The sequence below is a fragment of the Lycium ferocissimum genome, chromosome 3 (assembly GCF_029784015.1).
Source record: "Lycium ferocissimum isolate CSIRO_LF1 chromosome 3, AGI_CSIRO_Lferr_CH_V1, whole genome shotgun sequence".
In the NCBI taxonomy this organism is placed as follows: Eukaryota; Viridiplantae; Streptophyta; class Magnoliopsida; order Solanales; family Solanaceae; genus Lycium; species Lycium ferocissimum.
In genome coordinates, this window is record NC_081344.1 from 2884206 (window position 1) to 2956294 (window position 72089).

Sequence of the window (72089 nt, forward strand, 5' to 3'; positions counted from 1 at the left end):
GGCACTAGTCATGGTCAAACTCCCCCATTTGATCCTAGGTCGGTCATCCACGACCCTCGTCTTCCTCGTCAACTTGATTCCTAAATCCATTACCAAGAGCTTATGTCGGGTTGTCGCTCGAGATGACCTTACAGTCTTTGCACAGACCTTTATCATCCTTCCTAAGGAGTAAAAAGTCTATCTGAGTCTTAGCCACCGAACTACGGAAGGTTACCAAGTGCTCCTCCTTTTTTGGGAAACTCGAATTGGCTATCACCAACCCAAAAGCTCTTGCGAAATCCAAAAGTGAGACTCCTCCTCCATTCCTGTCCCCGAAGCCAAAACCTCCATGCACATCATCATGAAAAAGCTAAAATAAGAATAAGAAACAAAGTAAATGAGAAATGACCTAAGAATCATTTGTAAAAAAAAATTAAAAATATAAGAGAGAAGGAAATAAGAATCGTTGTACCATGAGGTTTCAGGTTTAAATTTCAGCGAAGACAAAATATTTAAGTGATTTCTTCTTATCTGCCTAAGCTATGTAGGTGATTTCTTCTTATCTAAGTTATAGGCAGTAGAGTTACTCGATACTTGTGTTGGTAGGGAGGTTGCAGATGTTCGACAAAATAGTCGAAACGTGTGCAAACGATTACTTGAATAGAGTGCTCGACAAAATAATCGAAAATCGAAATGTGTGCAAATGGTGACTTGAATGGAGTGCTCGACAAAACAATGTGTGCAAACTATAACTTGAATAGAGTGCTCGAAAAAATAGTCGAAATGTGTACAAACGGTTTCTTGAATAGAGTGCCTCGACAAAATAATCGAAAATCGAAATGTGTGCAAACGGTAACATGAATAGAATGCTCGACAAAATAGTGCGTGCAAATAGTGTGCAAACAATAACTTGAATAGAGTGCTCGACAAAATAGTTGAAACGTGTGCAAACAGTAACTTGAATAGAGTGTTGTGTGCGAACGGTAAATTGAATATAATGCTCGACAAAATAGTCGAAATGTTTGTAATCAGTAACTTGAATAGAGTGCTCGACAAAATAGTCGAAATGTGTGCAAACAGTAATTTGAATAGGTGTTCGACGAAATAGTCGAAATGCGTGCAAACGATAGCTTGAATAGTGTGCTCGACAAAATAGTAAATAAATTGTTCGATAAAATAATCGAAACGTGTGTGAACGGTAACTTAAATAGAGTGCTCGACAAAATATTCGGAAAAAAAAAAAAAAAGGAGTTCATATACCATGACCTATCTTTTCCATTCCTTTCCTTTAATGGTGGTGCACGATCGGGGTTTGGAATTATAGCGCTATTATAGTCATAAGTTGACTTGTGAATTTGAGTTTGGAATTATAGTTCTTTTAAAAAATGTATTTTTTATACTAAATTGAAATTTAGTACTACTTTGTGTTGTTTCAAATAGTGTCAACTACTATACGTATTCTCTTTTTTTGGAAAAAAATATTTATACAAATATAGTATAAGATTTTTTTCGTAAATCAAAATTTCAAGTTTCAAAGCTACTGAACTGGTTCTTTTGTCCTCCCAAGGAAACTCGATGGTTTCAATAATCTTCTCTCACACACACCACCCTATACAAAATAAATTACTTATAATTTTCTTTGAACTCTTGCGTTGAGAGCCAAAAAAGCTGGCGATCTCTTTCCATTTATCTAAAATTAAATATTAGTGGAAAGAATTATCCGACATCTATATTAATAAGGGAATGCAAATACTGGGTTAAGTAATTGAGATTCGACAAGTTTAATTGAACACCATCATCTTCTTAAGAAAAAAAAAAAAAAAAAAGAGGAAAGAAAGTATATTGTGCCTTTTTGCGCATAATTTCGTTTTTGGTATGTATTGAGATGGAGAGAACCATCTTTTATACCATTAGGGGTTGTGGTGGAAAGGATTCTAGTTTCACCCTTGATCAAATTTGAGTTTGAGTCCTTGAAAAGAAAAAGAAATTTTACAGCTTGTTTGGATGGTTGTTACTTATTATATTGCTTGTGTTGTTAGGTTAAATACAATGTTTGTTTTGATTGTTATTTTAATTTTAATGTATTGTATCGTTAAATCCATCGTTACGTAACGACGAAAAGTCCCACTTTAGGTAACAACCGATTTGGTGTTATTGCATCGTTACCTTATCTTTTCCTCTCATTTTTATTATCTAATAATTCTATTTTATGATTTACCCTAACTTTTTGAGGTAGCTCTATCCGGTACCCTACTTTTCTTGTAAGTTTATCCTTCAGATCGCTGATGTTTGAGATTATGTAACGACGAGAAACGATACAATCTATCCAAACGTTGTGCTAATCAAAACAATACAACACGATACAATATAAGACATTACAATACAATACGATACATTATGAAACAATATGTAACAACCATCCAAACAAAGTGTAAGGATTGTGGTGGAAAGGATTCTAGTTTCAACCTTGATCAGATTTGAGTTTGAGTCCTTGAAATGAAAAAGAAATTTTGGTAGTGAGGGATTTCTCCTTTAACGCGTCTGACGCGGCGCAAATCAAATTAGTCGAAACCTCAAAATAAATACTGAACGTTGGATGATAGATAAAATAATCATTTTTGCTAAAAATAAGTGCCTGCGGTATCGAGAAGTATAACATTTTTAGAATCCCTCTTGGTTTGTCCTAAACTATGTACCTTGTGTTGTGAATTTCACTAAATAGGTTAAAAATATGATTGATATTCAAAACTGATGAATTTTTAATTCTTGCTCTACATTATATCTTCTAATTGCACTCAATATTTTTGTAACCTCCCGCATTCCCCCCTCCCCCACCCCCCACCCCTCTATATATATATATATATATATAGTACACAAGTTTATTGTTAATTAATGCTGAGATGGACATTATAAAACATTAGACAATCTGAACTGACGCAGTTAAAAGACATGTTCAATTTTTTTATTCAACCATCATATATAATTTAGCGAGTGGATTCTCCGTACCGGCATTAATCTCTCCATCAATTATGTAACTAATACTTCATCTCCCCATCAAGTATGTAAATAATACTCCTTTAATATCAGATTTTATATAAGATGAAACACTACTAATTATGTACAGATCAAACTTCAAAGTAGTTCTTTGCTTCTTGCACAGTCAATTTAAATTTGACAAAGTATCTTTGGAAAATATATACTTAATAATAAGTAATCAATCTCATTAACTCATCAAATATTTTTTTTTTTCCGTTTTACAATAACTTGCTCCTTTGGATATGTATAGTAATCTTCCAGATCCAACATCATATAAAGCAGAACACAGGGTTGCAGGAATCTCTATATTATTTGGTCATCAAGTTGACAAACTTCACCAACTATAATAATGTCAACTTGCATTATACTACAAACAATGCTAAACACAATTATTCCTCGTTACATTAATAATGGTAGAATAATATATTACAGATCCTCAATTTACCAGTTTTCAAAAAAAAAAAAAAAAAAAAAATTACAGATCTAAAACATCATTGTCATGACATTCTCAACACCAAATCTAGTAAATTGATGAGAATTTAGAAATATCAACATGACATTAATAACATGACACTTCACAAAAAGCAACACATTTATGAGACATGAACAGAGAAATACATTGATTAATCATGGAGAAAGTTCAGAAAGAAGGAAACAGAAGACTAGCACTAATATGGATTTGCATCTAGCGAATAACAGAAAATTCACTAGATCTAACAGTTTCAGAAAAGAAAAGGAAAAAAAAAAAAAAAAAAAAAAACCAAAACCCTGCTCATTTCTACACTGATTTCATCAACTGGAGATACAAGGGAAAAATGGATAATAGCAGATAACAGTACAGCTCATAGCATGCAGTCGGTTCTGGCGGGCAGTCTTCTGAAGAAATTCAGCGGAGCAGATGGTAGCTTATGGCGAAACCGCGGATGTCTTAACACGTAAAATCCAGTTACGAGTGCCAGAACTTGAAAGGGTGTGACATAGAGAACAATGGCAGTAATCAAGCAGAAAATAACAAACAGTGCGGTCGCTCTAGGGTCTCTCCAGCTCAGCAAAGATTGGAGTCTCTCCCCTTGAGTAGCTATGTCACCAACCACAGTCTGTATCCTTCCTGCAATACTTCTCAAACGGTCATACCTCATCCGAATAATATCAGGAGGACGTGAAGTAGGAAAAGTATCAAATTCCTCATCTAGTTCATCAGGATGAGCATTATCAGCACAAGAAAGACGAGTATCCATATGGGGAGGATTTCTAGGCCTCCATCTGTAATACCAAACTCCAATTAAGAAGAGATAAAGGAAAATGGTAGGCAGAATAAGCTCTGGATATAGAACTAGTATCAAGAACAAGATATGGATCAGAACAGTCGTAATGGGATTTTTCCAATTGCATATTTGATCAAACCATTTCCCAATAGCAATTAATCCACCTAAAATACCCATTATTCTAAAAACGTTAGCTTTGCTTCTCCTCATACTCCACATGTGAGACCCGACATCTAACATATACTCAACTATCTCTTTCCTCAAAGGTGGCTCAGCACGACTCAACCTCATAGCGACAATCTGAGAGGCTTGATGCCTCAAGCTGTCCAGCTGAGTAACGGTTAAAGGAAAAATATAGTGCATTTTGGGTAACAGTGGCTGAGAGTACATATGCATCATGTTCATTAATGATGAGCAAGTAAATCTTACAGCCAAGTGAATTTCGCCCATCTTCTTTACCCCGGTAGGATGTAAGACCAGAAGTGGATAAGAATGCGTGTAGACACGACCTGTTTCGAGAGTTGAAAGACGGATCCTGACCTTTCCAATCCTCGAGTCCCTAGCCCCTCCAGGTTTATCTCCTCCATGGAGATGACAATTATCAAATACCCCAATAGTTATGACAGTGCACGGATCAAATACTTCCCAAGTGTATTGCTCGTTCCACTTGGGAGCGAAACTATCTATAATTGTCCTTGTTCGGACCCACTTCTGCCCATATTTGGCAACACAATAAGCATCAGTCGTTGCCCGCCCATCTTTTGTTTTCATTGGCGAAAGGCCTGTAGCATTCAGAATACCCAATTCTAGGACACCGATGCTAGACTTCCACAATTGTTTTGCAGTTGGTCTAAGATCACTACTGTAGTGGGTTGATTCATCCAGAACATGATAGCCTCCTTCCAAATATAGCCTCATGTGAATCCTGCTTGCAAATTTGATTTCCTTCTTCTGTTCTCCCTCAACAATAATATGCTTTTCAAGATTATACCACTTACTGTTAATAGGTCTGTGGTCCAGCCTCCTATCGATATACTGCAAAGGAATAGCACATATTCCAAGTACTTCATCCTTGTTTGGTGCAACTCTATCTTCCACACTCAGAATCAACGGCTCCTCAAATGGCTCTGCTGCTACAAACATCAGATCCTCATTCCACATGGGATTAATAGTCTTGCTCATCGAAACTCTGGTCTTCAATGCCTGATTTCCGAGGATGGCCTTCACGTAAACTTCTGGAAACCTACTTCTGTCACCGGGAATCAAGTCCTGAGCCTCAATCACATTAACTCTAAGGTACCACAGCTTTGGGGAAAGGTACACCTTAGACCTTATATTGGCAAGAGCATCAGCACCACTAACAGTGGCCGAATCCGAATGCCAAGATTCAGTAAAGGCTTCATCAGCCTGATTACCCATCCAAACAGCCAACATCAACTCTCCTCTAACTTTATTACCGTGTCTGTCCTCCAACCTATACCACTGTGGAGCAAGAGGACTATCCGGTGGGACCCTTTTAGGAATCTCATTCAAATCAAGCATAACACGACCAACAAAGTCATCCTTAACAACATCCTTATCTTTCACATTCACCTCAAGTACGGAAGCCTGAATCCGATCCTTGGAAAAAGCAAACACCTGACTCCATTCAGGATTCGATTTCTTCTCAAAATGACGAGTCGTACCTCTATAGTTTCCAAGCTTAACCTCAACATAAGGATCAAGACTACCCGTTAGATCCTTCCCAGGTAAATCCTTTGCTTTCACTACCCGAACATAAAGATACTGCATTTGCTCAACCAAGTCATAGGTGCTAGTAAGTTTATCGCCCGTGACCAAACCCCATCTTCCCATGACCTTCCCTCCACCAAGGTGGGGTTTGGTCTCTTTGAGTGAAAAATCTTCTTGTGGCGGTCTCTGCATTTTCTTTTCTTGTTTTTAAATCCAGAACCCTTCAACTTCTCCACCACAGTTGAGCCAATGATCAACAAATCCCCTAAAGAAGATCTCAGCAGAGACAGCTCAAACTACTCTAATGCTCAGGAATCTTCTAATGCAACAGTCTCAAGCAAAGCCAAAAAGATGAAACCAAGAAAAGCTTAAATATGTTTTACCCTAGATCTTTGTTAGTTAAAGTACTTTAAGGGGAAAAGAACCTCATGAACCACAATGCAAAAAACATTCACAACCTCATATCTGATTCACCTGAACGCCTGAATCCTGCATAACAGCAAAAAACAGGAAAAAGAAGTTGAGAAACTAAACAAAACAAAGATAAAATAACAATATATAGAAACAAGAAAGAAGTTTTAACTCAATCAAAAAAGACCCTTTTCACTTTCTCACAAAAAGATAGAACCTTTAATGTGGAAAATACAACCACATTACAACTTAACAAGCACCATGAATGTAACACTAGCCAGGCATTGAACAAAAACCCAAAAAACAACAATTTTTAAAGGCACATTTGTACTTGTACATAAAGACTACTTCTTATATGAAAGATAAATGAATATACCAAGTGGATTCATGGATACTGATGATGAAAAGATGGGATTTTGCTTATAAGATTCTGAAAACTGGAACCTTTGAAGAGAAAAAAGAAAAAAGGTATTTGGCTTGTTTGGGTGTAATATCAAAATGATGGAGAATGTAGTATAGTGACTAGTGCTAGTGAGGTCTAGAAAGAGAAAAAGAAGTACAAAGACTCAGGAGAGAAAGACAAAGAAAAGAACAGTAAAATTAAAGAGAGAAGAGAAGGACAACAGTAGGTGGTACAACACCCTTTTCCTCTGTGTTTCAGGGTGGTGGGTGGTTTCTAATTTAATTTTTTTGGACATAATACGTGAACAGATCACAAAGTATGCCCTTCACATTTTGGAAGTACACTAGTAGACACCTTAATTCGTATAAAGTTAAACACATGAACACAAATATTGACATATCAAATAGATTTTGTAGATATCAAGATGATCATTTTATAAATTGGAGTGTTCAACTAATAAAATAGAGATAAATTGAGGTGTCTACTTGTACACACCAAAAATTAAAAGACATACTTGACAGCTGGGACAAGATTTGAGGGCCTGTTATGTTATGCTTATTTCTTTTGTAAATATTTGTTTGGTATTTTATTTCTGGGAATATTTATTTTTGTTTGTGGGTTTTTCCTTTATCATTTCTTTTGTTTTTCAATTTATTTAATTGGTAATTTGGTACTATCTGTCCTATGTTGCTCGACCACACGACACGAGTTGCGGTGGAGGATTTTGTCGGACTCGCACGTGTGAGCTCTATAAAAATTCTTACTTTTTGTTTTGGCGAAATAAAAATTTTTGGGGAAAGTGCCCAATGCACATAGCATGCAAAGTTTAGACCAAGCAAAGTCGATAGCCTCTTGTCTTTTGGTTCAGAAGAAAGAAGTTATGTAGGGGATTAACGATAGAATTTTTTATCAAAGTGGTGTCCTTTTAGGGACAAATCCAATCAGAATTTCTGTAATCAAAATGGTGCAAACGCACGAGTAGTAGAGCACGTTCAGTGTACTATTTTCACGTCTAAAAACAGATGATCCATTAAATATATTTACACTAAAGGTGTTTTGTGATCCATGAGCTTTCAGTTGATATTTTAAATTTTGAGGAAAGGCTCATTCATTGTAAAAAAAAAACTTCGGAATAAATTTTAAAAATCAAAAATCTTAAAAAGCAAAGTTTTCTGCTCCAATGTGACAAGTGAGATACCCTTCTAGAAAGAGAAAAAGAAGTACAAAGACTCAAGAGAGATAAAGAAAGAAAAGAACAGTAGAATTAAAGAGAGAAAGAAAGGACAGCAGCAAGTGGTACTACTTCCTTTTCCTCTGTGTTTCAGGGTGGTGGGTGGTTTCTAATTTAATTTTTTTTGACACAATACATGAACAAATCACAAAGTATGCCCTTTGGGCTTTGAACGTGCATAAGTAGACATCTCAACTCGTATAAAATTGAATATGTAAACATAAATACTGACATGTCAAATAGATTTTGCAGGTGTCTAGATGATCATTTTACAAGTTGGAGCGCTCAACTAATAAAATAGAGATAAATTGAGATATCTACTTATGCACACTCAAAATTAAAAGGCATACTTGACAGTTGAGACAAGATTTGAGGGCCTGTTATGTTATGCTTTTCTTTCTTCTTTTTTTTTTGTAAATATTTGTTTAGTATTTTTATTTCTGGGCGGGTTTTTCCTTTATTAATTCTTTTGTTTTTTAGTTTTTTTAATTGGTAATTTGGTACTATCTGTCCTGTGTTGCTCGACCACACGACACGAGTCGCGGTGGAGGATTTTGTCGGGACTCGCACGTGTGAGCTCTCTATAAAAATTCTTACTTTTTGTTTTGGCAAAATAAACAAATTAAGGGAAAGTGCCCAATGAACATAGCGTACAAATTTAGATCAAGCAAAGTTGATAGCCTCGTCTTTTGGTTCAGAAGAAAGAAGTTACGTAGGGGATTAACGATGTGTGTATTGTACTCCGTCTGTCCATTTTAACTTGCATGTATTAACTTGGCGCATTACTAAAAATATAATATAATGATAATCTATGATATCACCCTTAGTTATTGTTAAGTAATCTAATGATTGAAATTAATCAAAATATCTTAAAACTTGTCCAGTTATTAGTAAATTATCTCTTGATTTTTTAAATTGAATTGACATTTATTTTTAATATAGATGAGAAGTAAAATTGAACCGAGGGTATAATATAAAAATAGAGTCCAAATAATTTCAAATTTGAAAAGTAATAGTGTACCTCATATTTTTCCCTTTTGCCTCAGGTAGTCTCGCGATACCCTCTAAATGTTTCAAACACCGATATTAATAATCCCATGTCACCTACTTATTCTAACTCGAGCGACACCAAATCAAGAAGATCATTTTTTCCTCTTCAACGCTTTTCAATAATTAAAAAAAATGAAGTTTTGAGACTCTTTAAGCAAATCACTAAATAAATATTTGAAGGGACGATTTAAGCATAAATAATTAACACTTAAACTATTTTAACAATAATCAACCATCAATTTTCTGTTTCTATGAGGAACAAGAATTTCAAGCTTCAAATTTGAAGAACTATGATGCACTTGATGAAATTCACTTGCAAAAAGAAAAAACTCATTTAGTGCTCTTGGAAAGTCATTCAATTATGAATAGATCAAGTTAATCATTAGATGTTAATAGCAAAATTGATATAATATTTTTACAAAAAAATAGTTGGAGAAGAAGCGAAAAAGTGAAATAGTAAAAATATTACTCCCGTGTTACAACAAATGTGGCATCTCTCGCTTTTCGAGAGTCAATTCACTAAATTTTGAAGCTAAATTGGATTAGATCAACTTAATATTTTATATTAAAATTTAGATAAACTAGGATGCTAAGATGAATGTGTAGGCATACCAGGAGAGATGAGATTAGGAATGAAGTGATTCGGGACAAGGTTGAAGTGGGCCTCCGTGGTGGACAAGATCCGAGAAAGAAGGTTGAGATGATTCGGTCATGTGTAGAGGAGACGATGCAGATACTCCAATGAGAAGGTGTGAGAGGTTGGCTGTGGTGGGCCTGAGGATAGGGAGAGGTCGGCCAAAAAAGTTCTAGAAAGAGGTGATTAGCTACGATATGACGCTGCTTCAACTTACCGAGGACATGACCTTTGATAGGAGGGTGTGGAGTTCGAGTATCAGGGTAGATGACTAGTACGATTTCTTTTTCGTATCAGGAGTATTAGTATATTTGTTGCGCTTGCTTATCTTAGAAATCTGGTACTGCCTGATTGTTTCTTTCACTTCATTTATTTTATTATCTTGTTCTTTGTTATTGCTTATTATTCTTTGTTGTATTTTCATCCCCCCTTGAACCGAGGGTCTATCAGAAACAACCTTCTTTCCATCACAATAGGGGTAAGGTCTACCCTACCCGGACCACACCTAGTGGCTAGTGGGAATATACTGGTATGTTGTTATTGTAAAATTTAGATAAACTATACGAAGAGTACTATAAGTTGCGATTTTTTCATTTTAATATAATGAAAACATCTTACGAAATATTAGTCAAAATAACATCGAATCTCGAAAAATAAAAAGCGCCACATAAATTAAAAGGAGTAATTAAAATATATAGAGATAATGATCAAAAACACACCTCAAGTATCACCTTTTTTTCAGTTTCCTACCTGAACTATCAGGCATGAGAGTTTCCTACCTAAACTATCACCAGCTAGTTAGGGAAACACACCTCAACTATCAGTTGTTCACTTTTCCTACCTGAACTATCACTAACTAGTTTGTAAAATACAACTCAACTATCAACTGTTAAGTGTGTTTTACAAATTCGTTGGTGATAGTTCAGGTAGGAAAAGTGAACAGCTGATAGTTGAGGTGCTTTTTCCAAGCTAGTTGGTGATAGTTTAGGTAAAAAACTCTCACACTTGATAGTTCAGTAGGAAATTTAAAAAAAAAAGCGATATTTTAGGTGTATTTGAACCTTAACCCAAATATATATACATATATATAAAATAAAAGAAGCCTAGTCTCGCTAAACATACACAAAAGGAGAAAAAAAAAATGAATAACAACCCGTTGCTATTTTTTCATTTTAATATGATGAAAAAAGAAAAACCAAAGCAACTGATTGGAAAAACGTTCACTTATGATCACCAGGCCGGGTCAGGCTAGATCAAGTCCGTAAGTGAACAGAAACCGAGCTTCCAACCATGCGCGCAACTGATTGGAAAAGCGCTCACTTATGATCACCGGGCCGGGTCAGGCTAGATCAAGCCCGTAAGTGAACATAAACCGGGCTAGACCCGTTTGGCCTTGAGAACTATTCACTTTTTTCCAGAATTTTTTTCAATTTTTTCAAAAAGTAGTGTTTGGCCATGAAAATTCCAAATACAACTTGAAGTTGTATTTGGAATTTGAAAAACAAGAAAAACTTGTTTTTCACAACCAAAATAAGTACATGTCAACAAAAAAAAAAAAAAAAAACTATTTGTAAAAACTATGGCCAAACACAACTCCAGCTCCAAAATTCCAAAAACAGTGAAAAAGTTTTTGGTTTCTATGGCCAAGCGCCTACTTAAGCTCATTTCCTGTCACTTCACTCACAAAAGCCATGCCAGAAACCGACGAACAACCACCGCCATCAACGCTGTCATCCACCACCACCATCACCGCTCCTCCAATTTGCATACATCCATGATGAGAGCCTTTCGAACACAACCTTCTACATATCCTTAAACTTATCTTCACGAAGAGAGCCTTTCAAATATGTATCGAATTATTTCGTATTGTGCTTTGTATCATACTGTATTGTTTTGATGAATGTAATATTTAAATAAATAAATTATTTTTCGTCCTTACATAATATCACACATTAACAACTTAAAGAATAAACCTGCAAGAAAAGTAGGATACAGTTAAATCACTATAAATAAAATAGAATTATTAAATAATAAGTATAAATAAAATGCAAAAAATAAATTAAGTATCGACCCAAAACAAAGCTTTTTGTTGCTACATAACAAGACTTTTCGTTGCTACATAATAAGACTTTTCGTTGCTATATAACGTAAAGATAAATTTAACGATGCAATAAATAAAATTTAACTAACAATCAAAACAAACTCGTACAACTAACAACTAGAGGCGAATCCAGGATTTCAAGAGGATGAGGTCATCTTGATTTTTTTTTTTTAAAAAAAAGACGCAAAAGTGCATTTAGTAGGGTGCAATCCCACAACCTTAAGTGGTCGTTTGGTGCATGGCCAAAATTATCCTGCGATTATAATCTCGGGACTAATTTATCCCATATTTTGGGACTATTTTATACCATTTAGGAGATGGTATAAAATAGTCCCAGAATAAGTGGTATCAGAAGGTATCTCCCAGCTTATACCATGGGATGCATTTTATATTTTGTTTGGTACAAGATATAAATTTATCCCAAGATACATTTATACCTTCTACCAAATATGATACAAAAATTCAACACTTAACCAGTACTCTACTCAATCTAATTTAATCATGTGTTTCTTCAATTAATATTAGATATATTTTAAAAATTATGTATATAATATATCGAGTTTAGTTAGGTGATCATGTGTTCACGAGATGCACGGTAGATTCGCCCCTGCTAACAGCACAGCACAGACACGTAACAACCATCCAAAGAGGGTCGGGTCAGGCTGGATCGAGACCGAAAGTGGATTATTGTTCTTTCCCTGACATTTGATCTCTGTAAGCTAACATTTCCCGTCATTTCACTCACAATAACCATGCCGGAAACCGACGAACAACCACCACCACCATCAGCGCCGTCATCCACCACCACCACAACCGCTTCTCCAATTTACATACATCCACGACGCGAGCCATTCGAACACGGCCTTCTCCCAATCCCTAAACTCATCTTCACAGACGGATCTCAAACACTTATATCAATTCGTAACAAACTCTTATCCTCATCCTCTAGCTCTTCGTATCGAGTTAATTATGAAGCAATTTCTGAAGCACTTCAGATCTCACATGAAAATGCTCGACTTGTTATTGAAACAATTGCTTCCGTTCTACACTCTGAATCGGATCCAATTGTTACAGCTAAGTTAACCGAGATCGGTGATATCGGTGTTAATGTGTTTGATTTGATGCTTTTTTTGTATATTCAGAGTTATAAAAGGTTGCTTCCTAAAGGACATAAGGATTCTGCTGCTGTTGCTGATGTTTGGCCTTCTACTTCAGCTTTTGACGGGTTTTTATCTGCTCTTTCGCCGTTGCAGGTTAGGAATTGTCTGTTTTTTGTGAATTTGATTGCATTGAATGATCCTCTGTTTTTAATCGTATTGTGTTAGGAATAGTTTGTGTTTTATGAAATTTGATAGCATTGCATGATCCTCTTTTTAATAGTATTGTTTAGTTATCGTGTAGTTTCTTATTATTTAGTTATCGTGTAGTTTCTTATTTTTAGGTTAGGGATAGTCTGTGTTTTATGAAATTTGATTGCATTGTATGGTCATCTTTTTAATAGTATTGTTTAGTTATCGCGTAGTTTCTTATTATTTAGTTATCGCGTGGTTTCTTATTTTTGGGTTAGGAATAGTCTGTGTATTATGAATTTGATTGCATTGTATGATCCTCTTTTCTAGTAGTATTGTTTAGTCATTGCGTAGTTTCTTATTATTTAGTTATCTGTAGTTTCTTATTATTTTGTTATCGCGTGGTTTCTTATTTTTGGGTTAGGAATAGTCTGTGTATTATGAATTTGATTGCATTGTATGATCCTCTTTTCTAGTAGTATTGTTTAGTCATTGCGTAGTTTCTTATTATTTAGTTATCTGTAGTTTCTTATTATTTTGTTATCGTTTAGTTTCTTATTATTCAGTAGTACTATTTAGGTATCGCCGAGTGTCTTATTCTTCAATGTGTATTACTATTTGTTGTGTATCTTGCTATTTTGCTGTCTTATTTTATTTTGAGCTGAGGGTCTATCGGAAAGACGGAAACAACCTCCCTCTCTACCTCACAAAGGTAGGGTTAGGTCTGCGTACATCTTACCCTCCCGAGACTCACTCTTGTGGCATTACACGGGGTATGTCGTTGATTGTGTGAAGCGAATGATTTATTTGGCTTTTATATTATTTTTGTATTTTAGTGTTTGCATGTTTAGGTTTTAGGTAATAATGCCGTTAGTAGTTTCGAAAGCATTATCAAACTAATAATCCAGAGTATGATGAGAATTTAGGTGATAATGTGGTTCATAGTTTGATAATGCTTTTGATAACAGGCAATTGCACAAACCCGCAAGGGTGGCTCAGTTGTTTGAGCATGGGGCTTCCATAATGGAGGTCTTAGGTTCGAAACCCTTGCTTACGACAACAGGGGATTTGCCTTCTGGGTCGAGCTCGTCGCACGGGGCTTGCCTAGTGCGGGTTATCTCTCCTGTGTGGTTTGCAGGCTATTACACAGAGCGGGTGTTACCCTGTGCGCACCCGAAGGGTAGCGGCTGCGGGTTCCCTTGTCATCAAAAAATTAAAAAATAATAGGCAATTGTACATACTTTTTGACATTGTTTTTTAAAAAAAAAAAAATGGAACTCTGATCAGTAAAAGTTTTATGTTTTGTGAATTTGATTCCATTGTACGATTTTGTATAGTCAAATTGGGAAGTTGACAGTTTGTGGACAGTGATTGTGAGTGGATGGATTTATTTCGCCTCTGTATTATTTTTGTATTTCAGTGTTTGCATGTTCAGGTGTTAGGTAATAATGCTGTTAGTAGTTTGATAATGATTTTGAATTGATCAAAACCACTATCAAACTAATAGTGCAGAGTATGATGAGAATTTAGGTGATAATGCGGTGAATAGTTTTATTTAGCATGTTGTTACTAGTTTGATAATGCTTTTGACAATAGTTGATAGTACATGCCTTTTAATTTATATTTTTTTAAAAAAAAATTGAAACTCTGATCAGTAAAAGTTTTTGGTTTTAGCGGTTCAGCAGATTTTCACCAATAATGGTTTGTCGAAATCAGGATTTATTATGTTGAATCTCAATTAACTATTTGTGGCTGACAATTACTTGCAGTTTTAACAATTTCACTAAGCATGCGATGTTTGTCTCTGTTTATGGATTGCATTTTAGTTTTCAAATTCCTAGTGTTTTCTTCTGTAAAGTATTAACCAAAAGCTTTGTTTTGAAATTGCAGCTTGTACGCAGCAATAGTCGTCGGTTTATGCCATCACAGGCTGATGAAGAGGCTCATCAATTATCATATTTACAGAAACACTTGGGAAACATTTTGTCTCTTTTGGCAGAGTCAGTGGAAGGGGATAATGAAGAATCACTGGTTTGTGAATTTTATACTTTGTGTTATGATACCATATTTGTCGTTTTGTATGCTTAGGATAGTTGCCTATCAAATTTGACTAAATGTGATTTATATGACTTCACAAGCATGCCACTCAAGTTTATTCTTTTTTGCAAATAAAATTTTATTCACACAAAACATAATAAGATAGTGCACAAGAAACTGAAACGTCTAATGCAAGAACACTTGTTTCTTGACGAATGACGGTGCCTATTGACAGACCTTTGCTGCTCTAGTCTTCTCTATATGCATCCATTTTGTGCCCTTGTTTGTTCTCATACAGTATTGACTTAAAGGTATGCTGAAAAGCTAATCTAGTTAAAATTGACTCATAGGTTTTGTCCATGGAGAAATTGGAGCATCTTGGCTTCCTAATCTTTTTTGGTGAAAAGGGATCTGAGAGAATCCCATTGAGTCAGAATGCCCCATTTTTTGCCAATTCAGATCCAGAGATGCCTGCTGTTCCTGTTCCTGCAGCTCAAGTACATGACTGGCTCCTAGAAAATATAGCCTCCGCTTTGACACGAATTACTGAGAGGGCTTCCGCAAAGGAAAATGGACCAACCAATGCCTCTGATCAGGATGTGCCAATGGCTGATGTCTCTGCAAGTTCAGTGAAGAGTTCGCCCAGTCCTAGAGGACCAAGTTACATTGAAGGAATTTCTAAATCGTCATATGTAAGGCTGCCAAATGATATTAAGGGCTCCTCTGTAAAGGTAAATTTCAACTTTATGTTGTGTGTTATTATTTTTTTATGGGAAATATGAGTTGAATGATTCATTTTAGGATACTATGGACCTTTTGTAAATGGTTCTTTTCTCGTTGTGTGTGCTAAACTTTCTTAGTGTTCTACAAGATCTTTAGTTACATCAGTTGGAAGGGGTCTGCAGGAATGGGCTTGTGTTGGGTGTGCTCCTTCAGGTCATTCGACTGTAGTGCATTTTCTATAGTCTATTAATTGTGTCAGAATAAACTTGTTCACAGTTTGGTAGTCTGAACAGTATTCTCACCAGGAAGAGTCAGAATGCTGTTGCACCCATTGTGAAGTTATTGATAACTTCTAAATCATTAATATGGTGCAATGACCTCTCATTTAAAGGCCAGAATAGAACAGTTTAGATCAAATTTTTTTATCGAACGACTTATTTAAATTGGTCCTGAACTGGATCCTTGATCTTCGAGACCAAAATAATGATAAGAAGAGATTATATTTGGTTATAACATTATTATGGTCATAATTTTATAGTATATAGGAAGGATGTAATTCGACAAATCTATGGATGTAGAATGGAGTGTCTTTCCATGCAAGACTGCTGATATAATACAATTTAGACGGTTATAACGTAATGATTTCCATTCCAATTCACTTAAATCATAAAGTTACTTTATTGAAATTGGCTATGCTATATAAGTCGAGATGGTAAGACTTCTTTGATAATTAAAGTGTAGTTTCACTAATAATGGGAGTCAAGATGATAAGATTTTAAAGTTACTTTTTTTTATAAGTGGTAAGACTTTAAAGTTATCAGCAAGGAGAATTTATCACGTTGCATCATCTTTTGTAAAACCTCGTCCCTTACAGAACTCATTTAAGAGGTTAAGTGTTATGAACTTATTTTGTTTTATTACTGCCTCTGCATTGTGTCTGTTTAGTCTCTAACCTATCAATACGAACAACCATATCTCTTGAATTCGAACCGTTCTTTTATTTATTTACTGACAACTTTAAAGCCGAATCACACCTGTCTCCAAGGAGGGTCAACTCTAAAAATTTGTCCGTCATGGTATGGGTGAGTTCTTAAGAGCAGAGGCGAATCCAGGATTTCATGAGGATGGGTTCACCATTGCTTTAGAAAATAATGCAAAAATTAAAAAAGCTGCCCGAGCTGGGGATTGAACCCGTGACCTTCAGAATACAAAGATAACCTTTGACCAGTGCTCCACTCAACCTATTATGACCATGTGTTCACTTAGTTAATATTAGATATATTTTCAGAATTATACACATAATATATCGAAATTAGTCGAGTGACCATGTGTTCATGTGACCCAAAATTTACACACAAATTCGCCCCTGCTCAAGAGTGTTTGACTAGGATTTAAGAGCATTCCAGAAGAATGTGAAAATGAAAGGAAGCAATATCAGATAAGTGGTCGGAGTAAGGTTCTCTATAGTGTCTATTTGAAAGCTAGTCTTGTCTGGAAGGCGGACATGTCCATTATTTGCAACTGGTTGATCAGTTTGTGTGCACCTTTTCGGTAGCATGCTGAGATGTTTATGTCTTTGAATATTCTAGTACTCTCAACTTCCAGAAGCTTGTCAAGTTTAAAGTTGGTTGCTAAATTTTTTGTCTTAAGCATGAAATGATTTTGCACTGTGATTTCTTCTTTCGCTTTATCTTGATTTACCTTGTGCCCCAACAAATTCTTGGCCGGACAGATTCAAATTTGGGGAAACAAACTTTCTACATGATTCTTGATATTGAATCCTTTTTTCTTTTTTTTTTCTACATGATTCTTGATATTGAATCCTTTTTTTTGGCAGGTTATTAATTGCCATGAATCAGTCATTTATATTTTAGCTCCTTTGAAATATGCGACAGTATATGGATGTTCTGATGCAACTATTGTCCTGGGAGCTGTAGGCAAGGTAGGTACTAACCTTTAGGAAGATTTTGCTTGTTTCTTCTCAAGGGTCGTTTAGTAGTGAAATTATAGAAATTCTAGTAGGACGTAAAATTAATTCTGCATGACCTGCAACTTTTTGTAACTGTCTCATGTACTATATATGAATGAAATGTGTTCTTATTTGTTTGCTTCTCAAAAAACAGCCTGCACTGTACCTTAGTATGGGGTTTTAATGTTTAGCAATTCCAAGACGATCTAGTTAAAGGTACTTATTTGGCCAAATGCCATCTTCGAAACGTATATCGTCTAGGATTTTGACATTATTCATCTCATGCTTGGAGAGAAAGATATGCAGGCTTCTATTTCTTATGGATATTTTGGTTTGAAGTTGAAAATCTGAATAGGCAGGAGATAGAGAAACAACATCATCTGTAGGGAAATCATTACCATTAAGGTTTGAGCTTATCAGAGATTTGACCTTATTCTTATCTGAGATTTGGTTTTATTTAAGATTTGATCCTATTGGAGCTGTTTGGTTCGAAATTTTCATTTAGGCTGTGCTGGCATCATCTAACAGTTATGCAAGCATTTTGAACTTTGTGGTTCTGGATGATATTTAGACATTCCTTCATGTTACTTGGCAACATAAAGACAAATTACTTAGTATTAAAACGACGTGGTCCCGGAAGGAGCTGAATGAGTACATATGATTTATATAGCCGGACTCCAATTTATCTAAAATTGAGGCATGTTTGGTGGAATGATTGATATAGATTTTCTTCTATAGTTATGGCTTAAATGCTGTACACAAAAAAGTGACCAATATTTGCATGCAATCCAAAGATGATAAAAGGAAGAAATTTATGCTTTATGAAGCTTTCTACTGCTGCTAGAAAGACTATCCATGATTTCAAAATGTAAACATAAAAATTAGAGAGTTACTCAAGCTATTTTTGAAATGGAGTTACTCAAGCGACTGTTTTATTTACATCAGGGTTTAACACATAATACATGAACAACCAGTTTCCGCTAGTTCTGTGTCAATTGATCCATTTTGCAGATGGTTTACCATACTCTGTTTGATCCTCTAAAGTAATTATTCGATGTGGCCTTTAATTGTATAATGTCATTCACAGGCTGTCAGAGTTGAGCACTGTGAACGTGTACACGTGATTGCAGCAGCAAAACGTATTTGTATTGCCAATTGTCGTGAATGCATATTCTTCTTGGGAGTAAACCAAACACCACTTCTTGTTGGCGATAACCATAAATTGCAGGTCTGTGTCACTTTTGTGCTGCTTCTCAAAACTTCAGCTTACTCCTCGGATATCCAAAATCCTTATTTGACTCATACATGCATTATCCCTCTGCATCAAATGTCATTGCAAACTCATATGGCTTTAAAAGTGAAATTATTCACTCAGCTTTTACCCTTTTCTTTAGTTTTCATTGATCTTACACTGCCACAAGTGAAATGAAATAAACCAGCAGATGCAAGTATTGAGGCAGTTTTTCCCTTCGGGCTAAATGCAAGAGAATAAGTATATTATTGCAAAATATGGGGCATCTCAATGGAACGTTTTTAATGAACCATAAGTTACTTTTTTGAGTCATTTGAGTTTATTATTCAAGTGGGGTGCATGATAACGTTTATCTGGAACAATCTCTCTACCTCTCAAAAGGTAGGGGTAAGGTCTGCGCACACCCCACCCTCCCCAGATCCCACTTGTGGGATCACACAGGGGATGTTGTTGTTGGGGAGCATGAAAACCTTGTGCGGGAATCTCTCTATTACATGTCAAATACACATCTTTGGAAGATTATTAATGAACCACGCATGACTTTGTTAAGTAATCTGAGTTTGTTATATAAGCGGAAAGCATGAAAACCTTGTAAGGGGAATGTCCCTATGACATGCTAAATACATGTTGGACAGGCCAAGTTGGATGGATCGTGGACGTTGTGTAGGCCAACATTGTTGTCTTTGCAAACCCCTTCATTGAATGCACGCGATGAAGATAAGAGTGTGCTAAGTTTATAGGATGGAGAATTTCAGTGCAATTGAGAAGTTTGAAATATTAAGTGAACTTTAGTTTGTGGTCAATTTCAAAGTCAATATTGAGTGCTAGAGATGTAACTTTTCAGTTGTGGGACTCTTGGTGTACTTTTGTTCGTGTGGTAAATGGGATTGGTGGGGTAGTTTATATCACTTAATTGACTGGCATATTGTTTTCCAGTGGCTATATAATTTGTATCCATCATCTAATATATGCTGTGAAATACCTTCTGCCTCTTAAGAAGTAGTGCATTCTCTTTGTATTAGTGTCTATTTGTCAAGATTGCTAGCCACTTGGTGGCTTTGTTTTCTTCTAAGAATAGTTCGTCAATTATGAACTAAATGTTTTGTTAAGTTGGCTAGGGCTTGGTAATCCATTTATTTTATAATGTTAATTGGATACAAGAATTGAAGGTATTCTGCATTTTCTCATTATGTGCATTCTATTTACTAGCGTTCTTGATTCTATCATGCTGATTAGACATATAGTTCTTGCCGTTCAACTTGTTATTCTGGGGAATTTTTTGACTTCCCCTCTCTTATCTGTTTTGATGATTTTGTAAGGTGGCTCCCTACAATACTTTTTACCCTCAACTGGAGGAACACCTGAATCAAGTTGGTATTGACCCAACCATCAACAGATGGGATGCACCTGTAGCTCTTGGTGTCGTTGACCCACATGATTCACTGTCACATCCTGCTGGTGTGTCTGATGTTCAAACTGAGTCTGCTATCCCTGTGGACCCTGATCAGTTCACCAACTTTTTGGTATGTCTGCAAAAGTAGCAACAAGGACCTTAGAGTTTTAATTTATCAATTGACTAAGTTCCCATACCTTTTCCAAATGTCTTCAAAGCTGGGCTCTCAGATCTGTATTTCTTTAGATGCTAATATGCATGTTTCTAATGGTCACAGATTCCAAACTGGTTTGAAGGGCAGCAATCTGGGCCCACGAAAGATAATCCTTTCCCTTTACCGGATGCTTATTTGGCATCGCAGCAGAGAAATGTGCGTTCAAACACCAACTTAAACTTTTTCTATCATTTTACATCATATTTGTGCACACAATATGATTATCTTCCCTTTATGTAGTATAGCCCAATGCATATTCTAATGTTTTGGTTGAGTCGTCAAACTTTTGGAAAACCATAAGTCATACTTGTTGACCCTTTCAGCACAAGAACTTGGAGGAGACTAAGCATATTTTGAAGGAAACCGAGCTTGACGAGAGCAGGAAGCGGGAAGTCGCAACTGCTCTCCATGTGTGCTTTAAAGACTGGTTATATGGTAATGCTGACTGTTTATATATCATTTCTTGATGTTCATGCTTGAACAATTTGTTCTCACCTCCTGTACTGCCTATATTTGACAGCTTCGGGAAATATACGGCAACTATACTGTCTTCAAGGCGAATAGTGTTCTGCACGATGTTTCAGCAAGTGTAGTGAGGATGGTATTGGTAACTCTCCTTTCCGTTGTAGATTTCAGTTTCATCCGCCACACATTCCTCCCTGCCATTCTTTTGGTGCTGAAAGCAGCTGAGAGTTTGATGCTATTGCAATTTTGTCCGTGCAGCTTTCAGACAAGTTACCCTCTTGAACTCTTGTGCAGTTTATAACCAGAATGCCTCATGGCTTGAACCGTGTTACTTTTTCTCGAAACTGTTCCGTCTTGTACTAATATGGAAGTCAAAAAGTTTTAGATTTCAGCTTCCCCTTTTTCTTCATTGGTCTTGCTAGGTTCTGAACTTTTAGCTGAGGATTAGTCTCTTGTTATTTATTTGGTTTATTTGGGTTCCTGTATACAAATAAGAGATGCAGAAGAACATGCGGGGGAAACTAGAGAACCAAGTTTTCTTGTTTAACAGGAAATTAGAGAACAAGTTTTCTTGTTTAACATATAGTTTAGAAGTCAGTATTCTGTAGAATTGGTGATTGGTTTTGCCTTGCAGCTATTTACTCTTTGACATGCGGGCGGAGCTATTCTTTTGTTTACGGGTTTGGTAGAACCCACTAGTTTTGGTCCAAATTCTGTATTTGTGATTATGTGCTTTAAAAAATCCTTTCAGAACTTAGTAAGCTGTTAACACGTTGCATGCATTATGTTATTCATCACCTAACAGCCTAGCAAAAAGGTTGAACATAGGAGCAAAATTAGTAAAATGAAGTGGGAAGTGAAATTTTATTCGGTTATTTCGTGATTTTCTTTCCATCTTGTCGAGTTTCTTCTGACTTGCACTGTTACAGTGAGAACAATTATGCAGTCTTTCATAAAAGGTGCAAGGCCTTATCACATTATAAAAGATCTAACAGTAGGATACATTTAAAATTTCAAAGCATTTCATCAACAGATGCCAGCCACGTCTTCCCTGTTTGGGAATTTGCAGTTGAGGATTGATTTTAGGCTTTTTATGATTGGAAATCTGATTCACGAACACTCTGTCGTACCTCTACCTTTCCCTTCTAGTCATGGTCACCATTTTGTTCTCGCCACTATAGACCCTTCTATTGAGGCTTATGCCGGTCATCTTTAGCAGTTGTATCTCCTCTATTGAATCTCCTACAACTTTATCCTCCCTTTTTGCTCATAAGTGGAGGCGAATTCAAGATTTACACTTTAGGGGTTCAACCTTTTAAGATTCTTAGTTTGAATCCATCGTATTTTAAAAGTTATGGGTTTATGTCTATTATTTATTGCAATTTTAATAATTGTTTACACATAAATTTATCTTTCCGCATCGAAAGCTAGGGTTCAATTGAACCCCCACCTAACATGTTACATCCGCCACCGCTCATAAGAAAGCTCTTTTCCACAGTGTATTTTGACTCTTAACTTTCACTTAATTTAGAAGGAATAACTTATTGCCTTTTCCCAGTGGAGCTTGTACCTGATTTTAGACAAAAGCGGTTCTGCAATTATTTTGTAGCAACCATCTATTTGTAATCAGAAACTTTAAAGCCAAGGAACATCATTTTGTGGAAAGACACGTCACCCATGGGACAATATCAGACATCCGTTCCATTTTCTGATAAAACTCGATAAAAATTCACACGTCATGATAGAAACAGAGCAAATGGCAGAGTATACTTTATTTGTATCCTCCTTTCTGATCAGATGGAAAGAACAACAGCACCAACCAAAGAATGAAATGTCTGTCTGTAAATCAGTCGAGGCGGATCTACAGTGTAATTTATGGGTTCACATGAAAATATTAATTCTAGTCATATATTGCATATATATTAAGAAATTCACTAAATATTTATCTATAAACTGATTCATTATTGTCCAATAATTTAAGATTGCTCGAAACACATAAACTTCAAATTCTGACTTATTCTACTTGAAATATAGACCTTAATGGACATAAAGAATCAATAGATTTAGTTCTTCCATTATCCATTATTCAACCAAGGAATGATATGCCTGTCTGTAATATTGCTTCCTTTTAGACAAACAACGTTATATCTTTCTGAGCATTCCGCACAAACAAAACAAGGCATTTGTTCCTTTGGAAATGGAGAACATGGATAACTCATATTACAAGATTGTTTAGTGTAATTTAACCTTTTTGTTCCTTTCAAAACTCCAATGCTCTGATAGATGACATGACAGCCTAAGCTATTGTCTCAAGAGGTATTTAGGCCCAATAATGAAATACTGGGTACTGGCCGGATTCATTTTATACTTTTCCTAACCTATATACATAGATTATATAAATTATATACATATTATACATCGCCGAATAATTTTAATTTAGTCGATTGGGTGGTAGCTATTTGAATTTACTCTCCATACTTTCTTTTTTTATCTTATCTTGTGGGCTTTCTAAGGCCCTTATAATATCCATCCTGAATTATAGAAATTTCAGTGTGATCACTTACCATAAACTAAGAGGAAGTAAAACATGAAAAAGAAAAAGAGATTCATAACTAAAAATCATCTTGTCCTTCATAAGATAGTAAATATACGTGGAAAAAAAAAATGTAAAACTGGCGTTTAGGTCCCAAAGCTAAATATTGTCCTAAAGTTTTGCTTACTTTAGATATTTTAAAATTGAATAGAAAATGAGAGATCTAATCCTCAACTTTTTGCATTACATCCTGATGACAGGTAGTTGGCAAATTCTATAGTTAATTAAGTTTTGGTGGCCACTAGTTAGTTAAACTTGCCAAAATACGAATTCGACAGTAGATGCCGTGGCTTTCTGAAATATTACATCTTTGGAGAAACTGTATCACTCAAAAAACGTGACTCTATTTAATGGAGGATCACGTCTACTAAAAGACAAACCCCTTTTTTTGTTTTGTTTCCCACATGATGTTCCGTAGCTTTGGAGCAACGGTAAAATTATTTATGTGTGACCTTTAAATTAAGAGTTCGAGTCGTGAAATCAGTCACTAATATCTACGTCAAAGCAAGCTGCCTATATCACACACCCTTGAGGTGTTGTCCTTCCCCGACCCTACGTGAACTCCGAATGTTTCGTGCACCGTGCTGCCATTTGTTTCACACCTAGTGTCCTGTACTCGCTTTAGGGATCAATTAGCCCGAGTTCGTGCTCAAAAGTTCAATTTTGGGAATTAAAGTGCTCTCCTCCAATAGCATCTGGTGTTCGGTATCCGCTTTGAGACTTGACTAATCTGAATTCGCGTCATTACTTCCATTTCAGGAAGTAAAGGGCTCTCCCATCAAACGTGATTTCATTTTCAACGTTCATACCAAAACTTCTACTTTACCACCCTACTACGACCTTTGGCAATAAAAGCAAATCTTCACAAAAAATACGACCATTCATGAATGGGTGTCTTTATTGGTGACTTTGCAGTAATTATTTGGTATTAAACCAGCTATCTAATCTCAGAACATCTTAGTCATTTTGAAAATCATTTCTTCTAAAAAAATGGTACAAAGAGACAACATAAACAGGCCAACTAATTAAATTCCCTTTGGCTTTTTCTTGAGTACACCAAGTGCACACTTTCCTTCAGAAATCTCATATTCCTGGAAGAAATCAAAATAGTATAAGCTAGTATACTGCATTGAAAATGTAAGCAGCATGCTGCATTGTGTCTTCAAATTTTTAGAACATGAAGCATTTCGAGTTAGGTATACAAAATCACCACCAAAAAAATGACAGAATTAACAACTTAGTCCGCATGTTATCTCGGACGAGTTGAGAAACAAGGACAAGCAATAAATACAAAATCAGGCAAGATGTGAAATGTCTAAATGCAGAAAAGATCTAACAGTAGGATACATTTCTGAAAGTCAAAATTTCAAGGCATTTCATCAACAAATATCATTTCTTCTTCTGTTTGGGTATCTGGAACTATTAGCAGTTGAGGATGAATTTTAGGCTTTTTGTGAATGGAAATCCGATTAACGAACTGTCTATCGTACCTATGCCTTTCCCTTCTAGTCATGGTCACCATTTTGTTCTCACCACTATAGACCCTTCTATGGAGACTTCTGCCGATCTTTACCAGCTCTGTCTGAATCTCGTACAACTTCGTCGTCCCCTTTTGCTCATAAGTAAGCTCTTCTCCACAGTGTATTTTGACTCTTACCTTCGCTTCATCTAGTAGGAAAAATTTAATTTCCTTTTTTTTAAAATGGAGCTTGTACCTGAATTTAGACAAAAGCTATTCTGCAATATTTTGTAGCAACCATCTATTTGTCATTTCCTTTTCTTGAGCCAGGGGTCTATCGGAAATAGCCTTCCTACCTCCCAAGGTAGGGGTAAGGTCTGCGTACACTCTACCCTCCCCAGACCCCACCATGTGGGTATACACTGGGTATGTTGTTGTTGTCATCTATTTGTCATCAGAAACTTAAAAGCCAAGGAACATCATATAGTGGAAAGACATATCACCCATGGGACAATATCCGACATCCGCTCCCAGTGGCGGATCCAGGATTTTCATTCAGGGTGTTCGAAAAAGAAAAAAAAAAAAAGAAGCTAAATATACACTGTAATTTTTTGCCGAGAGTGTTCAAAAGTTAATATATGCACATAAATACAAAAAATTTACCCTATATATACACTGTAATTTTTTGTCGAGGGTGTTCACTTACACGTAGATCCGCCCCTGTCCGTTCCATCTTCTGATAAAACTCAATGAAAATTCACATGTATGAATAGAAACAGAACAAATGGCAGGTATGCTTTATTTGTATCATCCTTTCTGATCAGATGGAAAGAACAACAGCACCAACCAAAGAATGATATGCCTGTGTAAATTAGACAGAGGCGAATTTCCTTTTTAATTTATGGGTTCAGGTGAAGATCTATATATTAAGAAATTCGCTAAATATCTAATTATAAACTCATCTATTATTGTACAATAATTTAAGATTGCTCTAGAATACATAAATGTCAAATCCTGATTCCTTTGACTTGAAAATATAGACCTTTAGGGTTAAGGACACAAAGAATCAAGAGATTTAGTTATTCCATTATCAGTTATCCCAACCGAAGGATGATATGCCTATAATGTAATATTGCTGCCTTTGAGGCAAAAAACATTATATCTTTTTAAGCATTCCACACGAACAAAAGACAAAGGCATTTGTTCCATTGGAAATGGAGAGCAGGAATAATTCTAAATTCAGTATAGTGAATCATATTACGAAATTGTTTAATGTAATTTACTTTTTTTCCTTCATAACTTGATGGTGACATGGCGGCGAATGTATAATATGTTTCTTAGGCTGATATCCATATTGGATTATTGAAATTTCAGTGGGATCACTTACCATAAACTAAGAGGAAGCAAAAAATGGAAAAGAAAAATAGATGCATACCTAAATCATCTTATCCTTTATAAGATACGTAGTAAATATAGTTTGAAAAAAAAAAAAAAAAAGGTAAAACTGGTGTTCAGGTCCGAAAGCTTTACGCTTACTTTAGACATCTTAAACTAGAATATAAAATCAGATCTAGTCCTCAACTTTTTGCATTAAATGTTGATGACAAGGTAGTTAGCATTTAATAGTTAATCAAGTTGTAGTAACGTCTAATTAATAGAACTTACCAAACTACCGATTCAACAGAAGGTGCCTTGGATTTTTGAAATATTATATCTTTGAAGAAACTGTTTCACTCGCAAAACGTGACTTTTTTAAATGAAGGTCAGATCTACTAAAAGACAAACCTTTTTTTTTGCTTTGTTTCCCATCTTATTATGTTCACTAACCATTGGAGCAGGCGAGTAGCAGCAACATTGTCTTTGTGTGACCTATAAATTACGGGTTCGAGCCATGAAATCCATCGCTGATATTTGCAGTCAAAGTAGGTTGTCTTCTCATCCCTTGAAGTGCGGTCCTTCCTCGGACCCTACATGAACTCCGAATGTTTCATGAACCAATTTTTTTACACCTGGTATCCGATACCCACTTTGAAGCTCGACTAATTTGGATTTGTGCCAGAAAATTCCAATTCAGGAGTAAAGGGCTCTCCTACGAAACATGATTTCATTGTCAGGATTCAAGCCCGACACTTCTACTCATCACCCCACCACGATCATTGGTGGTAAAGGCGTTCTTCATAAAAGATATGACCTTTCATAAATGAGTGTCTTATCGTTGAGTTTCAAGTACTTCTTTGCCACTTTGGTATTAAACCATTTATACTGAGAACATCTTAATCATCTTGCAAACCATTTCTTCCAAAAAAGAATTTTTTTAAAAAAAAGGGTAAAAGGAGACAACATAACCAGGCCCAACTACTTAAATTTCCTTTGGCTTTTCCTTCAAAAAATTCCTTATTCCTGGAAGAAATCAAAATAGTACTTATAAGCTAGTATACTGCATTGAACATGTAAGCAGCAAGCTGCATCGTGTCTACAAATTTTGATCATGAAGCATTCCCCTTTATGTTCCAACCCCAAATTACATTCTTCCAGATAGTTATACAAAATCACCACCAAAAAATGACAGAATTAACATGGTTGTCTGCATGTCATCTCCGATGAGATGAGAATCAAGGACAAGCAATAAATACTAAAGCAGGCAAGATATGAAATGTCTAAATGCAGAAAAGAACCATAATTCAAGTGTAAGATCAACACGATATCACTTATCTCACAAATATTTGTCCCTCTAAACGATTATGAGGGTAAATATACTTAAAAGAACGTTAAATCTACAAGTTCAAGCACTTTACTAGCAGAGTAGCTTGTTGCACCATCATTTTTATTAGGCAAATACCAGAGAAGTGCTAAAACAAAATATCAGATAGACTCGCTCAGGGTAAAAGTATTTGCAGTTTTAAACAAATAACTAAAAGTGCACAGGATTAAATCAGTCAAAACAAAGCGAAAAGGAGAGCATCATACTGACTCTAACTCCAAAGAGCACGTTCCCTCCGTTCAGCACAGCAACATTGAGCCCTTCACCTAACTTCATTCATCATTTCAGTCAGTAAGAAGGAGTTGCTCCTTTGACATATGCAATAACGAAAAACTTTATTATGTGTCGCACACAACTGACACTAGTTGTGTGAGGCTTCTTTTTATCTCACAAAAAGTGGATACAAATCTTGCACTTCTGGGTCCACTTTTTTGTGAGACAGAAAGAAGCCTCACACAACTAGTGTCAGTTGTGAGGCACAGAATAAATTCTGCAGTAACTAACCAAGAGCTAAGTCATGTGTCGAAAGTATTTGCCCTTCAAATTAATACGTCTCAAAGAAAACATAATAGAGATTCGAAACCAAAACAGGGTCATACATATAAAATCAAATACGAATAAGATTAGAGTACATGAGCAAATATGGTTTAGTTTTCCATAACATATGCAAAACAACGGTACTTGCTAAGCGATTAGCAGCAGAAGCACATCGAAGAGTACTAGAATTTCCCAGAGAAATCCACCCAAAATTCAGTTCTTCTGAAAATTTTACCTAAATTTCAAGAAACAAGAAAAGATATTCAATCAGCATAGCAAAGAAAACTATTCATCTGCACTCTACACCAACTTCAGCAGCTCGCCTAGGTTTGTTTTTCCTTCTACTCCCGTTTTGTCTAAATCCAACTGACTTTATTAAGTCATTAGAGTTAGTCTTAGTCCCAACACCATTTTCCACTTTCACTGAATCTACTACTTCCTTGACTTGTGAAGTTCTCTTCCTCTTCTTTCCATTCACAACGGATTGGTTCTTGACATCTTTATTAAAGACAGCACCTTTTGTATTCTCACTGTCATTTTCTTCATCTTCTACTTTCACCGCTTCTTCTTCTTCTTCATCCTTTGATGCCTTCTGTGGTCTTCCTCTTCTCCGGACTTGTATTTTCTCTTCTTCACCACTTCCGAGATCCTCACGAACAGATTGCTTCTTTCCCTTTCTTCCTCTGCCCATCCTTTAAAGCTCGAAATTCTGCTGGTGAACCTAAATCTCTGAGGACTTAACTAGTATGTGACTTGTGATACTCCAATAAAAATTGAAAAATCCTATAAATTACATGAAAAGAGCAGATTAGAAAGAACCTCACAATCTTAAAGGATCAAACATATCAAACAGCAACATGAACAGTCAAGATAAAAATATCATCTTTGATTGAAGTCTATCCACAGAGCTTAAACTGAAGTCGAAAATATACAAACAAAAAGTTAGAACTTTTCTTCATAAAAAAACTATTATGTCTTCCCAATTGACCTTAGTTCAAACCAGGACAAGAAATACAGAGAATGATTCAAACAAAACACAAATACTTGAGCTTAAACAAACTAAATCCAGTGGAACAAAAAAAAAAAAAAAAAAAAAAAAAACACAAACTTTGAAGAGGAGTTCAAAATACAACTTTCCCATATCCCACATTCATCAGACAACAATAAAAACAACAAACTTTGAAGCTATATCTATCAAAAAGCAAATCAAGAACATCAACAACAAAAGAGAGAAACATACAGACACAGTAGTTTGTTTTCATCCAAACTCAAACAGGATGAAAAAAAAAACAATGGAATGTTTCAGTAAAATAAATCATAAAAATTCAATCTTTAGACTAACCCCCGAAAGAAACTATCATTAAGCTATTTTTTATGATGCTTTGAAGAAAAGTTCAAAACACAACTTTCCTATATCCAACATTCATCAGACAACAATAAAAACAACAAACTTGACGCCATATCTATAAAAAGCAAAATCAAGAACATCAACAACAGAAAAGAGAAACATACAGTAGCTTTTACATTCAAACTCGAATAGGATGAAAAAAAAAAAACTAATGGAACTTTTCAGTAAAATAAATCATAAAGATTGAATCTTTTGACTAACCCCAGAAAGAATCTATATCAAGAACATCAACAACATAAGAGAGAAACATACAGTAGCTTTTACATTCAAACTCAAACAGGATGAATTTTATTTTTTAATGGAACTTTTCAGTACAACAAATCATAAAGATTCAATCTTTAGAATAACCCCACAAAGAATCTATCATTAAATTATTGCTTATGATGTTTTTGCAATTGAAACCGAAAGAGAAAACATACCCAAAGAAACAGACTTTTCAAGAATCAGCCACCATTTCTCAAAATCTCATAAAAATAATCCAAAAACAAAGGGAATCTCAACACTCTGATGTGTTGTTTTTGTATTAAAGGTTGAAGAGTGATGGAAGTAGAGAAGCTAAATATTATTTATCAGTGATGAAATGAAAGAAGAAAAAAAAATTGGGGAGAAGGCAAATATATGGAAGAAAACAGATCAAAGTGAAAAGTTTAACATGTTAGTGGAGTTTAGAGTAGTATGAATCTTTGCCATTAGAGAGTTGAGAGCTGTCATAATAAGCTAAAGGCAGAAAGAAGAGTACACAGATTTAAGAAGGAGAAGAAAAATGGGACAATATAGGAAAAGTAAGAGTAGTACTAGTACTACTAGTAGAAATTGTTGATGGGAGATTTTATTTATCTCAATGGGTTGTTTGGGAAATTAGGGTATATGAATAAAATAAAATATTTTACTTGATACTTGCTTCAAATTTTTCCTTTTAATTGGGGCCGAGTGTCTATTGGAACAGTCTCTCTAACCCCTTCTTCGGCCCCCCACAAAGGTGAAAATAAGGTGTGCGTACATTATCCTCTTCGAGCCCCACTTATGAATCAGTCTAAATATGTTCTTGTTGTGTTGCAAAAGAAAAAGGGAGTGCAGGAATTGTGAGCTAATAGGAATAAGAAAAGAAAAAAAATTAAATAGGAAAAGATTAAATTAGTAGGCTTAAACTAGGAGGAGGGGAAGAGGTCGTATATAAGCGGTTTTATGATTTGAACTCTATGAATTTTTACAGTAATTTTAAGTTAATATTCCAATAATAATTGAGTTCACAATAAAATATTTATAGATATTTAGTGAATTTCTTAATATATATACATGATTTAAACAAAAGTTATTATATTTTGTGTAAACATATTGTAACTAATACTATAAACTCCAACCGGGTTGTACTATGTGAAATTTTTAGGAGATGTCCTTATCAACATCCTCATGACTTTAGTTGAAGTTTTTGACATGTAAACCAAATTAATCTAGATCGATTAATTAGTATTTAATATATGATATACATAATATATTTTAAGATGAAACAGCTCAAAGTATTTGAGTTGTTGATGCTGTTTTGTTTTAGTATAAACAAAATGTCTTTTCGCGAATTTGGAGGAATCAAATAGTTAGAAAGAATGTTTGGATTGTTTAACCTTATGTTTCTCAGAAAATAAAAAATAGTAGAAATCTGTTGTATATTTTCTTCTTCTGTTTAAAATCTATACAAGGCTATGTATTTGTAGACTAGATAATGTACTATGTACTACTACAGCTGTCTCTAACAAATCAAATGAATTATTTACAAGTGTCTACTAGAAATAAAATGTAAATTCAAAATATTGTACAGGTTGTGTACAGGTACTATTTTTGTTGTTTTGTACAGCTACTATTTTGTTGTTTTCCAATCTGATAAGCTTGGGCTGTTATTTTCATCTGATACACTTGGGCCTAGTACTGTGCTGTTGAGATGTGGCCCAGATATTGTAATATTGGTCCATTTTGTATTGTGACCCAAATGTGTATTAAGCCCAAAATATTGGGCCCAGAACTATGTAAGGGAAATGATCCCTAATTCTTCAATTCAGACAAATCCCTAATATCCTTCACATCTCCTTCGAGAGACAAAGTACGAAGTACAAAGAGCGAGTTCATTGTTTCTCTTCTTTTCGTCTTTCTTCTTCATTGTTCCTCGACATCTCATCTTGTTTCTTTTCTTTTCGTCTTTCTTCTTCATTATTCCTCTACATCTCATCTTGTTCATATCTGTGTGAAGGTTGTGGATCACTAATGTCAATACCCCCCCTCAAGTTGGAGGGGAGAGAAACGACTCCCAACTTGTCCAAAGCAGATCGATGGGATACGCCAGATAGGGGTTTGGTGAAGAAATCTGCAAGCTGGGCTTTGGATGGAACGAAAGTGAGTGAAATCAACCCAGAAAGGAACTGTTGTCTCACAAAATGGCAGTCGAGATCGACGTGCTTGGTTCTTTCGTGGAAAACGGGGTTCCGGGCTATATGGAGGGCTGCTTGACTGTCGGAGTGGACGGGAACTGGTAAGGGTGTCGGACCGACGGATGCGCCAGAAGACGAGTCAACCAAGTGATTTCGGCGGTTACTCGGCGCATGGAACGGTATTCCGCCTCAGCAGATGAAAGGGAAACAGAGTCTTGTTTTTTCGACTTCCATGAAATGGGTGAACCTCCCAAACTTACAAAAAAACCACTGACAGAACGACGGGAGTGTGGGCATGAAGCCCAGTCGGCATCGCAAAATGCAAGAAGATCAAAGGATGGTTTGGAATTCATGAAAAGACCTTGATTGGGGTTGTCTTTAAGGTAACGAAGCACTCTAAAGGCTGCAGAGTAATGAGCAAGATGAGGTTTTTGCATATACTGACTAAGTATCAGCACAGGAAAAGATAGGTCTGGACGTGTATGAGTAAGATAGTTGAGTTTCCCCACGAGTCGTCGATACAGTGTGGGATCATCTAATAGGGGTCCAGAATCAATCCCCAATTTAATAGAAGGGTCCAAAGGGGAAGATACTTTGGCAAGGTGGGAGCAGTCGAATTCCGAAAGCAATTCAGAGGTAAACTTTCGTTGACTCATAATCAACCCATGTTGTTCTCTTAATATTTCAATACCAAGAAAATAATGTAGATTCCCTAGATCTTTGATGCAAAATTCTGAATTTAGAAAGTGTTTGAGTGTTGCAATTTCTTGTGAATGATTTCCAGTAATCACAATGTCATCGACGTAAACAGCAATTAGAGTAACATACCCATCTGAAGTCTTGAAAAATAATGAGTAATCGTTTAACGAAGAAGAGTACCCTTTGAAACTAAGAGCACCTGCAAGCCGAGCATACCATTGCCGTGAAGCTTGCTTCAAACCATAGAGGGACTTTCTGAGCTTACAAACATGGTGTGGACTTGGGGAAGGCAGTCCTTGGGGAAACCTCATGTAGACTTCTTCCTGTAAGTCCCCATGTAAAAAGGCATTATTGACGTCTAATTGAAAAATAGGCAGCTTCTTCTTAACCGCTAACTGCCAATAAGACATCTAATGGTAGTCATTTTAATAACTGGGGAAAAAGTCTCATTATAGTCGATTCCCTCCTTTTGAATGTCACCTCGAACAACAAGCCTGGCCTTTAACCTTTCAACAGTCCCATCTGATAGATGTTTAACTTTATAGACCCACTTGCAAGGTAGGGCCTTCTTTCCTGGTGGTAAAACAACTATGTCCCAAGTCTTATTGTTTTCTAAGGCTTCAATTTCCTTGTCCATAGCTAATTTCCAGCCAGAATGATTAGCAGCCTGAAAATAGTTTGTAGGCTCTGAAATCTGAGAAATGGAGGTGAGAATATGTTGGTTATGTGAGGATAAAGCTGAGAAAGAAAAAGTAGGAGGGTACATCGGTGTGGTAAAACGAATTTAGAAACATTGGTAAGAATAATATCATCACATACATAATCATTTAAATAACTAGGCATCTTAGTAGCTCTTACAGGTCTTCTAGGTAGAGAAGTGGAAGAAACAGTAGGGACAGGAGAGGAAGTGCCTGTAGTATCAGTGGAAGGAGATATAGGAGAGGGAGATGTAGGATCAGTAGGATTAAAAAGTGAGGTGGAATATGTGGGGGTGATAGGCGGTCAGGGTGGAGAGAGAGAGCTATCTTGATCTTCATTTTGTGGACTCGGAGTTAGGTTCAAGTGTTGTTGACTCATCAAGTATCCCGTAGTGATGAGAAAGAGGAAAGATAGTTGATGGAGTTGATGAAACAAAGAGGGCAAAGGAAAAGACTCTCCCGAAATTTCACATCTCTGGATACAATGATTTTCCTGGTTTCCAAATCCAAACACTTATAACCTTTTTGATTATCTGAGTATCCTAGAAAGACACAAGACTTAGCTCTAGGTTCAAATTTTCCCCTGTTACAAGGTAAAGTAGACACATAAACCAAACAGCCAAACACTCTAAGTCTTTCATAATCAGGTTTTCTTTGAAATAGAACCTCAAAAGGGGTTTTCCCATGTAGAACCTTGGAAGGTATTCTATTGATCAAATAAGTGGCTGTCAACAAACATTCTCCCCAATATTTCACAGGAACATGAGACTGAAAAAATAATCCCCTGGCCACTTCTAATAAATGCCTGTGTTTTCTCTCTACAACTCCATTCTGTTGTGGAGTAGAGACACAGGAAGTCTGATGGATTATTCCTTTAGAAAGTAGATAATCAGAATTCATTGTGCTTTTCCCCAACTCAAAAGCATTGTCAGACCTTATTATTTTAACCTTAAGATCAAATTGCCTTTCCACCATAGATATAAAGTTTTGTAGAAGCTGAAAAGCATTACTTTTGGTCTTGATAAATGAGTCCAAGTTGCTCTACTATAATCATCAACAACAGTGAGAAAATATTTGAAACCTTCATGTGTGGGTTCTTTATATGGACCCCAAGTATCAATGTGGATTAGTTCAAAAATCCTTTTGGATTTGATATGACTAGTAGGAAAAGATAACCTAGACTGCCTTGCCATGGGACAAACATCACAAGTATATGTAGAGTTTGAAGGAAATTTGAAAGAACTAATGTATTTCATTGCATGAAAAGGCAAATGCCCCAATCTTTTGTGCCAAAGATTTACATTAGAGTTTGATTGAATAGAAAAGGAAGCTGAATGCATCGAGGAGTAGCCTCGAAACTACTACATTTTTGTTTTCCTTAAAATAAAAACTCCTAGTGGTACTATGAGGTTGGAGAAGAAAGAGTCCATCCCTTGATTCACCAAAAACTTGTGGCCTCTTCATAAAAGGGGCCTGCAAAAGACATCCAGAAGGAGTGAATAAAAGGGTTGATTGAAATTGTTTAACAAATTTATCAACAGACATTAAATTGTATTTAAAAGAAGGAACATATAGGACATTTTCTAGAACAACATCAGCAAAAATAGACACACTTCCTTTATGGGTAATGTTTATTTTAGAGGAATTTGGTAAAATAATGAACATAGGATCAGAGAGAGGAGTCAAGAAACTGAAAACTTTAGGGTTGAAGCACATGTGCTCAGAAGCTCCTGAATCTATGATCCAGTAGCTAGAATTCTTAGAAGCTAGACAGGTAAGAGAAAGTGTATAAGTTATACCAGCAGCAGCATTTATATTTCCTGTCCCTTCTGTTGCTGTTCCAGAGGTTGAACCTTCTCCCCATTTTCCTCTCTTAGTCTTTCGAATGTACCGATTGTATTGTTCTTTGGTTAGCTGATTCACATTGTTTCCCACATTATTTGTGTCTTGACTCATCATTTCTGTCTCTTCAAATAAACTGAAGTTATTAGCACTTGATTGGTTCTTCTTTCTTCTTTGTTATGAACTTAAAATCAGGAGGAAACCCAATCAATCTGTAACAGCCTTGCCTGGTATGATTAGTTTTCTTGCAGTAGGTACAAAACAGGTTGGTTTGTTTAGGTTGAAACCTTGTTTGTGATTTGTTTTCCCAAACCCCTTGACCAGATGGTTTGTTTCTGTGTGCTGCATAGACATGATTGGTGACATGATTTTGATTTTCTGCATAAGCTTGGTTAGTTCCATATGCTTGTTTTCCTGCCATAAAAGACACAGTCCCAGTAGACACATTAGCACTGATGTATGATTCTCTTTGGTTTTCTTCTTGCAAAAGCAGTGAGTAGGCATGGTTGAGATTGGGCAAAGGCTTAATCATGAGGATGCTACTCCTAGCTGGACCATAGGTTTCATTTAACCCCATGAGAAACTTAATCAATCTCTCATCTTCTAGAGACTTAGTTAGCTTTTCCTTTCCCCCACAGATGCAGTTGCAACTGCATTTGTTGTCTGTGTTCAATGAATCTAGCTCATCCCAAAGCCTTTTGATTTTAGTGAAGTATCCTGCCACATCTGTGTTTCCCTGAACAATGTCACTTAACTCTTTTTGCAAATGAAAGAGTTTAGCACCATTTGATTGTCCAAATCTTTGTTCCAGATCTGTGTAAAGATCTTTAGCAGTCTTAGAGTAAATGACACTATCTGCTATGTCCTTTGATAGAGAATTAAGTAACCATGAAGTTACCATGTCATTACATCTACTCCCAGTTTCGATAATCATTGCAGATCTACATCCTGCATTTTGCACCATTTATAAAACCAAGTTTATTCTTGGCAGAAAGAGCAATAAGGATGGTCCTCCTCCATCCTTGAAAACCTCTTCCATCAAAGATGAAATTCACCAAACTCATACCTGGTGAATCAGAAGAATGAATATAGAGTGGGTTACTAGGGTCAATCTGGTTAGCATTTCCAGTTTGTGCAACTGCAACATTTCCAGTGTTGTCTCCCATTGTAGAAAGTGAGTATGAAGAAAACAAAGAAATGAGATTTTTGAAAGAAGAAGAAATGATTCGAGTCACGGTGAGCTTTTTCGCTCTGACTGATACCATCTCGAGGTAAAATAAAAAATAGTAGAAATCTGTTGTATATTTTCTTCTTCCGTTTAAAATCTATACAAGGCTATGTATTTGTAGACTAGATAATGTACTATGTACTACTACAGCTGTCTCTAACAAATCAAATGAATTATTTACAAGTGTCTACTAGAAATAAAATGTAAATTCAAAATATTGTACAAAAGGTTGTGACAAAATTATTTTTGTTGTTTTGTCACAATTTTACTATTTTGTTGTTTTCCAATCACATTAAGCTTTTGGCCGTTATTTTCATCCGATACACTTGGGCCTAATCTTGTCTTTGTTGAGATGTGGCTTGATACATTGTAATATTGGTCCATTTTGTATTGTGACCAATGTGTACTAAGCCCAAAATATTGGCCCGTAACTATGTAAGGGAAATGATCCCTAATTCTTCATTGAACAAATCCCTAATATCCTTCGCATCCTTCAGAGACAAAGTACGAAGTACAAAGAACTGAGTTCATTGTTTCTCTTCTTTTCGTCTTTCTTCTTCATTGTTCCTCGACATCTCATCTTGTTTCTTTTCTTTTCGTCTTTCTTCTTCATTATTCCTCTACATCTCATCTTGTTCATATCTGTGTGAAGGTTGTGGATCACTTGAGTTCATTGTTTCTCTTCTTTTCGTCTTTCTTCTTCATTGTTCCTCGACATCTCATCTTGTTTCTTTTCTTTTCGTCTTTCTTCTTCATTATTCCTCTACATCTCATCTTGTTCATATCTGTGTGAAGGTTGTGGATCACTAATGTCAATAATGTTTGGCTACAAATTGTTATCATTTCGCATCTAATGATGTCTTATTAATCTTTATTTATATTTATATCATGATGATGTTATAATTTGATAAAGATGCTGATATTGGCTCTTTGCAGTATGCTATCAATGTAATTATGGTTTCAGGTATTTTTATCTGTCGCGAAAAGGGATATTAAAAGTTCATGCGGTATTTTTTTCTTTTTTAATTGACTAAGGAAGTTCACAAATTATTTTATAGTAATAAATTTATGCTCATTGACAACTTTAGGAAACGAGATGTTTCTCATTCTCTTCCCAATTTAAATTATATCATCTTTTATTAATAGTATTATTATTTGTTGTTGCTGTTGATTTTTGTAGTCAGTAGAAAAACGATTTTAAAGAATATTGAGAAACTTAGAGGGTACTTTCGTCTTTAAGGATTAGCAGTAAATCCTCTTTAAGTGTTTGAATCCTTAGAACCCAATTGGTATGTACTGTGGCTAACTATTAATTTCTAGTCTAGAATGAAATGACTAAAAGCCCCTTCTTTGTTGGGCTGTCTGCTTCACACATGCCATAGGTCCCACATGTTGAGTTGGTTTCAAAAGACAGATACTTGAGTAGGTTGGTTGCTATGGGCTATAGCTTGTTACTGAGCCCAATTACCGGAGCCAAAATGACTCAACAAAAAATCAAGTGAATCAAAATACCGCAGTAAAAAAAAAGTTACAAAACTACCTTTAGCAGTTCACGGAGACGGAGCCGTTAACTGCTTTAACACAGCATTTTACTGCGCTAAAGTTTTTTTTTTTTTTTTGTATAGCGCAGTAAAATACTGCGCTATAGTCGTGTGTCAAGACTCCAAAACGTCAATATTTTATATAGAACCTGATATTTTTTTCTGGGTACAATAATGTAGGCTCAATACATCAAGGATACGTAGACGTTCGGATCGTCATTTTAGGGTTTGAAAAGGTCAAGTAAGTTTTGTTAAAAACTTAGTGTTTTTGGCCAACTTTTTTTTTTTTTTTTTGTAACACTTAGTGTTTTTTCAATACTTTGACCAATGATTAATCGTATGTCAAGACTCTGAAACGTCAATATTTTATATAAAACTTGATATTTTTTTCTGCGTACAATAATGTAGGCCCAATACATCAAGGATACGTAGATGTTCGGATAGTCATTTTAGGGATTGAAAAGGTGTCCGAAGTAAGTTTTGTTTGAAAAAACTTAGTGTTCTTTTGCCAACTTTTTTTTTTTTTTTGTAACACTTATTGTTTTTTTCATACTTTGACCAATGATTAGTCGTGTGTCAAGACTCCGAAACGTCAATATTTTATATAGAACCTGATATTTTTTTCTGCGTACAATAATATAGGCTCAATATATCAAGGATACGTAAACATTCGGATCGTCATTTTAGGAGTTGAAAAGGTGCCCGAAATAAGTTTTGTTTGAAAACTTTAGGTTTGAGTGTTCTATATACATAGACGTCTATTTTTATTTGAAGACTTGTTGTCATTAGCTATTTTTAGGGTTTAGATTTAAGTGTGTTATTTTTTAATGCGTAACTTTATTTCAAATATACGTAATTTTTTGCGCTCGGACGTCCGATTTACGCTATTTCTTTTTGCAACATATTCGAAATAAAGTTACGCATTAAAAAATAACACACTTAAGAAACACTTAGTGTTTTTTTCCATAAAAAGATCGCAACATCTTATTTTAATAAATTTTTTTTTTTTTTTTTGCAACACTTAGAGTTCTCTTTTCCATACTTTGACTAACGATTAGTCGTGTATCAAGACTTAGAACCTGATTTTTTTTTTCTGCATACTATAATGTAGGCTCAATACATCAAGGATACATAAGCGTTCGGATCGTCATTTTAGGAGTTGAAAAGGTACCCGAAGTAAGTTTTGTTTGGAAACTTTAGGTTTAAGTGTTTTATTTTTTAAGTTTTTGATTTAAGCGTGTTATTTTTTAATCAAGACATAACTTTATTTTCAATATAAATCTAATTCAATTTGATAAAAAAGTATTTAAAAAATATAGGGAGAAAAGCTAGTTGTAAAGTGGTCAAACTTTAGATGGTCATAACTTTGCGCTCGGACGTCCGATTTACACGATTTTTTTTTTTTTTTATTTTGGGTATTTTTCCGAGATCTATGCGGAACACCACAAGGCGGTTTGGCAGAGCCGATTTTTAAAAAAACACCTTTTATCGCATTCAATTTCAATTTTCCCCCAAATTAGCGTGAAATTTTCAGTTTTATTTACTTATAATATGATGATACGCAATAGATTTCAACGTAAAAACCCCGGGGTAATGTAGCTGTGAATGTCAATTTCACTTCTGTGGTTTCAATTTTTGAAAATAAAGCTGACTAGTTTTCTCGACATATAAAGTTGACTAAAATAACCTTACAGTCCAACACTAAGTTTTTTCAAACAAAACTTACTTCGGGCACCTTTTCAACCCCTAAAATGACGATCCGAACGTGTACGTATCCTTGATGTATTGAGCCTACATTATTGTACGTAGAAAAAATATCAGGTTCTATATAAAATATTGTCGTTTCGGAATCTTGACACACGACTAATCATTGGTCAAAGTATGGAAAAACACACTAAGTGTTGCAAAAAAAAAAAAAATTTACCAATTTTTTTTTTTAGTGCTCGCTATAGCGCAGTATTTTACTGCGCTATACAAAAAAAAAAAAAAAAAAAAAAAAAAAAAAAAACAACAACAACAACAATAACTTTAGTCGTAAAATACTGCGCTAAAGCAGTTAACGGCTCCGTCTCCATGAACTGCTTTAGAGCAGTATTTTATTGCGCTAAAGGTAGTTTTGTAACTTTTTTTTGTTGTTGGGGTATTTTGGTTCACTTGGTTTTTTATTGAGTCATTTTGGTTCCGGACTCCCTATTGATATGCCCAGCAATGAATTGCGGTTAAGCCCGGTCTAGTTTATGCTTGACTGAACTCCAGGTTCTAGAAAATAGGAGTGTGCATACTTTGGTAAATATCGAATTACCATACCAAAATAGTCAACCTTGCTTTAATTGAGCTAATGTTGTAGTCGGGTCGAGCTACCCAGACTACAACAAGGGTGTTGTCGATTTGGGGTGAGTAAGCGTATGACGCTTAATTCATCAAGGGGTAGAAAAGGTAGATTTGGATAGCCTATAAGTGGTTCGCACCCTTGTGAGCTAACTTTTGAAGTTAAGCAGGTCCAAGATAGAGTTATATCACAGTCAACCTTAAGAGAGGTTTGGGTAAGGGAGGGGGGCGGGGAGCGAGCTTTGATTGAAGTAGGGTCGAACCTCATCATAGAGAATTAAAAAGTGTCAGTACTCATAGCGAGACTTAGGACAACGGGGTAGGGTGCGGCCCCCCAATTCTCGATCCCGAGCCACACCAGTGGCGAAGTTAGGAGTTTCATCATTCAAGATTTAGTATATATGTAAAAAGGTATTTTTCAATCTATAAGTGCAGTATAATTTTATGTAAAATACACAATATTTTCCTACGAATGGTATTCAACTGACCGCCCTTCGGTCTATATGTGGCTCTGGCCTACACAAGTGGTCTTATAACCCACATTTTGAAAAGTTCTGCTAGGTTGTTAGTAAAAATCAACAATCTTTTCTTATTTTACTTCACATAGCTTTTTGTCTGCTTCAAACAACTTTCATTTTACTTCAAGTTCCTGAATTTCCTTATTATAGTAAGATACATGTGCTTTTGTGTGTCTACTAACAGAAAGAATTAAAAGCATGACAACTAATTTTGTACATATATGAAAATGCACTCTTACAAGTTACACCTTTGACAATGGGGACAAATCTTCGTCCTTTCGCAGTGATCAACATGAAGATAAGCGCAAAAGTAAAAGATCAAAAGAGCAATGTAGTCTTTTAATATCTTTTCAAAAATTAATTTTGCTTCAGCATATTAGTGACAGAGTTAAACGTGAAGTCATCATACAAAATGTGAAGCTAAAAGACAGAAAGGTACCGAATAGCCAAGGCAAAAATTGATTATTTGGGAACTGTACACCAACTTACCTAAAACAAAGTGACAACTGACACCTTATTTGATTCCTTCCATATCATTACATTTTTACCTATGTAGCCGCCAGAATCATTCACATACTAGTTTGATTTTAAACAATTTAATTCACCATAACTTTATAATTTACTTTATATTTCTTACAAGTTGTTTGGTAGGCTAATTAGCTCCAAAGGGCTAGTTCTTGATTTTGCTACAAGAACTAAGTTCCTTCTTTAACCTCTTTAATGATTGCTAATGCATGTGCTTTTATGAAAAAAAGCTAAACTTGATGTAGTTACAATGGCACCTAACTTGTGTTGGACGTATTATCAGAGTCTTCTACAACCAAAATTTCTACACCAGTAGATGAAATGTTTGAATTTCGTGTCTCCAACAGAGTCCTGTTTGTCTTCCGCTGTTGATCAAATATCATCTTCAATTTTTTTGCTTGTTCTTCGATCCTCATTTGTAACGTTCGCTGAGTCTAATAATGACAACATGAAGAGAATAGGATTCAGAAAGATTGGTTGGACAGGTTCTTTAATTCTGGCTAAGTATCATGTTTTGTTAAGTATGCTAGAAGTTTTTAAATATATGTTAGTACTAAAAATACCTCAAGTTGCTCATGAAGACACCTTTGCACTTCTAATTGCATTTTCAGTGCTTCCTTGATTTCTATTCCACTGCACACAAGTTGGATATCAGATTTAATTTAATTTCCAGCGAAAATTATCTACGAGTTGAGTAAAGAGTATAGCAAATAGATATACGTGTTGCTTTCGGTATCTGTCACAGCATTATCCGGGCTGTTTCTTTTTTCAGATTTCCCTGCAGATTCTGGATGCTTTGCATTCCGATATTTCTGAAGAAAAAAAAAAAAAAGAAGAAAACATTTGCTTCAGTATTCATCTAGTAATATGAAATGGACTTGTGAAACAAAGTTCATCAATTTCTTATGGATTAATACGTACCTGCAAATGGCTTTTAACATGATCAAGAGTTAAACTTTCTGAGTCCATCAGATTTAGTATTTGCTTCGGCGTAGCCTCTGACCGATGAATGGAATCACAGTCAACAACAATGATGAAAAGAAAGAAATCAAAGATAGTTTGAAATTACTTACTGTCAGCACCTCCAAGGCAATTTACACACTCAAGAAATCGATCGTGTAGATCTTCACTCCATCTAATTCTTCTCTTACTAGGCTTATGGCTTACTCCAGACGATGCAGAGTTATGATGACAAGTAAGTGACGGACTCGCGGATTGTTGCCTCATATTTACCAATTGAGAGCAATACAAATCACTGGAGAGCTGTTGGACAAATATAGGAAGACTCAGAATGGTGTACAATCAAACATCTCTATAACAATCATCCTCTATAACAGTCATGTTTTTTGTGGAACCGATCTTTTATGTTATGTTATATTATATGTTCTTTTTATAACAGCATTTCGTTATAGCAGCCAAAAATTATCGGAAGAAACAAAGTTGTTATAGCGAGCTTTTACAGTATATTGTTTGAGATAAAGCTTAAGACTTTTAAGTACTCACACAGTAATCTTGATTTCCATCGAAAGGCAACGAGGGGTGCCTCTGATATGAAGTATCGAATTCTCCCAACAACTCATTTTTGAGATGCAGCATCCTCTCTTTTTCTGATACATTGGAAAAAGGATATTGTCTACAAGGTCCCTCAGGACTTACGTATTGAAAATCTGGCTCAGATTGTGCTGTTGAATCTGGCAAGATTCCATTTTTACATTGTTGAGGATCATATGATATCTGAAGATCATAATTATTGGTCAATTGGGAAGTAGTATTATCTTGATTATCATACTGAGTCAACCCGAGGCAACGTTCCGTGGCAAAAAAGGCTGAAGAAGGGGAACCAATACAGCTGATTATGGTACTTGAAGATGAAGTAGCAATAGGCCAATTACAAGTCTGCTGATACTGTTGTTGATCAACTAAATCTTGAGTGGAGGTTTGGGGGAATTCTAAAATATAATCATTAAACCTCTGGATACTCATTTTCTATATGATCAAGAATCTGCAATATCAAATCAAGAACCAAAATTGGATTTTCTTGAATTTTTCAAGGTGCAAAGCAGAGGCAAAGGGGTATATGAATTGAGAATTTCTTGTCTCAATGAATCCCCATAAGGTTAAAAGAATATGCGGCATCAAGAAAACGAGTATGAATATTCAGTAAACTGAAAATTTAGCAGTACTTTATTTCAGATGGACAACTCCTGAATACATTCTTTCTAGTTTAATATGTAGAAGTCTTCATAAACAAGATATACAGTACAATATGTCAACGACTCGAAAGGCCAGCTTTATTAATTATTCTGTAATGTAATACTGATAAGGACTAATAAACAATCTCTTTGAAAAAACCAAGGCCAGAACATTAGTAAGAAAACAAATGCCAACTTGCTAAACTATAGGTGAAATATTACTGCAAGTCTGCAATTATCTTACGCTTATCTTTTGTCCATTCAGGTTATATTATTGAAGGAGAATATGGTTTATGAAGTATCTGTAAACTTAATAATGCCTCTTCTTTTACTATTACCAAATTAAAGTGGAATCTTAAAATGAGCTAAGATTATGTTCCAACCTAATTTTATATTTCATCTTTCAAATGCCTGTTAAGAAATTGCATATATGTGAAGATCTAGTTTGATTCTCATTCCTATTTTTATTGTTTTCTTCCTACCATTAGAAAACAACCCCACCTCAATATTCTTTCTTGTCAAAATCGGCTATATAAATTATCCTTGTTCATGTTGCAACAATTAAACCCGTCTCAATTGGATACTACAAATATCCAGTTTCTCTAATATTAGATGCTATACATCTGACATCTAACTCTATGATGAGACTAAAGGACTCCTAACACTACCAAATATTGGATCTAAACTAAATGTACTAACGTGACAAAAACTTAATTCCAACTAATTGGTTTTACATATATATAGTTTTTTTCTTTCCTTACACTATGTCCCCTTTTTTTAATTTTCCACGGATTTTAAGAGATTGTAGATCTTTCGACAAATGAATCCTCAGACAGCTTCTTCTAAATAGTAATCTAACCAAAGCAAAGAAACAAGGGAAAAACAATTGATTTAACACTAGGGCTGGCAATTATTCTGATTATTTAGGGCCTGTTTGGAAAGCCACCCAGGTAATTGGAATTGGGTGTAATTACACAGTTTGGCCTGTTTGTTTGACCAAGTAATTACACAGTTAGGTGGGAATTGGGTGTAATTGACGGTGTAATTACACCTCCAATTCTCAGGGGCCGAGAATTGGGTGTAATTACACCTTGTAATTACTGATTACTTTTTAGTTTGTTTATTTTTTTACTTTAATTTATTTTTATTTTTAATTTATTTTATTTCTATTATTTTAATTTTTTTGATTTTTAATATATTTTTATTTCTATTATTTTAATTTCTTTTTTATTTTTACTTTTTTATTATTTTTATTTTTTAAAATGTATTTTTCTTTTTATTTTATTTATTTTTCATTTTCTTTCTTTTCATTCCCAACCTTTACTTGTGATTGTAATTCTTTCGTATTTTTTTATTTTTTTATTTTATTCATTTAGCATAACCGTGTTATTATTCTAATATTTGAAACTACACCTCTTAATATTGGAAAGAATGAGTTATTAACAAACTTGACATATAACGGGTGACGTTATTAAAGTAGAATTTCATTGTGAATGGGGTTATAAACTTATATTTTTCCTTTCTTTTGAATTATTTACTTAAGTTACGTTGAAACTTACTTATGTAATGTTGGAATTTGACATAAGAGTATTATGTTGAACTTTTTCTTTTGGATTTTGAATTTAGGTTATATTTTCAATTTTAAGTTATTTGCTTTCACATTGCGTGTTGTTTATTTTTCACTTACATTTGATGGATTTTTTGTGTCAAACATCTGAATAATGTTATGGCATTATATTTATTAATATTATTTTTTGTCAAACATCCAATCCATGACGTTCTCACAAAAAAGTCTTTTTTTTTAAGTTTTATAATTAATTAAAATTAAATATTAATTTGAAAAATATATATCAATTATTTTTGTTACAATATTAGTTACAAATATATGATTATTAATTAATATATTTTCAAGAAACAATGTGTTATTAAATAACTAATTTAATACCATTTATAAAGGCAATATTTTTTAAATATTAATTTTAAATTTTTTATAATTAAATGTTATTTTTAAATTAAACGACTACGTAATTACACTTGCGCAACCAAATAAAGACGCTTCGTAATTACACTGTAATTACGTTATGACAAACAAACAGGTCGTTGTAATTACACCACTGTGTAATTACTAGGCTGTGTAATTACTACCCTAGTAATTACACCAATTCCAGTTACCAGGTGGCTTTCCAAACAGGCCCTTAATGTTTTTATAGCAGGCTTATAGGATTCTCCGAGCTCCTCCATCTACTGGTTATTTATTTACTGATTTTTCAAGAATTCTTCTTCTTCTTTTTTTTTTTTTTTTTTTTTTTTTTTGGCACTCGCGGCATTAATTTGAGAGGGTGTTTTTTCATAAACGTTGTTTGTTATGTGAATTGTTCCCTAGGATTAGATATAGTCTACAACAAGCATATGCAATTGTCATGCCACGTATTGGTACAGCTTAAAATGAGCTTAATTAAAAGCTTGAATCTCTCCGTAGAAATCAGCATCTGAAGGTGACAGCGGAATCTTTCACAAGACTTTTGGACATTATTGAATATTCAAATATTTGGTTTTACAAAAAACTTTAAGAGTAATATTCCATCCGTCTCAAATTATTTATCGTGATTATTAAAAATAGTTATCTCAAATTATTTGTCGTTTTAAAATTTCAAGGCAAAATTAATTAATTTTTTCCATTCTACCCTTAGTAATTTTGTCATTAATGGAGATGATACATATAAATAGTATAAACATTTAATCGAGAGAAATTATAACTTAGACATAAATAATGATAAAATAGTCAAAACACCCTCCTAATTAATATTTCTTGAGGGCGTGTACAATAAAAAACGATAAATAATTTGAGACGGAGCGAGTATATATATATTAAGCTGAAGCCTTTAGAAATTCCACCAAAATCTCTTTTCCTTTTTATTTATTTTTTAAGAGTTATAGTGCATCTGTTGACAGGGGTGGATCCACACCATTATTGCTGAGCCGAAACCTACAACTTTTATCCGAACTCAGTATTTATAATGCGAAACCTTCAAATATATAAGCTAAATTGTTTTAATCCACAAAACTCTTCAAATCACCGCCTCGTCTGTTGATCCTGCGTCAACTAAAATCTAAATAGTTTAAGTAGGCGATTTTATGAGTTAAATCGTAAATATATAATTTAAGCTAAATCATATAATACTTCAAATACACACAAATGTGAGAGTATACGGCTCTGAGCAAAGTAACTTGCGAACCAAAAGAAAATCATTTTCAGTGGGCTTATTTGACGTGACTTGCAGATTAGGCGGATTAGTGAGTTTCCGATATTAAATACCTAAAAAAGAATCATCCAAGAAAAAAGTCACATATGTATGTGTGTGCCCAGAAAAATAATTAAAAGAATATATACGACATAAAACCATGTTCATTCTGAAAGCACACTTTAGATTATAAATATATCTCTTGATGTGCCGTGTAAATGACAAAAGGCCAATCAATATCATGGACGGATGAACATTAGTACAATACCAGCTATGTATGTTACCTTTAAATTGTTGAAAGGACAAATTCAAGAAAAAGATTTAGTCCTAATTAATCTTTTGGAGTTGCATTACTACTTCACCGGATTACTTTGCCAACATAACGACACAGTTATCATAAGAGGAATAATTAGATTTCGTAATTACCAAATAGAGAATAAACTTATTCATAATGCAATTCACCCTCTTTACTTCTTATTGCACATACAAAAAAAAAACTACTAAAATACCAATAGATTTTAGAATAAAGTAATCAAAGAATTTTATATTTGCACTAATTCAAAATTTCAATTCAGAATGTTATGATGTTATTTAAAGTATAGGTAAAACATTAAATGAGAAAAGACTAATTAAAATATCATAGTAGGAAAAAAAATGTATAAGGAGGATAATAGCTTTAAAAATATAATTGAATATCTCATATAGGAATTTTTAATGGAGTAATTACAGATAAGACTCAAATCTTTATATGAAGATTGATAAGACTCCTAATGGAAACTCTAGAAATTCAAAAAGAAATTAAAAAGCAAGGAATTAAGATAGAAGCAAGACCCAATTAGTAAAGGAATTATAGGTAAATCTAGGTATGTTAAACCTAAATCCTCCTAATTGATTCCTACTAATGAACATATACTAATTGATAATCAACAAGGAAGACTCAATGAATCCACAAATGAGCAATTCAATGTAGAAAATCAAGGACAAGAGCTTTAGATTACCAACCAAAGATTCACACAACTAGTCACTAAGATAATCTATAATTAACTAACTAAACAAAGTATCACTCATAAGAGGTTTTTCTTCAATAATCAAGCTAAGAAACTAATGAAAATGACTAAGGGATCGAATCCCCACATTTGTAATCCCCTTGTTGGTGAGGGTTCGAATCCTCACATTGTAATCCCCTTCCCCATTTCCCCTTCCAAAAAAAAAAAAAAGTCTTGTCTTTTCCAACTAAGGTCCAAAAGTGACCTTTTGCAAAATTAACCACAAGTTGCCCGAAAATAGCCAACATTGGCTCTTCTTTGGCCATTTGCACTTCTAGCCACTTTTTGTGGCTTCCCTTCTTACGCCTTTATCTTCAACATCCTCCCAAGCAATCATCCACACGTTATACACTCTCGAGAGGTGTTCTTCAAGCGCCTCTAATGCCCCTCTCTGTATAAACATTACTTGCAAGTCTTGGAGTTTCTTGGCTTGGCTACGAGTGAATGTCCTTGAAGGAGTGGTGCCCATTGGTTTCATATCAAAGATGAAGGAGAACAAAAAAATAATTGCTTATTGCACGAAATACAAAAAAAAATGTATGATTATAAATAAGACTCAAATCTTTATAAACAAACTTTATGATAAATTAGTTCCCAATAATTCTTTGTTCATACTTTGGACAAACTAAAAATAACAAATTGGTTTGTGAGGTTATTTATGCTTGAATTAATTTTAAAATTTAAGTTAATTAAATAATTCATATAATTGAACAATAGAATAAAAGTATAGAAAATAAAGTCAATAATAAGCAAAGTATGTACCACTGTTATTGAAATAAGAGTGGTGGATAACGATACTGAGCCAACTGACAAGCTAATAAAAATCATATTTAATAATGTAATTACAAAATAGATGGATAATGTAATAAAGAAAAATAAGGAAGAAAACATATATTCGACAATTATATGATTTGTTTTCTTTATTTTAATAAAGAATTGTGTTATTGAGCAGATGACATTGGAAAATAAGATGATTGTTCAATTATTTTTTCAAAACAATATGATCTAATATGGTTAAACAAGTCAAATTAAGAATTTAATATGATTTTTATCTCTAACACTTTCCGCACATTGCACAAGTACTTTTACCAATTAAAGTATATAACCTTCAAGGCGTTGGCCGGTTTTTATACTTAAAAGGCAAATCAAAGCATTCAATTTTACGATTCATCCGTTTTTTCACCTTTGCCAAAAAGAATATATTTTTTTTAATTCCGTAGACAATTAGATTTCCAGAAGATCTTGTCATTTGGATAAAATATGTATCCGATTTGATATCTAATATTACATTGTTGTCTTTCAATTTTCAAAGATTAGATGAAATTCTAAATACGATCATTTATCGTATAGTTTCAAATGTTAGGCGATTTCTCATAAATTTAGTTGGGAGTATGACGCATGAAGATGTATAAGTCTTATTTTAAGTTCTTTTATTTAGATTTAGCTTTAATAAGTCCACGAAATAGAGGAAAATGCTATAGAAATAGCTTGAACTGGAAGTGCAAAATGTTTTAACGAGCAAATTTCAACAAATATCAAACAAGTTTATTGTTTGATTATGGAATTGCCTCTCTTCTTCTCCATTGATAAAGCTTAATTTGAAGATGATTTATAGTGTTAATACCACGTCCTTTAGGTCGATAGTGATGAAATTTGGAAAAATTACCTATATGTCTAATGGGAAAGTATATTTACCTGGTTTAGCCCAATTTTCCCTTAATTACCAGGTTTAACCAAGTTTTTCTTAAGCACGTTTGATACACTAATATACACTTTTATACAAGGTGGACACATTATTTATTATAAGTTAATAATGTTGTGCTTGCTTCGTCTCCTTTCAAAATATGTGAAATTTGGAGTATGAATCCCCAAAACCCAATATTGCTAGACCAGTTTTGTTCACGTTAATGAGACCCATATGTTCAACATTTTTTGGTGCGGATTGCCATTCAAATGCACTGGTCTTTAATTTTTATCCTTCGCTTAAAAAAGTGACCGAAAATATTTTAGTGTTTTGGTTTTAAACTCCCGCTCAGTCCAAAAAAAAAAAAAAAAAACGCAAGGCAAGACTTTCGCGAAACCTCTATCTTAAGGCTTAACATTTGCCCAAAATTAGACCTATTAGGGCAAAAGTTATGCCTTAAGGCCTAATTTTATTACGAAACTCTGCCTTACCGTTTTTTTTCTTTTTTTCTTACTGAGTCGGGAGTCGAACCCCTAACCTTAAGGTATTAGGTGAATGCCAAAAATAAAGACCAACAATTTGAGGAGCAAAAATTAAAGATCACCAATTGACAGATTGGATGGGCATCATCTGAATAGTGGTTTTTGACATGAAATTACACCCTTTGAATAGTGTTTTTTGACACGAAATTACACCCAATAACCTTAAAGATGGGTGGTATTGAATTTTTTATCCTCATTTGTCCCATGAACAAACTTTCAAGGTAAAAAGTGTTAAAGGAAAAAACTTGTTAAAGTTGAAATTATCCTGGAACAAATGGGGCTAAAGTTCAAGACTACTCATTTGTGAAGCCATTATTGTAAATCATCCACTCCAAGACTATTCTTGTAATTCACCCATCAAATTGGCCCCTAGCAGGCTAGCCCAGTAATTTGCCTGTAGTTATCGCATTTTTTTGTGCGGATTTCCCCTCTAAGGCACTCGTCTTTAATTTTTGTCCCTCAAATTGCTGGTCTTTAATTTTTGTCTTTCGCCTAATATCATGAGGTTTGGGGTTCAAATCCCGACTCAGTTAAAAAAAAAAAAATCGCAAGGCAGAGTTTCGTAGCATTAGGCCTATTCGGGCAAAATTTAAGCCTTAAAGCAGAGTTTTGACAACTGAATTAAAAAAAAAATGTTTTTATGCAAATCTCTACCTTAAGGTAGAGTTTTGCCTTAAGGTAGAGGCAAAACTCTGCCTTAAGGTAGAGTTTGTCTTATGCCTGAAGGCAAAACTCTGCCTTAAGAAGAGTTTGCAACTAAATATGACTATATTCCCAATGCTCGAACCCGAGACATTTGATTAAAAATGAAGGAATAATTATCACTGCATCACAACCTTTGCTGGCAATAGTGGGAGTTACTTAGTTTTGAGCAAAAAGTGTTAAGCTCTATTTAATTCAAAACACGATTATCCCAAGATTAATATCAAGATAAACAATCTCACATTTTATACGAAATATATAGATTTTATAATGAGATGCCCCTAATACAATCAAACATCTAGAACAATATCGTTAGGTCCGAAATTTTTTGGTTATTATACACCTGTAACATTATTGACATTTAAATAATATTTCGCCGTTATAAGCAAAAACGATACATAAAAATCTAATTTTTCATTTTTAATTGTCATACTCTAAGCTTAATCACACTTTCTATAGCGAAGAAAAATATTTAAATGATGAAAATTATACATTCATATAATATTCTTTGTCATAAATAGTGTACTAAAGGATCAAATATTTGGTCAAAATGTCTACGCTTATTATTGGTAATCATAGATATTTTTTATAAAGATGGTTAATGTTATATTACCAAAACAATGAAGATAGCTATTATATGAGAGTAATTTTATAAAGAGTACTGTTATAAAGTTGGTTGTTATTATTATAGAAAAGTAAAATATAACATAAAAATCGATTCCGAAAAAATTTGACTGTTATATAATGCGGATGCTATTATAGAGAGGTTTGATTGTACCTATAACAAATGGGACCCTATTAGGAAGCTGTTTATGGAGCGTGGAAGCATAATAAATTGATGTTTTTTTCTGGTAACTAATTAAATATTTAAACAAGCAAAATGTGAACGTAATGTAAATGACACAATATTTCAAAAGTTAAGTCTGAACTTCAAATCCAATTTCAAATTTCACAAATATGTTTCCAAACGTGACTTCAGTTTTAATCAGTTACCCAATTACTTCAGATGTCAAATTATAAATGCTGAGATATCTTTAAAAATTAAACCGATTCCGAAAAGTTCAAATTTAAGTTGATATCATATCAGCATCCAACCAAATACAGATAAGATAAGTGGCCACAAATTTCCTAAGTTGCAGGCAGCCAATACAAAATTTGAATTTCAAAAATATACTAAAACAGCATTTCCCTCTAAAATCCTACTTATACAAATCCAAATCATCAGATATTTGCTAAATTCCTAAAAAGCCATCAATAATATTTCTTATCTTTTGTTTAAACATGAGAGTTCACACTGTAAAGTTCCAATAATTAATTTTTATTAGGTTTGGTGTTCTCTTACACCTAGTTAAAGACTTAAATATCAGTGTAAAAATACATGCCTATCCAAAATTTTAAGTTTATGCTTCTCTGTGATCCTTCGCTTGCCACCAACCCCTAACCCACTTACGCTACTTGATTCACAGCTTATATACACATTTTTAGTGGAATTCTCAACACATATATAATAATATAAAATGAGTTTAAATATAGATGTGAGATTCATATAGCCGACCACAACATTGTGACTACAATTATTGTTGTTGTTGTTGCTTTGTCTCAACACATACAGAACCTGAACTAAAGCTATTACCGAACTCATATATTACACGGTGTATCCGCTCCTATGTAAAATTAATAGCAAATTCATTTTTTTTTTTAATAAAATAAACCAACATGAGTTGTAGTGAGATGGTTGGGATCCCTCAAAAATTTTTGTTGGGAGCGCCGACTCTAGAAATAGCGCTACAGTGCGCCATCCAAATTGAGTTGGGCTCCAATACAGGACTGAATACCGGGTGAAAAACAAAATAAGAGAGTTTTTAGAAAATAGTCCTTATTTATTTGCTTTAAATAAATTAATTTTGATTAGGGGTAAATTCGTACATAGGCTACCAAATAAGCCAAAAATCCCATTCACCATTTCAGACTCAAATCCAATAATGCACAATTGCCAGCTCAGTTCAGCGGAATCTCCGTTTTCCCAACCCTTAAACCCTCTTTCAAAATCCAACTATATAAACCCTCACTTTCTCTACTCATCACTCCAACAAAATTTCCAAATCCAAAATTTGGGTTTTTCTCTTTTTCCCTTATAGTGAATTGGGTTTTTTTCTTTTTCAAAAAACAATGAAAGCTTCAATCAAATTTCGTGAGGAACAAAAACCATTAATCAGAGCTAAAGTTCCTCTAAGCATATTAAACTTTCCTTTCCAATCAGGTATCGTTGCTGGTGAATCAAAAGAGTTATCTCTAAGTATCGGCACTTTATTCGATTCTGGTCCTTCTTTAAAGTTCGCTTATCGTCCAAATGATTCGGGTAACCCGTTTAGTTTTGTTTTCAAAACGGGTATTGGACATTTCGGGTCACCCGTATCCAGCCCATTTACTATGAGTGCTGAATTCAATCTAATTGGGAATAATCAAAACCCTAGTTTTTTCATTCACTTCAAACCCAATTTCGGTGACTTTTGCTTCAAGAAATCTCACTCATCTTCGACTTTAACAAAGAGTTTGGGCACGAATTTCGAGACTCCGGTTTTGAAAACGGAGTTTGGTGGTTTGCCGGTAAAATCTGAGGTCGCCGGAGCTGTAGAAAACTTGTTTTCCGGCACGGCGGTGAGTGCCCGGACTTGTTTTCCGGTGAGACGCCGTGCGGTGGTGAATTTCCGGTGGGGTCTTAGGTTTCCGGCGGGTAGCCCGGAAGAGGAACCGGATACTGTTTTAGTGGGGCCCACCGGATTCGGGTCGCCGAAGGGTATTTCGTTTAGACGGTGTCCGTTGTTGGTGATGAATAAGATCGGTATCGAACACGTGTCGAAAGATGATTCGAAGAAAGGGAAGACCGAAAATGCTGATGTGGCAAAAGCTTGTTTGGATGTGAAGCAGCAGTTGGAGACAATACAAGCTGAAAATGGGTTGTTAAGAAATGCTTTGAATGATTTAAGATGTGAAATAGCTTCAAGACAGTTTAATTTTCCTACAAATGGAGCAGAGAACAGTAAGGCTAAATATTCCGGTGACCGGAGGAGCAATTCCGATAAGAAATCGTCGAATGGGAAAGGGATTGAAGGGGATGTCAATGAGGACTTGAAGAAGGCTTAAATTAGTCGAAATTGCTTCATGTTTAAAGGTTTTGATTATTTCAGAATTGTTCTTATTTTGATCCTATTAGATTCCTGTTTAGATTTCTTTAGTTGTTTATGGGGGATAGAGTAATATTGGATCTTGTTAAACGAGTTTTTTGAGGGTTTAAGGTGAAGTAATAATAGAAAACAACTTGTTTTGATGAGATTATAGTATAGTATGGAGTGGGAAATGATGGTTTAAAATGTACTTATTGCTATATTTTTAAGTTCAAGTGCTGCTTTTGGTAACTTATTGGATAAACACATTTCATTTATAATGGCATTTTTAGAATATTTGTTATAGTGACTGTTATAATACATTTTCAGTTCATCTATTCAGGGCTTTGGTCTATGGTAAGAGCACAATCATGAGATTTTTTGGTCTATCTCGTCTCCAGTGCCGAGGGTATGGAAACAAATGCAAGAAGATTCGTATACACTCCTCCTCCTGCATCCCAACTTGTGATTTTTTTGGGTATGTTGTTGTTGGTGTCATTCTTATTTCGTCTTGTGAATTTAGTCTGGTGAAGTGAGTGCAGACGTGTGGATTAGATACACGTCGTGAGTTCAAAATCTGCCGGAGTAAATAGTTGGACCCTTTTTTCATCAAATTTTGAATCATAGTATGTTTTAAATGCTATGTTGCTCGGACTCTTAAAAAATGCCTAAGGGTGCATGTCGGATCCGACATGGGTGTGACAACATTTAGAAAAGTCTGAGCAACATAGTTTAAATGTATACCACTATATTTATAAGTTCAAATGCTGGTTTTTGGTTACTTACTGGATAACTAACCTTTCCTTTATCATGCCGTTTCAGAATACGTGCTATTACGACTGTTATATACTAGCAACATAATATATTTCAGTTCATTAGCCTGCGGCTTTGGCATAGTGGTAAGAACAAAGCGTGTGATGTATGGATTAAGGGCATTTCATGAATATTTTTTTAGTCTATCTGCCTCGTCTCATGGCTTTAGTCTAGTGAGCGCAGATATATAGCTTATACACACGTCATAGGTTCGAATTCTGCCAGGGTGAAGGAGCAGTCCAGTGATTCATCGAATTTCGAATCGCAACCTTAATCCTCGGGCATTTCTTGGTTATTAAAAGAATCCATTTCAATCTGTAATGCTTATGGTTTCTATGAAATAGATGAGGTCCAAAAACATATACTAATTAATATCTAACAAAATAGGTTAAATTTAACACAAGCATATGGGCGTTGTAATACATTTCTAGCCAAAAGGCTAGGCTGAACTGTGAGCGTCTCCAGAATCTAAATATAGCCAGAATGAATTAAAGACTTGTTCTAGAAACAAAATGAACTAAAATACCAATAACTTTCTCAATTTGATGATTATTAAGATGCAAAATGCACTTCGAAAATCAAGCAACTAATTCGAGAAACGGTTATAATCAAACTGGCGTAGGGCGGGTATCGAAAAAATATTCAGATAACCAGACACAAATCCAGCAAAGAAATCAAGCTAATTATGAATGTTTGCATTGCATGCTTATCTAAAATTTTCTAACAGTAAAGGACATCTTTTTTGCTATCAGGCTTTGGTCAAGCGATAACTATAACGTGAGGGTGGTTAGATAACCACAGCGCTTATTATGGGTTCAAACTCTCTCGAGAAGAGCGAATTCACTATCTGCTGGGTTTCAAATTGTGCGTCATTGATCTTCGGGAATTTCCCAAATATCAAACAATCAAGGGAAAATAATCCATATATACGGCATATACGTCTAGTTTGCAGCCGATGTAGCCCACTATATCATCAATGTATAGATAATGTATATGTTCTGTATAGCTAATTAGCTATATATAAACATTACTATATTTTGTATATATAATGTATATGCTTTGTATAATCATGTATAAACACACAAAACCAATTCAATTACAATGTATGGATAATGTATATATTCTGTATAGATATGTACTTGATGTCTTTTTAATGAAACTACTTCATTAAAAAAAGATCATTTAGATAGGCATGACACGAAATTGAATTTCAGAAAAATAATACTTTTGGAGCAAAAAGTCAAATTATAATAATCAACTCCTTTTGACCTCGAAAGACTCGTGCTTAGGGGTGTTCAAATGAAATCAGAAAACCGATCCGAACCGGTAAACAGAATCAAACCGACTTAATAAACTGAAAATTGGCTCGGTTTGACTTGATTTGATTTTGTATTTTAAAAACCGACAATATTTGGTTTGATTTGGTGTTAAACTAAAAAAATTCCGAATCAAAAGGAACCAAACCGATAAATATATACATATCTATTGCAAGTATTTTCTCTTAATAATTAAGACATGCCATCTGAATTACTAAGCTAGCATTTTATCTGTAACAAATTAAAGGAAAAAATGGCAAGTGGAATTAAGAAAGAGTTAGTTGATGGCTTTGTCTTTCTGCTTATCGTTTTCAGTTTTAACTTCTGTGTTTTCTTCGCAATGCTTCATAAACACAATGAGTCTGGATAACAAAAATTTCGGAGGGGTTGTATAATATCAAAATGTTATATGTAAGGAGGTAATTGGAATCATGAAAAGTAGATGTTATGTTTCTGTAATTTTATACCGATAGCCATAGGTCTAGACATGAATAGAGTTATGAATTAATTAAGAAGATTCTTAGATTTGAATGGATCATGGTCAAATCCTTAATTGTTACCCTTTGGTTCAAAGATTTTTTGTATTATAAAATACATTCTTAAAACCCATAAAAACTGAATCAAACCGATAGAATCTATACTACAATGGTTTGGTTTGGTTTGAATATTAAAAAAATAGACTTAATTGGTTTGATTTTAACCAAAAACCAAGTCAACCTTGACCCTGAACACCCCTACCCGTGCTGATGAGTTCCTTAAGGCTGACAATGATAAAACTGATTACGATGGGAAAAAAATTTTCGTTCTCCTTTTCAAGAATGTGTTGTATGTGATTCTTTGAGTTGTTTGACTATTTCTTTTAGCCGCGAACAAAATTATGTTGTGCCATTAGAGATGGGGTAGTTTAAATTAAAGTTCGAACAAAATTATGTTGTGCCATTAGAGATGGGGTAGTTTAAATTAAAGTTCTAAAATACTTCTACTATAAAAGTTATCAGTTTTTTCTTTCCTGTTTAAAAAAAAAAAAAAAAACTTTTTACTACAAACTTCAATATTGTTAAAGCGAAAACAAAGTCATAAAATTTACTGTTAATAAAAAAAAATTGGGGCCTCAAATTTTTGAGGGCCTAAAGTAGAGGCTCACTAGCCTCCCCTTGCAGCCACCCCGCTCAACAACAATAACATATCTAGTGAAATCCCACAGTGTAGGGAGCCACCCCCGCTCACTAAATGTAAAATATTAATTCAAGGTTTTTGTTACAAGTGTGCATGTTAACTTAGGATTTTTAGCTGCCACTAAAATTTTGGATTTAAAGTTTTCGTCAGCTGCCACTTTTTGGGACATTTATTTAGTAATTGATTTATTCTCTTATAATTTATGGACCTTTTAGGTCGGGTCTAAAGACTCTTTTTGAGAAAATCGGAAAATTTATGTGAAAGTATTATATCACGGTCTAAAATATTGCTATCTATTGCAAACGCTAGACACTAATCCCCAATTTTATCAATAAAATTAAGCACTATATAAGCAAACACTGAACCCGAGTTGAACATTGTCCAAAAGGATAATTCATACTATTCAAAGTCATACTTTCTCCAACTTCTATATATATAAAAAAGGAGAGGTACAAGCAATGTGGTTAAGCCAAGTGGCAAGTTAATAACAAGCCATTTGGCAATTTTAGGACAAAATTAATAAACATTGTAATAAGACTTTTGAATTTGAATAAAAGATTAAAAAAAAATTGAATTTGAATGAAAGATAAAAAAATTAAATTTGAAATTAAAGATAAGACTCAATCTTCAAAAGTAGAGTAGATTTCAAACTCTAAACAACATCATAGTCGGATGTTTATCCCTTTTTTCTTTTTTCCATCATCTATTATAATAATAATAATAATAATAATAATAATAATAATAATAATAATAATAATAATAATAATATAATAATAATAATAATAATCTATATCTATATCTATATCTATATATATAAAAAAGGAGAGGTACAAGCAATGTGGTTAAGCCAAGTGGCAAGCTAAAAACAAGCCACTTGGCAATTTTAAGACAAAGTTAATGAGAATTGTAATAACATTTTTGAATTTAGAATGAAAAAATAAAAATAAATTGAAATTGAATAAAAAGATAAATCTGAAAATTTCAACAATAAAGCTTATCTAAGCTTAAATACATCAAGCTTATCTAAGCCTAAATATATGGAACTTATCTAAACTTATCGTAACAAATCCATTCATCAAAACTAAAATGCAGTATTATATTAAATGGATTATTCGATATTAAATTGATTCTTTAAAAGAAGTGAGTTGAAAATAACAAGAATGAGTTGGATATTAAATTACATCAAATTACATCAATTACTCCCTAACAAATAATTTAGTATGCCTGCCAATTTTCGATAATACAAATTAAATCCAATAAAAATGTAAAATTTTGAATTGGATAAGAAATTCGAATTTGGATACATCAAAAATTTAGTCCTCAGATTTCATAGCATTTTTATTCAATTTTTTTTAAAATCTTTTATGTGGTTATTTATCATCTTAAAGAAGCATATTTTAACATGATGAAGAAAAATAAAAATAAGAGCAGCAGGGATGGGGGCATTAGGCGTGGAAACAAATTGATGGGGGTTGGGGTGTGGATAACAATTGTGTTGCCTATGACATACATATTTATTTGTCTTTTAAAGTAAAAAAAAAAAAGTGATAGCTTTGATAATTTAAAATTTAAACACAAGACTACAAATATATATTCTTATTTGAAATTGAAATGATCTATTAAAATTTGAGTTTATCTCCTATTTGGAGATAAGGCAAATCGAGTTTAAAAAAGGAGACCAAAGCAAACATTTCGGAATTTTAGTATAAATAGATAAGTACAATGTTTATGCTATATAATAATATTTATTGAAAGATAACGTGTTTGAAATTAAATGTTCGGAATTTTAGTATAAATAGATAAGTACAATGTTTATGCTATATAATAATATTTATTGAAAGATAACGTGTTTGAAATTAAATGTAAATTTTTTGAATAGAAATATAATCTTTTTGAAATTTGAATCTATTATCCTTATCCATATCTCCTTTTCGTTTTCCTATTTAATCCCTTAATGTGGGAGCCAACATTCAAAGCTCATAGCTTTTTTCATTTGCAATAATATGAAAATTATAATTCTTATTCTCATATTGTTTTCATTAGTTTATTGAAATTATTTGGTTCGCTCCTGATCATTCTTCTTTCTTTTGTGATATTTTCTAGATTCTTTAGGAGGTCATGGTTCAAGCCGTGAAAACAACCTCTTGCAAAAATGCAAGGTAAGGCTGCGTAGAATATAAACTTGTGGTCCGGCCCTTTCCCGAACTCCACGCATAGCGGGAGCTTAGGGCACCGGACTGCGCTTTTTTACTTTCTAGATTCTTTAAAGGGGTAGTTTTTATTTTTGTTTTAATGCATTACAATCCTCATTATTCACGTTTCTAATCACACTACTTATGTAAATTGATTATTGTTGTTTTTATTGGTGCATTTCAACTTTTCTACAACATTTTTATTGGATTTATGTGCAGTAGAAAGTCTCAAGATAAATTCCTATCGCCAATGAGGATTAATTGAGTTTGTTTCTCAATGTCTCAAATTTATTACTTTAAAAGATTAATTTTGACTGACAACTGACAGGGCTCAAGATATTAGAGTGGAGTTGTTACCACGAGAAGTCATGGATGGATAAGGTAGCATGATGAAACTTAATAGGCGGTTCATGCTTAGAGAGAGTCATGCACAAAGTTTCGTGTAAAGAAGCACATATTACTTGAACATCGATTTTTTTTATATAATATATATATGTGTGTATATATATATATATATCACTCCGGAAGAAAAAAAATTCTTACTCTTATTCTCAGAGTTTAAGCTATGTGCATTCATCTTTAATTTCTTTGAACAAGATTTTGCCATCAATAGTAAGCACAAAGATTCCATTAAACAGAATATTAGTAGCATTTACCTAAAAAAGTATTTTTATCAACTAACATAGCTGCATGAACGTCTTCAACAAGATGGTCTAAAGAGAATTTGTAATATTAATATTCGATTAATCAAAAGATGAAAGTTCATTTTTTGTTTGACAGTTTCCTTGGGGGTTGATTTCATTATTTGGATGGATTCCATTTATATTCAAATTAATCAAATGTCTAGGATACGTTACTATTTATATTCTAAGCCAAACTATAAATTTGATTAAATATATCTAAATATATATCTCAAGTATTTGTCTCAAGGATTCCATTTTACTATTTACATTTAATTATCACTACTTTTTTTTTCTCGCCATTACCTCCTTTTGAATTAAACCAATATAATATAAGAAGTAATTTATAGTTCTTCTCTCACCAAAACCAATAATATCAATTGGCTTTATAATTTAGTCTTTGAATTTGAGTAAATAACATAAAGGAGACAACAAAAATCTCAAAAGTATGGGTTCAACTTGCAAGCTTTGCAAGATTTAGAAGTTAGATTTAATATAATCAAACATCAATCAAAAGAAAGATACAATTTGATTGGTTAGTAAGTCTTAAAACTAAGAAATAATTCCACAACATATTAAAAGAAGCACGTAATAAAATAATAGTATGACCATAATAAATTCAAAGTGTCAAGTATTTGAACAAAAAGATCAAGTTAAAAACACACACACACACACACACAATTAAAAAATATGAAATTGTTGTTAGCTAACAAATATGAAATGCATGCTGAATTTCAAAATGACATATATCTAACAAGATTAACTTAGTTATGAAATGTATGTTTGACTTTTCAAGAAATGTATGTTTGACTTTTCAAATAAAACATTGAAAATATATGCTAGATTTTTTTTTTTTTGGCAAGCTAATCCAACTAAAAACTAAAAAATATCAAATAATGAAAATAATTCTGGAGATCTTAATACATAAAACCTATACAGAAGAAGGATAATAGTCATAGGACATGAAGTCGAGTGTCACATCAAGAGAAAACCATGTATGTACCAGTATTGAAACAAGTTAATAAGCATTACAGTAATAATATTTGATTGAGATAAAGGAATTTGAATTTGACTTGAAAGCTAATATTGTTTGAATTGCATAAAAAAATTATTTAAATTAAAAGATAAAATATTTGAAATTGAATTGAATTAATGGCTAGCTTAACATAATAAATAAAAAGAATTACACAAATTATGTTAATGTTTGAATTAGAATTTAAACCGAATATAGTTAATTTAAATTTGTGTGCATTTTGATGATTTTTGCATTCTTAAAACATTTAATAATGAAAATAAATATTATAAGGATGTGTATAGTTTGAATTAACTTTAAAGATAAGATAATTCAACTAAAAATACTATAAGACTTAATTGATAAACAGTAGGGCGATATATTAAATTAGTAGAGCTTTGGTTACCATTAATGTAATATTTTCTAACTATATCATTTTTTGAAATTCATTACGGAATTTTTATAATCTATATAACTATTTTTAATAATTATTTTTTTTATGTTACATACATCAAAATTACTTATACGAATAATTTCTAATTAAAATGTTATTATGCTCAATTATTAAAATTATACATGTTCAAAAGTTATTTTTCATATTTTTACTTCATTTATTCTATAAGTACAGTTAAGTCCATAATATATGTTTGGTACTTTCAGACGCTGTATTTAATTTTAGAGAATAGATCTAATATACATCTAATTAACTAGTGAAGAATTTAGAATTTTAAGAAAATGGATATGAGAGACGGACCGCAGACGTGAGATATCGTTGGATTCACCATTCCAATATATAATTGCCAAGGGATATGGGAGGATATATAATCTTTTTCCTCATTAATTAAGTTGCTTAGAAATTACTTATAGTTGTTCTTTTATCATATGCAACTGAAAATAGTTCTTACTAATGGTTAAAAAATGAAAAGGGGGGGGGGGGACGCTGTCAACAAGAGAAAAAATATATATATCATAATATTAAAAAACTAAAACAAGAAAAGGTCAATAATAAAGGGTAAAAAGGTACTTAAAAGTTCAATTGAGATGGCCGTGGGGGGTAGAAAAAGTTATATCATAATATTAAAAAACTAAAACAAGAAAAAGGTCAATAATAGAGGGTAAAAGGGTACTTCAAAGTTCAATTGAGATGGTGGGGGCAAAGGGAGTGGTGGTGGGGAGGAAGGGGGAATGTCGTTGTTTAAAGTCTCTGGGAGGTGTTTAACTTTTAAAGCAAAATTAGAGGAAAAAATGATTGTCACCCATGAAAATCATGATATAATTTTGATCAAAGTTAAATAAAAATATTATTAAGGGAGTAAAAAGAAACTCTATACCTATTTAAGGAACTAACAAGATATCCTAGCACTTATCATCCGTCTTTTCTAACTTCATAAAGGTTTTGTTACTAAATACATTGCATTAGAAGATAAGATGACAATGAATTTTGTTAAAGTAATACTATATGATTCAATGTACTTAAACAAGTCGATTAAAATTTGTCATAAATATATTCTTTCAAATTTTTTTACATCGCGCGGTATATTAATACTAGTTTAAAGATAAAAGGAGAAAATCTAAATGATAACCCAATAAGAAAGAATCATTTTTTACACGGATTGTCCTTCAAAGGTGCCGGTCTTTAATTTTTGTCCCTCAAATTACTAATCTTTAATTTTTGCCATTTGCCTAAAAAAGTGGTCGAAATATCTCGAGTTTTTGGGTTCAAACCCCAATTCAGTAAAAATAAAAAAATAAAAAATCGCAAGGCAAGATTTCGCGAAAGTTCTGTCTTAGAACTATAGAAATTATGCCTTGTAAGACCACCCCAAAATCGGGGTAATCGTGCAAATTGCTCAGAAAGAATCGCTTAATTCGCAGGAAAACCCTTATTTTGGGGTGGTCTTTAATTTTTGCACCTCAAATTGGTGGTCTTCAATTTTTGCCTTTCGCCTAATACCATGAGGTTTGGGGTTCGAACCACGGTTCAGTAAAAAAAAAAAATTGCAAGGCAAAGCTTTATAGCGACCTTAGGCCTATTCGAGCCAAAGTTAGTCCTAGAGGTAGAATTTTGCCTGCTTGAGGCAGAGTTTCAAACACTACCTTAAGATAGAAGTAGTGTAAATTTCATTTTTAAGGCGCATTCTACATTTTAATCCAATTTCTACTTGGTCAATTTTTTTAAAATTTTTGACTAAGCAGGAATCCGAACCCGAAACCTAGAAATTTTAGATAAAGGGCAAAAATTAAAGACCAACAATTTGAGAGACAAAAATTAAAGACCAACGCATTTGAAGGGCACTCGGAACTAGGAACCTAGGAATTTTAGACAAAGAGCAAAAATTAAAGATCAATAATTTTAGGGGCAAAAATTAAAGACCAGTGCATTTGAAGGGCACTCCGCACAAAAAATTGGCTTAAAGAAGAACAAAAATTAAAGACCAGCAATTTAAGAGGCAAAAATAAAAAACCAGCGCCTTTGAAGGACAATCCATGCAAAAAAACTGCCACATGTGAAAAAGCCCAAAGGAAAACCGCCCAAAAATAGAGAAGTCCATAAACCACGAGTGAAAAAAAAAAAAACGACGAGTGACATCAGCACTCACATCAACAGCGTGACATTTCCTTAAATTTTAGATTCGCACCAAATATTTTCGGAAAATCCCGCTTGGAATCCAAACACAACTCATAACCAAATTTAAACCCAAATATACAAATCCATAAAACCCCACCGCCCCCACTTCTTCTACTTCCTTCGCGAAAAACCCTAGTCCTCAATTTAGGGTTTCTGATTTTGCCCCTTTTCTACTTACTCTTCCTAATTCGTGTTAGTTTAGGTAGATTTGGGTTCTATTTAGCTTAGCCCTAATCAATTTTTGCAGTAATTTTTGTTTACTTGCTTTGAGGTAAATTTAAGCTATGGATTTCCGAAAGAGGACGAGAAACGATGTTGGTGCTAACGTTAATGGTGGTGCTAAGAAATATAAACCAGGTTTATACATTATTCTTTCGTGTATCTTGATATATATATTTTTTTTTTTTTTTTTTTTTTTTTAAAGTTCATGCTTGTTTATTATATTTATTTATAAGGAATTATTACGTGTCTCGTGTTCGGTTTTTCTTATATGTTTTGTGGTACCATGGCATATTCCTTTGAACTTCTCTTGGTAGGATTTACACTCGAGGGAAAAAAAGAAACAAATATAAGGTTCATAAACATACCAAGCTTTACTAAATATTTAAGTGGCACCGGCGGAGCCAGGATTTTCACTAAGGGGTTCAAAATATAAATAATTAAACTCATGTTGAAGCCAATTGGATTCAACATCGACTATTATACAACAACAAGAAGAAGATACTCATTGTAGTACCACAAGTGGGGTATGTGGAGGGGTAGAGTGCACAACATGTGCGATACATAAAAAATAATTTTAACCTTGTATATACTGTGTAATTTTCCGCTGAAGGCAGAATCTAAACATCGATTCAGTCAAACCCAACAATTTTGACGCGGAGTATAGACATATATATGTGGAGTGTCATTTAAAAAATTACTTATTGAATTTATAATTTCAAAATTGTAATGGGTTCAAGTGTAAAAACATTAATGTTGAACGCATCAAATTTCGGATACACGTATGTACATATTACTCCAGATGGAAAAAGATACTGAATTTATGATGTAATGTAGCTACGATTGCTACTCTGATGAGTTGGACTTGAGAAGATTTGGTGAACCTTTCTTATAAGTGTTTAGCTCCTTTCTAAGTTTTCAACTTATACAATTTTGTTGTACTGTGCTGGTAATAAGAAATTTGATATCTGTCTAATTTTCATCTACCATTAATTTTAACAAGAAGATTTCTAACTGGGATAAATAATTAATTTGGCTCAACAGAAATGGACTCCTTATCAAGTGGTGTAGGAAGCAAATCAAAGCCATGCACGAAGTTTTTCAGGTGCAAATCTTTATCTACCTAATGAACTTTAATTTACTTTGGACTTTAAGTTAATGTCAGGTGCAACATTTATAATTGCTAATATTTCCATTGTGACACAAGATGAAAAGGTAGATTTATGCTTTTCAGCTTGTGAGGCTGTTAAATGCTTAAAAGGCTGTAGAAGCTTAATGACTATGCAATTGTTTGTTAACAATTTTGTTGAGATAAATATTGCCAGCTGTAATGCACTTTGGAGGAATGAGAAACGGTTTCTAATACACCAACAGTCTTCTTAATCTCTACCTAATTTGTACTGTAATGGGGTGTTATCAGCTTTTCAATTATACATTTGAAAACAGGTATGTGACCCACTTTAATTTACTTAGTGCACTATAATGTTACTAAAAGTTATCTCTTACAGCCTAACAAGGATAGCTGTCATGACTGTCACTCATGATATTCTTCCGATACTAAGTCACTCATGATATTCTTCCGATATTAAGTCTGGCATTTAGTGAAGTTAATTGTTGAAAACCAGTTTAGTGGGTCTTCCTGTAAGTGAATTATTGGAATAATTTGAAGTTGCAAAATCATACTCTGAGGCACCCGCAAAGTCCAATTCTGTTTCTTTTATTTGATGTGCTTCTTCAGTGTATCGTGTTTTCTTTTGTAGCTTCGGGACTAACTTTCTACAGGAGATTTTGCTGTCACTTTTGGTGCTCATGAATATAAAGGTTTATAAGATAGTTTATTTTAAATTGTTTAAAGAATGATTAGGTTATACTTGTTGGTTACTATCTTATATTCTGAGTTGGTTGGTTGACAAGCCAATTTAATCTAAATAAACAAAACAAACAACATACCTAGTGTAATCCCACAAGTGGGGTCTGGGGAGGGTAAGATGTACGCAAACCTTACCTCTATCTTTGTAATAGAGAGGCTGTTTCCGATAGACCTCAGCTCAAAAGAAATGTAACCGATGCAGAAACTTAAGAAAGGAAAAAGGGACGGCAAAAATAGCAAAAGTACAAAAATGCAGTAACATATATCAATACACATTAGCCAAAAAGAAACTACATGACTACCCTAAAACATACGACTAAAAGTAAGATAACACTCTATTACCTACTAACCATCTAATCAGGATGCAAATACCATATCTGAAGGCCAGGTCCTTTCATGGATGCAGTGCCTGTGATTTGCATCTTTGATTTATGTATTTTGTACAATTTTCTTTCTTTTCGTTACTGATAAAAAACTGTTCATTCTTTTTGCCATTTTTTAACTGTTAGTGTAGCTTCTGGTTCTTTTATGCATTTCTAGACATTCATTCAGATGAATATATTGTGCTGAGGGGGCAAAAGGTGCGATTTTCTTGGACAAGAGTTTTGTTTTATGCTGTTTTTTTTTTTAAATTCTTTTGATAATGATCTCATTTATTCATAACTGCTGTTCTGTGTTGGCCAGAATGAATATTATTTTTTTGTTTATATGCATACTGGACAAAGTAAAGAGGTTCTCATCCTGTTCCTGGAAGTTGGAACCTAGGACTCTGGACTCTTAAAACCCTATTTTCTTCATATCTGTCTTGTTTGTGTATATTGTTTTCCTGGAATCATAATTGTTAAACATGTCCACTTCACCATTAGGCAAGGAGAGACCCAACTTGGGTTTCCTGTTGTGTTTCGGAAAGTATTGCACATGAAATTGTACTATCCTAATCCAGTTGTCTGGAATTCTAACTGTTCTGTCTAATTGAGATGGGAAATTTGATTTTTGAATACTTTGAAGTTTATGTTTTTCTTTTTTTGGTTGCAGCACTGCTGGCTGCCCCTTCGGCGAGAGCTGCCATTTCCTTCATTACGTCCCTGGTGGCTATAATGCGGTGGCCCAGATGATGAAATTGGCACCTGCTCCATCAATGAGAAATGCTACAGCACCCCCAATTCCAATGGAAATGCCCCTGCTGTGAAAACCAAACTTTTTGCAACAGATTCAACTCGGCGGAGGGATGCAAATTTGGAGACAAATGCAATTTTGCTCATGGGGAGTGGGAAATCGGAAAGCCCATCGTGCCTTCACAGGAGGATCCACGTGCAATGGGGTTTGGATCTATGCCAGGTCGTTTTGGTGGGCGGACGGAGCCTCCTGTTTCAGGTCCTGCTGCTAGCTTTGGCACAACAGCCACTGCGAAGATCAGTGTAGACGCTTCCCTTGCTGGACCCATCATTGGGAAGAGTGGAGTGAACTCTAAGCAGATTTGTAGGCAGACAGGGGCAAAGCTGGCTATCCGTGATCATGAAACAGATCCAAATCTCCGAAACATCGAGTTAGAGGGCACGTTTGAACAAATTTCACAGGCTAGTGCCATGGTAAGGGAATTGATCAACAGCCTTGGTCCAGTAGGTGGCCCTGGAAGAACACATGCAAATCCTGGCGGCGCTGCTCCTCCAAGGAGCAACTACAAGACAAAGTTGTGTGAGAATTTCGCCAAAGGGTCTTGCACTTTTGGAGACAGGTGTCACTTCGCCCATGGTGCTGCTGAATTGCAGAAAACAGGGGTCTGACTGTAATAGTCTGCTTTACTTTTTGTAGAACCTAGCTCTTTGGCAGCACAGTTGTGTGACCCGTTGTGTTATTCTCAATTTTGAGTTCTGGTTATGCGATGCAACTTCATGGGAGGAACTGAGTTTTATTTAGTAGTCTGGCAGGGTTTTTGACACTTTATCAAAGCAGAAGTTCTACTTACAGTATTGCATATTTGTGTTAGAACATAGAAGCTTATTTCCTTTGATTTCTTTTGCTCCATTTGGTTTTTTTGAGCTGTTAGCTGTTTTGATATGGTAAAAAAGAAGCTGCCAATAATTTGATTGGGCTGAAATTTTGAATGGGTGCAGCTGGTATTTGTTCTGTAGCAGCAGATCTTTTACAAGATCAATTTGCATTTGTTGGAACATAATGTTGGATGATGTCCATTTCATATGGTAATTGAAGTCACAGGAGCAAACCAGGTGCGGTTTAATACTTATTCTTAACAACTATTCACAAAAAACCAAAACCTCACAAGACTGAGGAGTTGAAGCATTAATTGTTGAAGGAAAGTGCTAAAGCGTTGGTGTATAACTGTCAATATAGAGCATATGGAGTAAAGTGCATGTAACGAAGTGCCCTCTTTGGCATAATCAGAGTTAGAATCCATTCATTTAAGCTCTCTTTTTCCTGAATGTAGAGAAGATTGACTCGGCACATGCAAGAGCAAAATTAATTTCTTGTTTTAAGATAATATAGATGTTTGTTGTAACTTATAATTCATGGTTAAGTAGATATTAGTTTTCAGTTTAGTCATCATAGTGCGTAAAGACTTTTATCAAACCAGAAAAATCATTAACCCAAAAAACCTATGATGGAAGCTTTGTGTCCTGGAGCTTGATGGAAGCTGTGTCCCAGACTTCGTAAAGTGGACTTTGGCCTGATTAAACTTTGGGCCTTTCTATGTGGACCATATAGGTACAAAAACCATTTTTTTGTGCGGATTTCCTTCAAAAGCACTGGTCTTTAATTTTTGTCCATTAAATTGGTGGTCTTTAAATTTTGTTCTTCTCGCTTGAAGGTCCTGGAATTTACGGTTTGAATCCATTCCTTCTCTTGGAGGATCACACTAAAAAAAATTCAAAAATTTTAAAAAAATTGTATGGCATAAGTTGGGATTCAACGACATTGATGGTGATTTCAAAGTGTTGCATGCTATTCTCGTACACAAGTTTGAATACAAACGCTACACTGTCGAGTATACAAAATTCTTGGCAAGAAAGTAAATCTTTCATTTAGAAAGTGCAAAACTCTATGATACGGCTGCGAGCATACAAAACTTTACTCGATAACAAAATCAGTAGGGGTGTTCATGAAGTTCGATTTCAGGTCGGTTATTGAAAACCATAACCAAATCAATTTAGCAAATCGGTTTTTTAAATGTCTAAAACCATAACTACTCAAAACCAAATAAAATAATAATCAGTGGGGTTTGGTTATTGTCGGTTTGGTTCGATTTTTTCAAATGGGTTTATGACTAACGAGAACCCAATGGATGAGACTTATCAAAAAGCATTAAAAAGTTCGAAAAGACATGTATTTTTTTTGTTCAAACGATAACTCTTTATTTATAGTTTAAGGTGGAACATACATCATAGAAACATTTTCACTATTAGTGATAGTGTAGTATTCAAGTTACCCAAAGTTGCTAAACTATTACATATAGAGCTAAAAACTAACTTAGTAGTGTGAAGACAAATTAAAATTGCCTTCAAGTTCATTTTTGTCATCTTAATATACATACCGAAATAAAAGTAGAGCATTGGAGCTTTTAGTTGTTGTTACAAACATACATATTAATTAAACATAAAGACTACCTAAAATTAAAATGAAAATATATGAAATAAAACACTTTTGTGTAATGATCCCAAACTTTGGGGGGCGATCTCACATTTTGCCCTAATTCTCCCATTTTACTAAAAAAACTTTGTGTAATGATCCAAAACTTCGGATTTGGCTTTTCTATCATTATCCCCAAGGAACATAAGGTCCATTTCATATGGTAACTACAAACCAGTTGTTCTATTTTAACAACTTTTCAGGAGGACTACCCACGGAAGAAGTATATACCGTGTGCTTGAGTGTATAACTGCAATATAAATGCTAATGTTGCATGTAACGTATGCCCTCTTTGACATAAACCTCCAAATCCACAACCTCTCTCCTTTTCATATGAAAAATATTAGAAGTTTAGGACCCATAGATGTTCGGACAAGAAAAAAGAAAGGTATAAATTCGGAAAAAAAAGAAGAAGAAACAACCTAAAACAAACTGTGTCCCAGACAAAAGAAAGGCTAAAAATTTAAGTTAAAGACATTCAAAAAGACTTGTCTTTAACATGAAATTGTGTTAGTAGGTTTACACTTAACAACAAAAAAGTTAAAAGACTTGAATTCCGACATACGGGGAATACTTGGACGTATTTTAAAACTCTCACTAGTTTTAAACAATCATGTGAAATAAGTAGACCATAAAAATCAAATTAATGATTAAAGGTATAAAAAATATTTATAATTATCTATGAGAAACTAATATTACACATATAAATAAATAATTATAAAATTTATGTATATAATTTATCGGTTTGGTTTGATTATTTATTCTGTTATTTTTTATAAGAACCATAACCAAACCAAATATTATCGGTTTTTTAAAATTTAAAACCAAATCAGATCAAATCAAATGTCGATTTTTTTATTCGATTTGGTTTTGGTTTTAACCAAAACCGTAAAACTTCAAATCCTTTTCTATCATTATCCCAAAGGGCGAGAATGCTAGGAGGATTACCCACGTTGCGAGTATTTTTTTTTTTGGATGAAGGCTTGGAGATTCAAACGCCAAACCTCATGATATTAAGTGAAGGAAAAATATTAAAGACCACCAATTTAATGTGGCAAAAATTAAAGACCAACCGTGAAAAGTTTACACTTAAAAAGAAGGGCATTAAAACAGGCCTTAAACAATCATGTGAAATAATTGCCCTATAAAAACTTCCCCAAAGGCCCAAATTTTCTTAATGTAAAATGATTGATTTATTTTTGAATCACACAAACTCACAAATGAAATTGTCGTTACTTCGGTTTTTTGAACCGCTTCGATTCATTTTTATTTTGTAAAGGAAAAAATTAAAGAGGATTTATCTAAAACCACCCCTCTCTACCTCCTAAGATATGAATAGACCTTCCTAAGATATGGATAAGATTGTTTACAGACACTCTACTTCTCGATTCTCTCCGCATCTCACTAAGATATATAGACCTTAAGATTGAATAAGATGTGTTTCATCTTGTTGTTTGTTTGTTGTACAAACTCACAGTGATTATAGGGTTATATCAACATTTTTTTTTTTTTTGAGATTTTAAGATCACTTATTTCAAAAGCATTTAGTTTTTCTTAAACTTTGAGTCAATAGATTCACAAATTAAAACAACAAATTATGTGCAGTGCATCTTCGCTTATATTTATTTAAAGGAAAAAAAAAAAAGGGAAAAGCAAAGAGCGAGTGTTTTTTTTTTTTTTTTCTCAAATAGAACCAAGTGGCACGTTAGTTTAAAAAGTGTTCAATATTCCAGCTAAGCAGCAATCGTGCACCCTAACGGCCGGTCATGTATGACACGTCACAAAATGGTCCCCACATAATAAATTTAAAATTTAAAACATTTCATTTTTGCTGGCTCCCGCTTGGGGAACGTAACTGATTTGCCACGTGGAGACTCACAAACATGCGTGGGCCGGCACACGAGTCTCGCGTTTCGTAATCCATTATGACGATAGGTGAGATTTTGGTGGGCCTAAACTGGGCCCAATGTTTGCAACAGTGAAGATACGCTTCTCTCACGTATATTACACGTGCAGATCGGACGGTTATTATTTCTTTTTTCGCTACGGACGATCTTCACCGTTTATACTGATCTTGCAAGTCTGGTACCTCTACCGTTCAAAGTAGTATCTTTTTTTCCCTTGATCCGTCCAAGATCTGCATTAAAATCAAGCGGTTTGGGCTACTGTAGAGCCGTTAGGCAAAACGCTTCTTACGTTAATTTTTTTCATACCTATGGTTGGAGGAA

General features: G+C 34.1%; 7 protein-coding genes across 9 annotated transcripts; 3 read left to right on the plus strand and 4 right to left on the minus strand.

Moving 5' to 3' along the window:
• Positions 1-3712: 3712 nt before the first annotated feature.
• On the minus strand, positions 3713-7092 carry LOC132049260 (FT-interacting protein 3-like). The gene is made up of 2 exons (XM_059440003.1): positions 6799-7092; positions 3713-6500 (listed from the first exon to the last, which is right to left on the minus strand). The coding sequence occupies exon 2, from the start codon at positions 6201-6203 to the stop codon at positions 3858-3860; it is 2346 nt and encodes a 781-aa protein (XP_059295986.1). The 5' UTR covers positions 6204-6500; positions 6799-7092; the 3' UTR covers positions 3713-3857.
• A 5397-nt stretch (positions 7093-12489) lies between these two features.
• On the plus strand, positions 12490-21836 carry LOC132049261 (uncharacterized). The gene is made up of 10 exons (XM_059440004.1): positions 12490-13094; positions 15021-15161; positions 15518-15898; positions 17728-17832; positions 18947-19087; positions 20431-20634; positions 20782-20874; positions 21042-21153; positions 21239-21319; positions 21442-21836. The coding sequence occupies exons 1-9, from the start codon at positions 12594-12596 to the stop codon at positions 21280-21282; spliced, it is 1722 nt and encodes a 573-aa protein (XP_059295987.1). The 5' UTR covers positions 12490-12593; the 3' UTR covers positions 21283-21319; positions 21442-21836.
• A 6731-nt stretch (positions 21837-28567) lies between these two features.
• On the minus strand, positions 28568-30739 carry LOC132049262 (uncharacterized). Of its 3 annotated transcripts, none has more exons than XM_059440008.1 (2): positions 30361-30739; positions 28568-29262 (listed from the first exon to the last, which is right to left on the minus strand). In XM_059440008.1, exon 2 carries the CDS (start codon positions 29222-29224, stop codon positions 28823-28825), a length of 402 nt encoding a protein of 133 aa, XP_059295991.1. In that variant the 5' UTR covers positions 29225-29262; positions 30361-30739; the 3' UTR covers positions 28568-28822. The 3 variants fall into 3 exon arrangements, with proteins under 3 accessions (XP_059295991.1, XP_059295989.1, XP_059295988.1); XM_059440006.1 differs by having other exon boundaries at positions 28568-29254; positions 30361-30738; XM_059440005.1 differs by having other exon boundaries at positions 28568-29316; positions 30361-30737.
• A 5003-nt stretch (positions 30740-35742) lies between these two features.
• On the minus strand, positions 35743-36763 carry LOC132050755 (uncharacterized). Its single transcript, XM_059442119.1, has 2 exons — positions 36664-36763; positions 35743-36545 (listed from the first exon to the last, which is right to left on the minus strand). The coding sequence occupies exons 1-2, from the start codon at positions 36761-36763 to the stop codon at positions 35743-35745; spliced, it is 903 nt and encodes a 300-aa protein (XP_059298102.1).
• A 5061-nt stretch (positions 36764-41824) lies between these two features.
• On the minus strand, positions 41825-43926 carry LOC132050832 (protein PHOSPHATE STARVATION RESPONSE 3-like). The gene is made up of 6 exons (XM_059442184.1): positions 43241-43926; positions 42811-43000; positions 42659-42735; positions 42458-42549; positions 42301-42370; positions 41825-42171 (listed from the first exon to the last, which is right to left on the minus strand). The coding sequence occupies exons 1-6, from the start codon at positions 43718-43720 to the stop codon at positions 41995-41997; spliced, it is 1086 nt and encodes a 361-aa protein (XP_059298167.1). The 5' UTR covers positions 43721-43926; the 3' UTR covers positions 41825-41994.
• A 9219-nt stretch (positions 43927-53145) lies between these two features.
• Positions 53146-54595, plus strand: LOC132049263 (uncharacterized). The gene has a single exon (XM_059440009.1). The coding sequence runs from the start codon at positions 53315-53317 to the stop codon at positions 54287-54289; it is 975 nt and encodes a 324-aa protein (XP_059295992.1). The 5' UTR covers positions 53146-53314; the 3' UTR covers positions 54290-54595.
• Positions 54596-64177: 9582 nt separating this feature from the next.
• On the plus strand, positions 64178-68314 carry LOC132049264 (zinc finger CCCH domain-containing protein 14-like). Its single transcript, XM_059440010.1, is given in 5 exon segments — positions 64178-64484; positions 65391-65451; positions 67252-67382; positions 67385-67416; positions 67419-68314. Coding segments are annotated over 5 exon segments (879 nt in total). The 5' UTR covers positions 64178-64411; the 3' UTR covers positions 68001-68314.
• Positions 68315-72089: the final 3775 nt, after the last annotated feature.

Coding starts and splice junctions, on each gene's coding strand:
- LOC132049260 (XM_059440003.1), bottom strand. CDS start 6,203: ATGCAGAGACCGCCACAAGAAGATTTTTCACTCAAAGAGACCAAACCC.
- LOC132049261 (XM_059440004.1), top strand. CDS start 12,594: ATGCCGGAAACCGACGAACAACCACCACCACCATCAGCGCCGTCATCC. Junction 15,899..17,727: donor TTAAGGGCTCCTCTGTAAAG/GTAAATTTCAAC, acceptor TTTTTTTGGCAG/GTTATTAATTGCCATGAATC. Junction 21,154..21,238: donor CTTTAAAGACTGGTTATATG/GTAATGCTGACT, acceptor TATATTTGACAG/CTTCGGGAAATATACGGCAA.
- LOC132049262 (XM_059440008.1), bottom strand. CDS start 29,224: ATGGGCAGAGGAAGAAAGGGAAAGAAGCAATCTGTTCGTGAGGATCTC.
- LOC132050755 (XM_059442119.1), bottom strand. CDS start 36,763: ATGGGAGACAACACTGGAAATGTTGCAGTTGCACAAACTGGAAATGCT. Junction 36,546..36,663: donor TCATTCTTCTGATTCACCAG/GTATGAGTTTGG, acceptor TGCAAAATGCAG/GATGTAGATCTGCAATGATT.
- LOC132050832 (XM_059442184.1), bottom strand. CDS start 43,720: ATGAGTATCCAGAGGTTTAATGATTATATTTTAGAATTCCCCCAAACC. Junction 43,001..43,240: donor ATGGAAATCAAGATTACTGT/GTGAGTACTTAA, acceptor TTTGTCCAACAG/CTCTCCAGTGATTTGTATTG. Junction 42,371..42,457: donor ACAGATACCGAAAGCAACAC/GTATATCTATTT, acceptor ACTTGTGTGCAG/TGGAATAGAAATCAAGGAAG.
- LOC132049263 (XM_059440009.1), top strand. CDS start 53,315: ATGAAAGCTTCAATCAAATTTCGTGAGGAACAAAAACCATTAATCAGA.